The sequence below is a fragment of the Solanum stenotomum genome, chromosome 3, assembly GCF_019186545.1.
Source record: "Solanum stenotomum isolate F172 chromosome 3, ASM1918654v1, whole genome shotgun sequence".
NCBI classification, from domain to species: Eukaryota; Viridiplantae; Streptophyta; class Magnoliopsida; order Solanales; family Solanaceae; genus Solanum; species Solanum stenotomum.
The window spans coordinates 22521012-22593100 of NC_064284.1; positions in this window are offsets into that span (position 1 = coordinate 22521012).

Sequence of the window (72089 nt, forward strand, 5' to 3'; positions counted from 1 at the left end):
GATCAACTTTTCTTTCGGATATGACTTTCGTACTTGTATATCTACTGCAATAAAGGCCTTCTCATCTTTCGCACTACTCATATGATCTCTTCCTCTCATAACTTAAGTCATTCTTATCTTCGCTACATTATTCATACCGCCTTGAGATCTAATCCTATCTACTCAAGCTACTACTGCTTCTATTCGAATCTCATACCATTATTTCATTTTTTAGAAGCTTAGTCCGTTCCTAAATATAGAATAACACATAACCTCATTCTTGTAATACCAGAGATATGCAGACGATTTAAGGCCAAAGTCACAGCCACAACTTCTTCTTTTTCGCAATTACTTATTGTTTCATTTGATCCCACTAACATCTTTCTGTTGGTCGGACAAAATTGGCTACTTAGTCAATATCTTTCCCCATCAATTCATCATTCATTATCTAGAAAAGAGGGATAGTTTTTGACACCCAATAATGGTAGGATAAACTAAAGCCTCATGGTGTGGGTTATAGTAACCTTAAAGAAACGGCTAGACTATCTTAGAGCTTAAGTGGTTAAGGATGGAGTCTAGGACCTTAAACTACCTAAGAAAAATGAAGGAAAACAAGTGTGACCTCAAGACCATTCGGTGATTGGCAATAGCTTCACCCATGAAACTTGGTGATGCGCCAAAGGACTCTCCTCGCCTAGTGGACAGCTTCCTCACTAACCTTAGCTACAGTAACAAAGGGTGAGAAGGGTTGAGGATCGCCCAAAGGGTTGGCGATTCGCCCAACATCCCTCCCCATCACCCAAGTGAGCTGCCCCCTTAGGTGACTTAATGTTAAATTGGGCGAGACAAAGGCACATTAGGCGAGTAACCTAAGTGCCTTGGCGAGCCAAAGGGTGCCAATGGACGAACTTCAGCATGGAAAGGCTAAAATTTGGAGTTTAATGAAGGGTCTTTAAGTAAATCTTTCCTAAACTAAAACCAACACTTTCTACTCTTTTCCTAACAAATATAAATACTTTTTAGAGTCAAAATTCTCCCTTTTAAATCACTCTTAAAAAGAAATAAAAGGAGACCCAAATCCTTTCAATATTTCTCTCTCTAGAAGTTCCTCCATTGAAAAACACCAAGAACTTGAAGATTAGGGTTCAAGCTCCAAGATTTTCACTCCAATTCGTGCGCAAGGCTTCAATTGAGGTATGGGGATCTTGATTCATGGATTAGTTCTCCATGAAGACCTTCAAAACTCTGATTTTCGAAATTGGTGTCTTGACTAAAAACTAGGGTTTCTATTCTAGCCATGGGTTCATCCTAAGAACGTTTTCATTATGTTATTTGACTTATATCATGGATTAATTGATGTTAATTGGTGATTTCTATTGTAAAAATCCCCATGAACCGATGTACACCCCATGACCCCAATTTTAGGAATGTTAGTGAAGGTATTAATTCAAGATGATTACTATGAATTGTATATATGATTATTTAGTTGTTGAACCTTGTTTCCTCATGCCTATTGTAGTATCTTTAAGCGTAATTGTGATACTTGATTCATGACCTTGAAAGGGGTAAACTTCTAGGGTTATGTACATGTTGAGGAATGTTGTATATGAACTTGGGATTTACTTGAAGGGTAAGGGTTCTATGACAATGGTGCAAAGTGAGGTATTGGAGAATGGTCTTTCTTCCCTTATCCCTTACATATGATGTTGTATAAATTTCTTAGAATGATGTTAATGTATTGTGTTGATTGAAAGTATAGTTCTCATGAAGACACTATGAATGTTAATGTGAAAGTTCTACTCACATACAAGTATTGATTCTAGGTTGAAAGTGCATTCTCACTTTAATGAATCTATGAGCTACTTATTGAATTGTATTGAATGAAGGGTTGAACAATCCTTCACACATGTAGATACAATGGAAAGACTAATGATAATAATTTGGGAAATAATACTAAGCACCGAGTGGATATGGCCAATGAGGAAAAGTCCCTCCCGTTAATGTAAAAGGTTGGGTCATCTTAGTAAACTCATGAGATGGGAACTCCTCCATTAATGCAAGAGGTAGGGTTTCTAGAAGCAATCTCTCTATCCCATAACTATATGCCAACATAGTATTTAGCTAGTGGATCCACTTTATAGCTATATACTTAGTTTTACCTTAGGTAAGTAGAACACCTCTTTTCGGTATGGGGTTTAGACACCAGATTCCTTGTAGCTCTCATGGTGTATGTCGGTTATGGTTGTTTTTCCCTAGATAATCAGATAGTGGATGAAGCATGAACTACTCTATAACTTCTTAGTAAGGTTGCTAGGTAGGAGTGGGGGTATGTGACTTCACTTTTACGTTGCACTAGTAAACTTGGTAGGATGATATAGATAGTTCTCATTACTATGTTGAGACATGAATGCATGCATGTATATTGAATGGATAGTTGCTATGAGTGACTTGTCCTTCTATTCAAATGTTATACATGACTAATCCTCTACTTATGATTATTGAATGTGATGAAGTCTAAAAGTAATGTGTGTGACCAAGGTAGTTCCTAAGGGATGCTTAGTAAGGTTGGTATTATGGGATGCCAACATTATATGGCACAAGTGGACCTTAGGGGTTGCTATGGTCATATCTTTACTATATTGTGAATATAATTGTGATATTGGCTTGAATTTTATGTTGATGATGCAAATTGGTTTTCAAAACCTCATAAATGCATATCTTTTATAAAAATTTCCTTTTTGGATGCGATTTATGGTTTTTATGCATATTTCCATACTTAGTACATATTATGTGCTAACCCCTTTTTACCTTTTACATCTTATGAGTGTAGGTTTCAGCTAGGTGACTTCTACTCCCTACTTTGAAGAAGACTTGGAATAGATTTCTCCAAGATTTGTGGTAGGTCCTCAAGATCCGAGGACAAGCATTTGGTGCCACTTTATGTTCTTTCTTATTGTAGTAGACTTTGTAAACTTTTGATGTACCTCTTTCTATGAGACTTATTTTGTCTAAGGGCTATTGACCCTATTTGAGATTCTCTATTGTATTACTTTGTTTAGATGGTGTGTGTGACACAAAGAGCCTAGATTCCTACTATTTTCCTTCTATGAAGATGAAGTTTGAACTTCAATTGTAAATGTTTTAATTTTCCGCATTATTTCTACTTTCTTATGTTATGATGATGCTAGGGCTTGTATGAGACCTCTTCGGGGTCGACTACGACATTTTACGTCTAAGGGGTGCTCTCGGGTCGTGACAAACTTGGTATCAGAGAATAAGTTGTTGGGATAATTATTAGGTTGATATCTCATATAACCGCGTCTAGTAGAGTCTTGTTTATGAGTGTGAAGCGCGCCACACTTATGAATAGGAGGCTATAACATTTTTAGGAACTCACATTTTCTTCATTACTCTTTAGTCGTGCTATGGAGTCCTAATTCTATGAAGTCCTTTCTACTAATCATTTTCTTGTGATTATAGGCAATGAATAGAAGAAGGGATAATGCAAAAAGGGCACGAGAGGAGAATGTCAATGATGACCTCCCCTTCATGTTCCTCAAGACCCTCAAGTACCTCTTGATGAAGGAGCTATGTCTGATGTGGAGATAAGAGCAACTCTTCATACCCTAACTCAACTCATGATGGTGCAAACTCAAGCCGTCACCACTCAAGCACAAGCTTTGACGACCCATGCTAACCGAGATGTGAGGCCCTAGGAAAATCCTAATGTTAATACCATGGCCTCAAGGTTGAGGGACTTTACCCATATGAATCCCCCTGTGTTCTATGGCTTTAAGGTAAATGAGGACCCACAAGAATTCCTGGAAGAGGTTTACAAAATAGTGTATGCCATGGGAATTACTTCTATTGAGAAGGCCGAGTTAGTTGGGTATCAATTAAAAGACGTAGCCCAAACTTGATACAATCAATGGAAGGATAATAGGGCTATAGGAGCAGGTCCAGTGACCTAGGAGATATTCAAGAAGGCTTTCCTTGAGAGGTTTTTCCCCCGTGAAAAGAGAGAGGCAAAAGTTGAGGAGTTCATCAATTACCGTCAAGGAGGGATGAATGTCCAAGAATACTCACTGAAATTCACAAAGTTTTCCAAATATGCTCCCTTTTTGGTTTCTAATCCAAGGGATGAAATGAGTCACTTTGTCACCGGTGTGTCCGATGCTATTGAAGAAGAGTGCCGAGCGGCATTGCTCTATGACAACATGGATATCTCTAGGTTGATGGTACATGCTCAACAAGTGGAAGAGTCAAGGCTTAGAAAGAAGAATAGAGAGGTGAAAAGGCCAAGGGCCAATGAGGGAAATTCATCTAAAGGTATGTTTGAAGGTCAAGGTGAACCAAGGTTTAAGAAGAGGTTTACCAACCAAAGCCCATCTAATGCTCCTAGGCCTAACAAAGGAAATGTGGCTACCTCTATGCCTCAAGGAGGCAATAGGAATGACCCTTATGTTGGAAGAACTAGTTGTGCAAAATGTGGTAAAAAGCATGAAGGGAAATGTCTTGCTGGTATGGGTGTGTGCTATGGATGTGGAAAAAGTGGCCACCAATTGAAAGATTATCCAACTCATACGGCCAAGGGAAGAGAAAGTAATCATGCTCCCACTAGTGGTTCCAACTCCGATGCTCCCAAGAAGAATCGCTTCTATGCTCTCCAATCTAGAAGTGACCAAGAGGGTTCCCCGGACGTTGTTACCAGTATGTCACAAGTATTTTCAATTGATGTTTATGCATTATTCCAGTGCCACTTTGTCTTTTGTTACTCCTTTAGATGCTATGAAATTTGATGCGCTCCACGAAACCGTAAAAGAACCCTTTTCCGTGTCTACTCCGGTAGGTGATTCGGTTATAGGTAAAAGAGTATATAGGGGTTGTCCTATCTCCTTGTCTCATAGGATCACTTTGGTTGATTTAGTAGAACTAGATATGTTGGACTTCGATGTCATATTAGGGATGAATTGGTTGCATGCTTATTTTTCTTCCATAGATTGTAGAACCCGAGTTGTGAAGTTTTAATTTCCTAATGAGCCCGTTTTGGAATGGAAGAGGGGAAACTTAATCCCTAGAGGTCGAATCATTTCATGTCTAAAAGCTTGTAAAATGATTTCTAAGGGGTGTATATATAACATTGTAAGAGTTAAGGACCTGGTGTCCGAGACTCCTCCTTTAGAGTCGGTCCCCATAGTAATGGATTTTTTGGAAGTCTTTCCCGATGACTTGCCCGAAATCCCTCCCGAACGGGAAATAGACTTCGACATTGATCTTTTGCCGAATACACACCCCATATCTATTCCTCCTTACCGGATGACCCCGGCCGAGTTGAAGGAATTAAAGGCTCAACTTAAAGATTTGCTAGATAAGGGTTTTATCCAACCTAGCATATCTCTATGGGGTGCACCAGTTTTGTTTGTAAAGAAGAATGATGGGTCCCTTAGGATGTGTATTGATTACCGACAAATGAACAAGGTAACTATAAAGAATAAGTACCCGCTCCCTAGGATTGACGACTTATTTGACCAACTCCAAGGGGCGAGTTACTTTTCAAAGATTGACTTAAGGTCGGGTTATCACCAACTTAGGGTGAGAGGAGTTGATATTCCTAAAACAACCTTTCGAATGAGATATGGTCATTTCGAATTCCTAGTCATGTCTTTTGGTCTCACAAATTCCCCGGTGGCATTCATGGACCTTATGAATATGATATTTAGGCAATATCTCGATTCGTTTGTGATCGTTTTATTGATGATATTTTAATATACTCTAAGAGTGAGAGTGAACACATGAAACATTTGAGGATGGTGTTGCAAGTCCTCAAGGACCAAAGGTTGTATGCTAAGTTTAACAAGTGCAAGTTTTGGCTAAGGTCGGTTGCTTTCCTCGTTCACATTGTTTCTAGTGAGGGAATAAAAGTTAATTCGAAGAAAACAGATGCGGTTAAAAGTTGGCCTAGACTCCTAAGTCCCATCGATATTCGAAGCTTTTTGGGATTGGCCGGGTACTATAGGAGATTTGTAGAGAGCTTCTCATTTATTACTTCTCCATTAACGGACTTGACCCAAAAGAAGTCCAAGTTCGAATTATCGAAGTCTTGTTAAAAGAGTTTTCAAGAGTTGAAGGATAAACTCACCTTCACTCTGGTGTTAACCTTACCAGAGGGTACCGACGAATTTGTAGTGTATTGTGATGCTTCGAGGGTAGGGTTGGGATGTGCTCTAATGCAACATGGAAAGGTAATCGCCTATGCTTTAAAGCAATTAAAGATACATGAGAAGAACTACCCAACCCATGACCTTGAATTAGCGGCAGTGGTTTTTGCCTTGAAGATATGGAGACACTATCTCTATGGGATACATGTAGATGTGTTTACCAACCATAAGAGTCTCCAATATGTGTTTAGACAAAAAGATTTGAATCTCCAACAAAGAAGTTGGTTGGAACTCTTGAAAGATTATGACATATGTGTCTTATACCACCCCGAAAAAGCTAATGTGGTTGCGAATGCCTTGAGTAGATTGTCTATGGGTAGTGTTACTCATATAGAGGATAAGAAGAGGGAATTGGTCCGTGATGTGCATAGGTTGGCCCGATTGGGTGTGCAAGTAATGGATTCCACCAAGGGTAGAGTCATGATTCATCATAGTTACGAATCATCCTTTGTTGTTGATTTGAATTCTAAGCAACATCTTGATCCTATTTTGATGGAATTGAAAGAATCGGTTCTCAACAAGTCCATTGAGGTTTTCTCCCAAGGGGGAGATGGGGTGTTTAGGTACCATGTAGGCTGTGTATGCCGGATGTTGATGGTTTGAGGGAAAAAATTCTATAAGAGGCTCATGGTTCACGGTATTCTATTAATCTGGGAGCCACCAAGATGTACAGTAACCTACGAGAAGTCTATTGGTGGAATGGTATGAAGAAGGATATAGCGGGTTTTGTTGCCAAATGTCCGAATTATCAACAAGTTAAGGCCGAGCACATGAAACCCAGAGGTTTGCTTCAAGATATTAATATTCCCACTTGGAAGTGGGAGGAGGTGAATATGGACTTTGTTGTGGGGTTGCCTCGTACAAAAAGGCAACATGATTCCATATGGGTCATTGTGGATAGATTGACCAAGTCCACTCACTTTATTCCCATTAAGGTTACCTTGTCAGCGGAAGATTATGCCAAACTGTACATTAAAGAGGTGGTGAAGTTGCATGGGGTTCCCTTGTCTATCATATCGGATCGGGGTGCTCAATTTACTTCACATCTTTGGAAAGCATTCCAACAAGGGCTTGGTACCAATGTTAAACTTAGTACCGCTTTCCACCCTCAAATGGATAGTCAAGCCGAATACATCATTCAAACCCTAGAGGACATGTTGAGATCATGTGTCATTGATTTCAATGGTAGTTGGGACGATCATCTTCCATTGATCGAATTTGCCTACAATAATAGTTACCACTCAAGCATTGCCATGGCTCCGTTTGAAGCACTATATGGTAGGAGGTGTAGATCACCGGTGTATTGGTTTGAAATAAGTGAGTTTTCTCTAATTGGTCTCGAATTGGTCTATGATGCATTAAGAAAGTTCGACTCATTAGAGAGAGGTTGAAGATGGCCCAAAGTCGGCAAAAGTCCTATGCCGACAATAGAAGAATAGATCTTGAATTTGAGGTTGGTGATTGGGTCTACTTAAAAATCTCACCTATGAAAGGTGTGATGAGGTTTGGCAAGAAGGGGAAACTTAGTCCCCGATATGTGGGTCCATACCAAGTCTTAGAGCGTATTTGGAAAGTTGCTTATGAGGTGGACTCCGGTTCACCCGGTGTTTCATGTTTCTATGCTCACGAAGTGTATTGGAGACCCGATTTCCATCCTTTCTTTAGAAGGTTTAGGAGTTGATGAGAACCTTTCGTATGAAGAGGTCCCAGTTGAGATTTTAGACCGGCAAGTGATGAGGTTGAGAAACAAGAAAGTAGCCTCCGTTAAGGTTCCTTGGAGGAACCACCTTGTTGAGGGTGTTACATGGGAGGCCTAGGCCAATATGATGTCCCGCTATCCTCATCTTTTTCCTTCTACTCCAACTTAAACTTGAGGTAAGTAGTTCCTCTTAAGTTTAGTATTTTGGGAGTCATGTGCATTTTGTGAGTTTATGATTTCCTTATCTTGTGCATGTTATGGTGACAATTCATGATTAGCATATATTGAGTTTTCATGGATTACATATTCCTCATGTTGATTGCAATTATTTTTTTTATGATGAGTGGAATTTTTTATTTCATGAGGTGAAATTATGAATATGTTTAGTTATGTTGATGAATGACTTATTGGCTCTATATTGTTGTGTTGAGCTTATTTGGGTTGGAGAAGTTAGTCCCTCCTATATGAATGAGAGTTCATGAGTTTCCAACATATTGAGTTGGTAGATGTAGTTCCTACTTTATTACAATGCATTGACCATGTCTTATAATGGAGTTGAGGTTTCCTCCTATGAATCTTGCATGTTTGTTGTGTTGCATACTCATTGGGCTTCTAGTCTTGAGTCTACACTTTCGTAAGCTGTCCAGATTTTTCATTCGAGGACGAATGTCCCCAAGGGGGAGATAATGTAACACCCCAGAAAATGGTAGGATAAACTAAAGTCTCATAGTGTCGGTTAGATTAACCTTAAAGCAACGACGATGCTATCTTAGAGCTTAAATGGTTAAGGAATGAGTCTAGGGTAAAGTCTAGGACCTTAAACTACCTAAGAAAAATGAAGGAAAACAGGAGTGACCTCAAGACCATTCGGCGATGAGCAGTAGCTTTGCCCATGAGCCTTGGCGATGCGCCAAAGGACTCTCCTCGCCTAATGGACAACCTCCTCACTAACCTTAGCTACTGTAACAAAGGGCTAGAAGGGTTGAGGATCGCCCACAGGGTTGGCGATTCGCCCAACATCCCTCCCCATCGCCCAAGTGAGCTGCCCCCTTAGGTGACTTACTAATAATTGGGCGAGACCAAGGTACATTAGGCGAGTCGCCTAAGTGCCTTGGCGAGCCAAAGGGTGCCAATGGGCGAGCTTCAGCGTGGAAAGGCTAAAATTTAGAGTTTAATGAAGGGTCTTTAAGTAAATATTTCCTAAACTAGAACCAACACTTTCTACTCTTTTCCTACCAAATATAAATACTTTTTAGAGTCAAATTCTCCCTTTTTAATCACTCTTAAAAAGAAATAAAGGGAGACCCAAATCCTTTCAATAATTCTCTCTCTAGAAGTTCCTCCATTAAAGAACACCAAGAACTTGAAGATTAGGGTTCAAACTCCAAGATTTTCACTCCAATTAGTGGGCAAGTCTTCAATTAAGGTATGGGGATCTTGAAAGTGCATTCTCACCTTAATGAATCTATGAGATACTTATTGAATTGTATTGAATGAAGGGTTGAACAATCCTTCACACATGTAGATACAATGAAAAGACTAATGATAATAATTTGGGAAATAATACTAAGCACCGAGTGGATATGGCTAATGATGAAAAGACCCTCCCATTAATGCAAGAGGTTGGGTCATCTTAGTAAACTCATGAGATGGGAACTCCTCCATTAATGCAAGAGGTAGGGTTTCTAGAAGCAATCTCTCTATCCCATAACTATGTGCCAATATAGTATTTAGCTAGTAGATTCACCTTATAGATATATACTTAGTTCTACCTTAGGCAAGTAGAACACCTCTTTTCGGTGTAGGGTTTACATACCGGATTCCATGTAGCTCCTATGGTGTATGTCGGTTATGGTTGTTTTTCCCTAGATAATGAGATAATGGATGAAACATGAACTACTCTATAACTTCTTAGTAAGGTTTCTAGGTAGGAGTGGGGGTATGGAACTTCACTTTTACATTGCACTAGTAAACTTGGTAGGATGATATAGATGGTTCTCATTACTATGTTGAGACATGAATGCATGCATGTATATTGAATGGATAGTTGCTATGAGTGACTTGTCCTTCTATTCAAATGTTATACATAACTAATCCTCTACTTATGATTATTGAATGTGATGAAGTCTAAAAGTAATGTGTGTGACCAAGGGAGTTCCTAAGGGATGCTTAGTAAGGTTTGTATTATGGGATGCCAACCATACATGGCACAAGTGGAACTTAGGGGTTGCTATGGTCATATCTTTACTATATTGTGAATATAATTGTGATATTGGCTTGAATCTTATGTTGATGATGCAAATTGGTTTTCAAAACCTCATAAATGCATATCTTTCATAAAAATGTCCTTTTTGGCATGATTTAAGGTTTTTGTGCATATTTCCATACTTAGTACATATTATGTGCTAACCCCTTTTTCCCTTCTACATCTTATGAGTGTAGGTTCCGGCTAGGTGACTTCTACTTCCTACTTTGAAGAAGACTTGGAATAGACTTCTCCAAGATTTGTGGTGGGTCCTCAAGATCCGAGGACAAGCATTTGATGCCACTTTATGTTTTTTCTTATTGTAATAGACTTTGTAAACTTTCGATGTACCTCTTTCTATGAGACTATTATGTCTAAGGGCTATTGTCCCTATTTGAGATTCTCTATTGTATTCCTATGTTTAGATGGTGTATGTGAGACAAAGAGTCTATATTCCTACTATTTTCCTTCTATGAAGATGAAGTATGAACTTCGATTGTAAATGTTTTAATTTTCCGCATTATTTCTACTTTCTTATGTTAAGATGATGCTAGGGCTTGTATGAGACCCGTTCGGGGTCGACTACGCCATGTTACGATTACGGGGTGCTCTCGGGTCGTGACAATAAGCCTTTTCGAATTGCTTTTTGATTAAATATATATTTTAAAACCTATTTCCTTATTATATGTTTAAAATTATGTTTAACTTTTATCTAATTAATCATGTACTTTAGTGTTCATAATTTACAAAAAATCTTATTATTTTATCATTTTTGTTATTATTATTATTATTATTATTGTTATTATTATTATAATTATATTTATCGATTGCAAAATTTGAAATAATTAATTAACTTGTCTATTTAACGTCGATAATATTTAAGTGTATTTATCTTATATGAGAATTATTTAATATGTGTAATATAACCATTTATTGGACAACAATTTATTAAATCTTCCTCCAAATCATTTAAATTGTAGCCTCTTTTATTAAATATATTTAATCTGTAGCCTTTTCTACTCAATTTTATCACAATTCTAGCCCATTTTGAACCAATTAATTCAATCCCAATCTCAAGATCTCATCTTTAATCCCAACCGTCTGTTCCATTCTTTTAAATCTCAACCCTACATCTCATCTTGATCCAACGACTAAGATTGAGTCTCCTACCACTTTCCTCTCTCTCTCTCTCTCGCTATATATATATATATATATATATCCTAACACCCTAACCTTATTTTCATTTTTCTCCTCGTTCTCTTTGAAAATGCCAAGCGCCGCTCCTCTATCTCTCAACATCGCCCATCGTCGGCGAAGATCACTGACAAAACCCTTGCTCCACCCTCACTCGTGGGGCCAACCACCAAGCGAGCCCCTTTCCTTCTTCTCTCTCCTCACGTCGCTCCTCCAATCACCAGTGGATAGCATCTACTTCACCATCCAAACCAGTTGCCTCTCTCCTCCCATTTCTCTTTCCCTCTGACTCTATTCTCATTCCTGTTGTCTTGCGAAGCGCCACACCATGCAACCTCAATCTGTCTTCTTCTCTTCTTTTCATTGGTTCCGACCAAAAATTCTGGCAAGACAACCACCGTGAAGAGCCATTTGGCTTCGATGAGTCAAGCCAACCACCATCCTTCCCCCGACGAGATTGGCAACAATGAAAACAAGAGCATCGTTTCTCCGCCACTCTAACCAGCGAGACTCGACGGAACCTTAGGGGCTATTGAAGTCGGATGTTCACATATCCATCCAGGTTCATTTTTTTTTAGATTATCTTATCTTTTAAATGAATTTCTTAAATCGCCTTATATTTTTTAGTATAGTAGTTATGATTGCATTCTTACGCTACATAAAATTCAATAATGATCATGAAATCTCTTTTTAGCATGATCATTTTCTTATGATTTTGAGTTCCTAAACTTGTGCATTTTCTACTTTGTGTGTTCCTATTTTTGTTTGAATGTAATCTTCCCCTTTTGTAAATGGGTATTAGTACGCCCTTATGTTTTTTTCTTTAAGAACACTAATTGAGTTATGGTTTCTTGATTCAAGTGTAGCAAGTCCTTATATGCGAATTTGATTTATTTTCTTAATGAATTGATTGACTATTCTGAAAATCTCCATGATTCATGCTTCTTTCCATTTTTGTCCCCTTAATCGATTGATACACCTTAATATTTACCTATCCTTGATAAACTTTGACATGATTCTTCTCCTTGATTAACTCTATTTTATTCGCCAACTTTTCTTTCTTTTAGTTAGTGTGGACAACTTTGATTTAATTATTCTTGGCAAACTTTTTCTAGTTATGGTAAGTAAATATATTGACAGTCACTAAATCATGGTATTTTCGACCAAAGACTTTAACTTTATTAACATGGTTCCTTCAAAATTAGAAGATCATTCATGATTCTTTCCTTCGATCTATGTATTATGATAGATTCACTGGTGCTAATCTCTAATTGTCAATTGACTATTTTCCTTATTAAATTGCACTATTTTAATACCAATTGATTTATGGTAAAATCCATGCATTGATATTTCCTATTACTTGTTTATTTTTGGAAAACTTTGACTTAGTACCATATTTGATTAATCGGACTTTTAAACTCGCATGGTTATGCTAATATCATTGATTAAATACCGAGAATGTGGTCTAATTGAGCAGAATAATTTTCTTTCCTTTTATCTATTTTGTACTTATTGATGTGTCCTTTATATTTTACTATAAAGTTAAGACTCTTTCCATTCCGTCTTCACGCTTAAACAAGCACAACGCTCTCATACACTCTCAAATGCAATAATATTCTTATGTACTACCTTATAAGTTTTTGTTGTTCTTGTGGCCGCACGAAGTTTGGACTTCGGTTCTTACATTAGGTTTTGTATGCTTATGTGAATGGTTCTTAACAAATTTGTGATCTTTGCTAGAATTATAATTTGTGGTATGTTTAAGGTACTTACTTCATTATCTATTTTGTTATCTTGTCTTACTTCATTATCCTTATAAACTAGCTTTTTTTAATAGTACCTTTATTATTTTAGTATTTTATTTTAAGGTACTAAGAACAAATATCCTCTTACCCCTTTGAATATTCTTTGCACATAGACAATAATGCAACGGTGTTGCTTGGAATTCAATCATGCCAAATGGAGAAGTCAACGTAAGAAACCGAGCTAAAGTGGAATCGTTGTCACCCCAAAAGGGGTATGAGGTACATTTTTGGAAATAATGAAAAACAGATAAACTATAGTTGACTTCTTGTATGAAGCACACATATAGCTTTATAAAAATAAGGCAACTCGTTATTCCCTCCTATTCTAATTTTATATCACCCTTTTAGAAGTCTTAAAAACTTGATAATTTTTATTATTATGTTAACAAATCAACATACTTTCGTACAATCTTTATATAAAAAGAATATACTTATAATTTAGCTTCACATGATTTTTTAAATATCAAAATACTTTATTTAGTACTCTTGAATAATTTTAAAAAAAAAGTATTTTTTGTCTTTTCGTAAGGCAGAGAGTCGATAATAAAAAATGTAATAGAGGGAGTGACACCGTATTGGTCCCATTTTAGCCTTGTCATATTCTGATCTCTCTCTCTCTCTCTCTCTCTAGCAACTTTAACTTTATCTATTGTTCTGTCATTTCTTCTCCTTATGTTTATTTGACTTATATTTAGCTTTTCGTTTTATTTCATACTATCCAAGCATTTTAAGTTTTTTATTAGAAGCGTTCCCGTCAGCCTCTCCTTCTTTATTTGTTAATATTTCAAGTATCTTATTTATATATTTGATACTCTTAAATCTTGCTTTGCTCGATTGAATTCATATATTTTTGTGGCTTCATTAGCTTTGTATGTGTCAATTTTTATAACTTGCATATATTTAATTTGTTTGTTTTTTAAAAAATAAGTTTGCATGTCTCTTATTCACCTAGGCTTATGTTAATAAGATAATAATGGATTCATGCTTAATTTATTCACCTGTATTAAATCTATTCTTTATCTTATAGTGACCTTATTATCCATGTTAAATCCCCACATAATTCACAAGATTCTGCCGGAACCCACATGTGTGGACCTCGCAGGGTGCTTAACACCTTTCTTTTAAAATAACATGAACACTTACCTGATCTATAGTTTTACAGACCCTTTTAATTAATTTTGTTTGTAATTAGGATAGAATGGTGTCCTAACGTGTCTTTAATTCGTTAGGTGGCGACTCTTACTTTTTTATTAATCTTAAAAGAGTTGTCAAGTCATTTCATAACCCGGTTTCAAAAAAATGGGGCACGATAATAGCCACCATTGTGAGTTTGGGTGAACATAATGGTGCTAAAGAGACATTGCCACTGTGCATAGAGAAGCTTCTAGAAGAGAACAAAGATGCGATGTTGGAATAGTTGCCAAGGCACTTATATCCTAGGTACGAGGTAGACAATAATATCGAATATTCGAACTAGAGCCTGGAGCGAAGCCACCCACATATTCCTTATATCACATGGATCCAATCGAGATTGAGGAGTTGAGGAAGCAGTTGAAGGAGTTGCTCAAAGATGGTCACATCCGCCGCCTAAAACACCCTATGGAGTGCTGATCCGATTTAGAAAGAACAAAGATGGATTGTCACGTTTATGCATAGACTGCCACTTGCTCAACAAAGTGACAATAAATAACAAATATCCCATCCTGCTCATTGCCGACTTGTTCAAGAAACTTGGACATTCCAAATAATTCACCAAGGTTGACCTCGAAGAGGCAACTGCCAAGTTCACATTGAAGAAGAGAATGAGCCAAACACAATGTGTGTCACTAGATATGGAGCTTTTGAGTGGTTGGTGATGCCCTTCAGATTGACCAAAACACCTCCTACCTTTTGAACACTGATGAACAAGATATTTCATCCATACTTAGATCATTTCGTAATGGTGTACCTAAATGACATAGTCATCTATAATAATATCCTAGAGGAACATGTCGATAACTTGAAAAAGGTTTTCCAAGTCCTACAAGAGAACAAGCTTTACATCAAGCGGGAGAAATGTTAGTTTGCCCAGGATGAAGTACACTTCTTGGGGAACGTCATTAGCCAAGATCGGTTGTGGATGGATGAGGCCAAGGTACGAACCACTAGCTATTTCTAGTCACAGAAGAAACTCATACCAAAGCAACCAAGGTGGCGGGATTTCTTAGTCGAATTTGATTATGAGTTAGTGTACAAACTAGGCAAGGGAAAAATGTTTGTGGCCGATACTTTGAGTAGAAAGACTGAGTTTAATGTCATCACCACAACCTTCTGTGATATTCAAGACACTATTAAGAATGATATGGAACGTGATTCGGGAGAAAACTGACTTATGAAGCTAGCTGCTCAAGGTAAATGAGACACTTCTGGATGGAATATGGATTATTACTCACCGTCAGACGAAGGATCTACGTGCCCAAGTTTGGAATTATTAGGCGACATATTATAAAGGACAGCCACAACACGTCGTGGACGGGACACCCGGGGCAGCGTAGCATAAGAGCATTGATCGAGTCAATCTACTATTCGTCGCGCATGTGAAAAGACATAGATTGCTATATTCGGACTTGTCTTGTGTGCCGATAAGATAAGATAGAGCAACGACAACGTAGAGGACTATTAGAACCACTACCCATAGTGGAGTGCCTATAGGAGAGTATGACTATGGACTTTATAACCTGTATACCAAAGTCTAACATATATAGGACGATCATGGTCGTGAAGGACAGGGTTTTGAAGTATGTTAGCTTCATTCCTGCCAAAGCAAGTTGCACATCTAAATAGGCTGCAAAATTATTCTTCAAGGTCGTGGTAAAATATTAGGTTTTCTCAAGGCAGTCATCTGCGATAGAGACCCACATTTTACAAGAAACTCTTGGAGAGAGTTGTTCGATATTCTTGGCACACAGTCGCATTTCTCTATTAGTTTTCACTCACGGACGGATGGAAAGACAGAATGGGTTAATGCCTTATTTGAGTGTTGCCTGAGGTAATTTGTGAGTTCATGTAATAAAGATTGTCAATACTATTAGACATAGTCTGATTATCATATAAATTGCCACAAGCCAGCAACCACAAACTCTACAATCACTAACGACCGTATTTAAAGGCTTACCATATGGCCATAAGAGGAACTACTTGACACTGCTATGTCTTACTTGGACAAGGCAACAACGAAGATGAAAAAGTTTGCCAACTGCAACCGTCGTCCATTGGATTATAAAATTGGGGACATAGTTTTGGTAATGTTTAACCCAAGGAAGTTTAAGGAACTGTGAGGCGTCCACCAAAATTTGGTACGGAAGTATCTGGGACCGTTTAAGATCGTTGCCAAGGTGAGAAAAATCTCATGTAAGTTAGAGTTACCACCTCATCTCAAGGTCATCCCATCTTTCATGCCAGTGAGCTCAAACCATACTGATGACAAGGATGACCCCAAACGAAGTTAGTCAAGTGAGGCACCAATTACCATCACTACCTTGCATTATCAGGAAATTAAGGCTTTTATTGACTACCAAGCCAGGAGGAAAAGAGGGCAAACCACTACCATGTTCCTCATCCACTAGAAGGGACAATCACCGGAAGAAGCCACATGAGAAAGATATGAAGACTTGTGGAAATTCAAAGACCAAATTTGAGAGTTCATGCAGCAACAATGCCCCCGTGGTTGTCGCAATATAAGTTGGGGGAGAGTGTGATGACCTACCATGTCATCATGCCACTTAGGCACCAACTGGCATAATGTTGTCCATGTGGAAGACTTACATTGGAAGAACACTAGTCCTGAGTGCAATATTCTAGAAATATATGGAGAATTTCTTGGATGACCTTAGAATCCCATGGATTTGCATGGAAGGTTCTTGGAATCTTTTAGTTGCGTAGAATATTCTAGAAAGATGACTTATTTGTAAATAAGTAGGAAATTGTCTGAAAACTATTATTTATTTATTAGCCCCTAGATGGATAGTATAAATAAAAGGGCATTCAATTGTAAAAATCATCAAGCAAATCTTCCAAGTCTTGAACTATAAAAGGTTTCTTAAGCAATTCTCTTGTGTCTTTCTTAAATCCAATATTCCCTTAGCTATTTAGTGTTAAAAAGGCTTAATTGAGGTTCCAAAATTGGGAAAGATTTGTGAGCAAGTTGTCAAGTGCCACACGTTGTGCTTAATTGAAGTCTAAGTCTATGACACTAGGCTATTTATAATTTGCTAAGTTAAATTCATTCATTTTCCTAAGGGTTAATTTGGTTCTCAAAGAAATACTACAATTATATCATCCAGATAACGTATTGGATAAGAAAGTGTAGAGAAAAAAAAAGTAATTTTCTTACTAAAATATGGTTGACCCCCCTCCAACTGGTTACAAGAAAATTTATTAAATAACTCTATTTATTAACTATAATCCAATATTGGTAAAAGTAACTATAGATGACCACTCATATTAATTGGACATGTTGAGATTTTTTAGTAAGGGGGGAAGTGATTTTTTTTAACGTAGTTATGCATCAACTAATATGAGATCAGTTTCCTAATGGCAAACACCTAAATCTCGCATAATGTTTTTTTTTTTAAATCTTTTAGACCATATTTGAAATCTATAAAATTTGAGAATTCCTTATGCTAAAACTAAAGCATGAGATATTTATTTAAGCATTAGTCTACAGAAGTATAAGGTAGACAATTCAACTTGTCTGATAACAAGTGGCATTGTTGCATATGCTTGGCACAGGGCACTAAAATCATAATCATTCCCTTCTTACATTTGTAAGCTTACTTAAGTTTGATTCCAAACTTCGTCTTTTTTTTGAGTCGTGTGTCTTATAAGTATTTTGATGGGTAAGAGCTTGCAAAACTTGATTGTGCTCATTTATACCATATTGGTTACATAGTGGAAGAAGCTCGAGAATGCTTGTGCCACATGCAAGTGGATAGTGCCAGCTATTCTACCCTCACCTTGAGAATTCATGCATTCAATGTTCACTCGGCTTTAACTAATCAGTTTAATTTGGGCTAAATGAACTGACTGGTGATGTTATTTTGCATTGGTTGCTCAATAGAGCTTATGAGAGCTGAGCAAACCATTCCCAATTTATGATTAGTTGAAGCCAAGTCAACATGGAATGCATGAATTCTCAAGGTAGCATAGCTGACACTCTCCTCTTGCGAATGGGAAAGTGTTCTCAAGCTTGCTCCACTCTTTAATGCAATCAATATGATATAAATGGCCACAATCGACTTTTCCTAGTTTTTCCCCATCAAAATACTCATCCTAAGATACACGGACCAAAAAAAATAGGCTGAAATCAAACTTAAGCTTACAAACTTAAGGGGAGAAGGGATTCTGAATTTTAGGTACCCCTTACCAAACATATGCAACAATCCTCCTTGTTGTCAAGACATATTGAATTGTCTACCTAATAGTTATGTAAACTAATGTTTAAATAAAGACCTCTTTAACAGAGCATAAGCAATTCTTATATTTTATAGATTTCAAATAAGGTTTAAAAGATTACAAAGAAACATTATGCAGATTTCGCCCATTCAAGGAAGATTCAAATATGTTGTATCAACACTAACTTATATGTTATATCCCTTTTAGCTTCTCTAAGTTCATCTTCATTTATGCTTTCTGGCCACATCAATTATTCTCTCTCCATTGCCAGTATTAGCAGAAATGAAAGCATGAGTATTTTCAAGCAAAGAGGTTGACGCCGAGCTCACAACCATTATATAGAATAAGCCAAATTCATCATTATAACAATGGTTTTCATCCTCCTGGTTCAATAGAAACCCAGCAGTACCATCTGATGGATTCGGAAAACCAAAACTTGTCCTCAACATGTATTATGGTACTTTGATTTTTGGATTGCAACATTTCTGCTTCCATCCATCATTAACTGTTACGGTTTGCATTCAGATCTGATCCCATGTTTGATATAACTTTTTTCTTATTTTTGATTTCAGTGGCTTTATGTCCCAGAAGACAAGTTTAATTCAAATTAGTTAATATTTAATCGATTTGACTAATTATTTTTACATAAATGATAAGTAGAAAAGAGATAGGAACTAGAATAAATAGTTCAGTAGCAACAAATGCAAGAATATTACTTCCATAAATCTCATCGGCTGTTTACTTGGCCTTCACACAGTAAACTAGTTATTGATTGTGTATCATTTTAACCTACTAGCATACCTTTCCCAGAGTTTTAAATAGACAATTAACAAGGTTTAATTGAGATTGTTGTTGTACTTCAAGCAAAAGATAACATGTTCAACTCCTACCGTCAGTCAAAATGATTAATTATTTTTGCATTTGTTGCTACTGAACTATTTATTCTAGTTCCTACTTCCTTTGTACTTATTATATTATTTACGTAAAAATAGTCAGTCAAAACGATTAATTATCAACTAGTTTGAATGAAACTTGACTTCCGGGATTTTCATAAAGCCACTGATCAAAAATAAGAAAAGGCTACATCAACCATTGGATCGGATGAGAATGTTGTACGATTTTACTATTACTCCTTCTCATGACCTTTAATATCTTAATCTTATTGTGTATTCTTCTCTGGACTTCAGATATCTAGACTAATCTTGGATGAAGGTCAGGTCTGAAGCATTCTAGATGTGATTAAGTGGAACAAGTAGACGAGCAGAGAGAGCAAAATCTGAAGACTTTTGTTCCCATAGAAGGGAATTGCTCAGAGAGAAAAATGAGCAAGAAAATGAAGTGTTTGACCAAGTATGTTTGACATAAGATTGTTTCTCAAGTGGTAGATTTGTTTAACATATAACTTTTGCTTGTTGTAGGAGAACCTTGTTATGATTTCTTCAATTCTCATATCCGAGACCTTTTGACAAGCTATTCCTGTTTGGTTGAATTGCCTGTCTATAAAAGTTGGCCTGATTAAACCCAAGGTTGTGCACGACCAACTTTGTTCAATAGCCGACAGAGCAGACTGCTAGTAGGATGATTACTCTGTTGAAGCAGCCTCAGCAAACACTGCCACCAGTCTCCCTGGCTTCAATGCAGCCTCAACAACAGTTAACACTGCAACCAATGCTAGGCATTGTGGGTGAACAACCTTTCTCCAATGCAACGAACCTGTTGACATGTAGCTATGTGTGAATCAAATACTCTCCATTCTCATTAATGTCATTCATTTTGACATTGAGTCTATGTTCTTGCCTGCTGTTGGTTTTGGCAAAGTATGTGTGAACTCAACTGCACTTTCAAAATGCCTCTTTACCAAAAGGAATGAAATCCGCGGTATGAGATACTCCTATGCCCTTTTATATGATATAGCTTGAATTTTTAAAAGTCAAACAAGAAAAACTTTGACCATGATTTACTCTTAGGCCCTTTTAACATTTTTATTTTTTTAATTCTTGTGACTTATAGAACCCTTTATTTAGTTTCAAAATATTTAAAAAAATATCAAAAAAACAAAGATTGTATGTCCAAATTTACGATCAAATTATAGAAGTTTGACTTTAAAAATTCAGATTATGATGTCAAATGATTTGGGATATAGGAAGTAACACTTTTTGTATCTTCTTAAATGCTTCTTCCCCATTTTACATAACTTATTAACATATGGTACCAAAATAAATAATGACAATATCTAGCGGGGTGATCCAAAATCTTAGTTGTAATTCTTCTTTAATGTACTTTGCCAAATGTGACTGATGAGAAAGTAATGTTACTTTTTATTTCTCTATATAATATACATATTTTATATAGATGGTCATCAACCTCAGCAAACACTGCCACTAGTTTCCCTAGCTTCAATAAATATTCAAGAAGCGGTTCATGCTCATCACAATGGTGCATGCTTTGATCTGATTATGATGGACTTGGATATGTCAGTAATGAATGGTTGTGTCAAGTATGCTTTTATAAATTGTAATTCAATTTTTGTTTGAACATCTTAATTTAGACGTTGTTTAGGTAAAAAACTATTAGAAATATTTTCTATATTATGCAGGCAACTAAGGAACTTCGAGATATGCATGTTGATAGCTTGATTGAGGGAATGACTTCCCGCAAAAAAGAAGAAGAGGAGAAATCATTCATGGATGCTGGAAATACTTAAAAGCCACTTACTATTGATGCAATTCGCGATCTTGTTGAGAAAATTTGGAAATACTTACACCTATCAAAAGTATTTTGTATGAATATGATTCATGTATTTATCTATAGAGAGATTAAGGAATTAAGTCTATGACTAAAGTATGTATGATATACTTACAATTACTAATAAATTTGCTTTAGTTGGTAAACTAAAAGGCTTTTTTGTGACACTACTTAAAGTGTATATCATGTTTATAAGAATTGGACTAGTCTCGGGGTACATGCGTTGCACGCTTGTCCCATACGAATATATACACTTAAGTTACAAATCATAAATAAATTGATTTTCATATATAAATAGGAGATGATTTATGAAGTAACTATATAGTAAGGATGATAATTTTTAAAAAGCGACATATATATAATGTGATTAAATATATGTTTCTTTGTACAAATGAAATATGTATCTTTATAAGATTATAATCTCCTTTTTATAATTACATATAAGAAGTTGTAGTGGTGAATGAAATTTATTTCTTATACAAGTAGTATAGAGATTCGAACAACATATGTCTTCTTACGATGGCTAGTAAATTATTGTGAATTTTATGGAATATATCTACAAAGAAATATATAACAATACTATGGTTAGTTCAGTCATAATAAAATCACTTTATAAGCAAAGAAGAAGGACAATCTCAAATTCATGTTCCATATTACATAAAGTTTGCTAAAAAAAATTAGTAAATGCTAAAACTTTGTTTTCTGAACAAAATACCTAAAGCAACAAGTTTTACAATTTAACAGAAAATTTTTTTTAGTTACACAATATAGCGAAGATGCAAAATGCATCAGTAATATTTAATATTGAGTCTTTTCTTCTTTTTACTTCAATATTTTCTTCAATTCTTCCTCTTCCGAATTGAGTGTATTTAGTCACAAATCACATATGAATTGATTTTCACTTCATATATAAATATGAGATGGTTTATGAAGTAACTATAGTATGAATGATAATTTTTAAAAAGGAACATCACATTCACAAATTATCAATTATTCAATTACTACAGTCCTACCCAACTCAACTTGTTGTAAAGAACAAAAATCTTAAATCTCTTAAGAAAAATACATCACAAGCATATAGATGAATGTCATCTTATACATAAAATTGGTCTTTCTTCTATACAATCGATTACCCAAGAAAGAATTGGTACATCGATTTGTGTACCGTCCTTCAATTGAAAATAAATAAATAAAAATTACACGAAAAGTTATAATATTACATGTTGACTTTGTTTTTTATGTACCTCTTTGAAGAATTCATCGAATATACAAAATACTCCAAGTGTAACACCCCAGAAAATTTTAAGCTAAGACTCAAACCATCCTTCGTTGTGAGTAGGATTTTACCAAGGAATTTAAAATTTCTTAAGTGTTAAGGTCACTAGATGTAGCACCTTGAGTTCCAAGAAGAACTAAAGAGAGTTCATTCAAGTAATTCCTAAGTTCTTCTAAGATTGGGGTCAACTTCTAATGACCATAACTCTCACTCCAAGATGAATTACGTGTGCCGTTACATGGAAAATGAAAGGTAATTGAATTATCTTTCCAATGCCACCGAGTTTGCTGAGTTTCGAGTTTGGATGAGTGGGATATGCCCTTTTGAAGTTAAGCTGTCCAGTTAAGGAAAGTTACCCGAAAATATGAAGGGTATTTTGGTCTTTTCCTTCCCAATCGGATGTAAGCCTTTTTAGTAAGGTTTTAGGAGTCTAAAATGATTAGAATTAGTTTCATTCATCCCCAAAAGCGTTTAGGGTTTTAGAGAGAAGATTCAAGAGGAGAAAAAGTTCAAAGTTTCAAGCGTTCGTTCAAGAAATTCAAGATTTCGCCAAGAACCTCGTTCTTTGAGGTATGTAAGCTTCCATAGTGTTGAGTTCGTTCACCCACACGCCAATCATGGTTTATTCAGCGTAATTTCGTTTTTGAAATTTAAGGATTTAAGTTCTTGATGAGTTCTTGATAAGTGTTCTTGAAGTTTCCTTATCGATTAAGTTTTGATGTAAGATTCTACTTGGGTCAACTTCAAACGGTCATATCTCTTAGAATATAAAGAGTTACGTGAGCCATAAATCCTCCAATTAAAGGTAATTGAATCTACTTTTCAACGCCACCAATTTCGCGTCAATCCAATTTCTAAGTAAAAGGTTATGACTATTTTAGTAACCTATACAGTGCTGTTACAAATTAGACGATGAGAAAACATTAAAAAGGGTTGTTTTTGTTTTTTTACCTCCAACAAAACCCTAAACGAATTTCTTGACTAATAAAAGGATCAAAAAATTCAGATTTTCATCTTTTAATCCATCATTCTCTTCTCTCGTAAACCCTAGGGTAAAACCCATAGGAAAATTCAAAGTAGAAGACTTCATTCAAGATTCTTTCAATCTTTTTCAAGGTTCTTCCAATCTTTTTAAAGATTCTTCTTCAAGATTTCAAGAAACTAATTCAAGAATCTCAAGAAAGGTTTTCTTGATCGTTTACCTTCAAGTTAGGGTTTCAAGGCTTCTAATCAAGTTCTTCTTCAAGATCCTTTCAAGATTCTTCATGAACCTTGTTCTTCCAAGTATGTAAGGCTATTATAGTGTTGGACTAGTTTGTCCTCATGCCCTAAATCTACTTTCAGATTAGTAAAAGAGTAACCTAGGATACTTTCCCTAGATTTGAGTATTCTTGAGATAAGTTGATTTGAGTTCTTGAGTTCGTGGTTCTTTTAAAACTTATATTCCTAATTATTGAGTTTTAAACTGAGTTTTGAGGAAGTAATTATGAGAATAATAAGAGTAGTATACATGAGTTCCATATTGTTATATAGACCTTCGAGTCGAGTCGTTCATGCCCATAAATTCTGCATCAACTTCATACATTAAACATCTTTGAGAGGAATAGTATCTTCGAGTTCTAAGTCTTTGAGCATTGAGTTCCTAATCATTTTGAGATTATATTCCTACTTATAGGACTACTACATGTTACCCATGAAGTCCTTGAGTTGAGTAGCTCATGCCCATAATTCCACATGAACCCTATGATTCGAGCAATCTTGAGATGAGAGGTATCATTAACATTCTTGAGTTGAGTCGATCATATCCCTAATTCCGCATGAACCCTATGGTTTGAGTTATAACTTTTGAAAAGCTTTTTAAAGCCAACAGTTGAGTTCTTAAACTGAGTTTTGAGAAAAGAGTTTTTCTAAAACATGATTAGTATGACAATCAAGTATGCCATCAATGTATGAGCAGTATGGTATCTAGATATACACCATCAATGTTTATGCAAGTATGACTTTCCAAGTCATCAGTGATCATATTATAATATGATTTTCAGAGCTATGGATGAAAAGAATTATAAGAAGAAACGTACTAGTAGAAAATTAAGAAAGATAAGAAGAAAATTAAATAAATTATATCCGGAATATAAACAACTCAATATCACAAAAACTGATAACGAAAAATTAGATCAATTAATAGATAATATATCTAAAATAGAATATAAATATATTCAATATTTAAAAATACAATGAATAACGAGAATAACGAATATAGACAAAAACTTACTGAAATAATTATAGCAAAAAGACAAGAATTAGCACATAGGCAAAGTAGACTTAACAATAATATATTCGCAGGAGCTTGTAAAAAATCTATAGTAGCACAAAGGAAAACTATTTTATATCTACAAATACAGATAAAAAGTTTAGAATATAAACCTCAACATAGTCTTTAAATGAATAAGGAAGAATATGCCATAGACGAAAAAATATATGAAAACTATGACGGATTAAAAATAAAGATAATATTTTCTAATCTAGGAAGAAGATACAAGAAAATAGGCGAAAATATAAGTTTAATGTTAGAAAAAGAAACGGTAAAACTAGAAGATAGTTTAACTGCTATGATAAGAATAACAAAAGAAAATGAAGAAATAGATAGAAAAACGAAAATTGAAAAAATAAAACAACAAACAAAAAAGGAAGTACAACAATTAGAAGAAGTAAAAAATACTAAAATAATAGAACTAGAAAAAGAGCTGACAATGTTAAAAGAAATGTATGAAATGAAACAAAAAGAAAAAGAACAAAAAACAAAATTAGCAAATGAGATAATTAAATTTAAAGAAAAATTGCAATTAGAAGATGAATTAGAAGGAAAAGAAGAAAATAACCAAAATAATCTACCTGAAATAAGAATTGATGAAATAAATGACGATGATCCAGATGAACAACATTCGGAATCAAGTGAAACATATACGGAACTTTTAACAAACATAGATCATACAAAGAATTTAGAAGTAAATGCAGGAGACATAGACATGGATGAAAAACCTAGTACATCAGGAATAAAAAACCCAAAAAATTTAAAATATTATAATGCAAATTATGAACAATATGATAGAGAAAAAACTATATGGGATAAAAGAGTGAATAAAAAATGGACACCTAAACCAATAACTGAACAACATAATTTTTTAGATTTAGACTGTATAGCATATATAAATAAAACAATCCAATTATGGATAGGATATATATCAAAATAATTAATAAATAACAAAATAGTAATAACAAAAACACTAGGATATATAGAAAGAACACTTATAGGAACAGTAAAATTATGGCTAAAAAATTTATCAGATGAAAGTTTACAAACTTTAAGAAGTAATAAAAAATTTGATGGTGAAATAGCTACTACAACTATGGAAATATTATATAAATACGAAATAGCTATAAGAAATGAATTTAGTAGCATGACAATAGAAGTAGAAGAACAAAATAAAGAAAAAATCATAAACCGGAATCTAATGACAAAATTAGCAATATGCAATATGCGTTATATAGATGAATATACATGTGCATTTAGAGAATATTATTATAAAGGAACATATAGCACAAAAGAAAGTAAGGAAATAAGAAAATTATATTTTACAAAATTACTAGAACCTTTTAATTCAAAAGTAATAAAAAGTTGGAATAAAGTAGGATTAACAGATACCTTAGGAGCTAGAATAAAATTCTTACAACGATGGTTTATAGAACTATGTGAAAAACATAAAGAAGAAATAAAAATGAAAAAATACTAGTAAAAAACTTAGCATGTTGCAAAAATAAAACAGCACCCCAATTTGGTTGTACGGACAAATACTATAAAAAGAGATATAACAAAAAATATAGATGAAAATATAAATATAAAAAACCAAGAAGAAGGTACTATGTGAAAAACTACAAAACCAAAACACCATATAGACCAAAAAAAAAACTAACGGAATGTACTTGTTATAATTGTGGAAAATTAGGACATATAGCTAGAGATTGTAAATTACCTAAAAATCAAAAGAAAAAACAAATATCAGAAATAATAATAGACGATGAAAAATATACGCAAATAGAGTACGTAGATTATGAATTAGAAAGTGAAGATAGTATATAAGAATTATCAGAAAACGAAGAAAATAATCCAGTAATAGAATCAGATAATGAATATGATATCAATGACTGAAACAGATATACAAATAATAACTAAAGAAAAATATCAAGATGAAGAATCGGCAGAACAAAAAATAATATTTGATAATAATATATTTGAACAAATAAAAGGAAAAGAATTAGACCTAAGCGTAGAAAATATATTCGAAATACCAACAATAAGAAACTGGTTTAAACGACAAAAAGAAGTGTAACACCCCGTATCCGAAAATAGAGATTTCAGATTTCTGGTGTTACAGGTGGCACTCACGGACACCATCCACGGACCGTAGATGGACTCACGGTCCGTCCTGCAGGTCCGTGTTTCGTGGAAGAAAACTTCCCCAGAATCAGTCAGAAAATTTGGCTAAGTGTTGACCCACTGTCGGACTTACGGTCCGTAGGTCAGGTCACAGATCGTAGTTCGTATCCGTGGATCGATGCCCCAAAAGCCCAGCTTCAGTCCCAATTGACGGTTGACCAGCACGGACCGTCAATCGATCCACGGTCCGTAGGTCTAACCGTAAGTTAGGGTCAACAGCCAGTTAGCTGAAAATTCTGATGGGTCAATTTCAGATGATCATAACTTTTTTCACAAAAAGAATTAGGTGCCCTATGACCTATGATATGATAGATAATTGAATTATCTTTCCAACGCCACCGAGTTTTCCAAAATCCGACCTCTGAGTAAAATGTTATGCTCATTTTAGTGAAGCCCTGTCGGGCAGACTCGATCGACGGACCCAATCTACGGACCGTCGATTGAATGACGGCCCGTCAGTCCAATCCATCGATCACTCCGATAGCAGTTAAGTCAGGGGTCTTTTGGTCTTTTCCTATTTCGTTTAACCCCTAAGATACGTCGTTTAAACCCTAAATCATGAGGTTTTAGTCAGTTTAAGCCTAGAAACATAACTAGAACTTACCTTAGTCAAAACATTTAATCAAAACTTAGAAAATTAGAATCAAGAGAGGAGAAAAAGGTCAAGAACCCTAGTTCAAGAACGCAGGAAGGTTCCATCAGTTCCAGCACCGAAATCGAAAGATTTCTCTGTGGAATTCGTCACAAGGTATGTGGGATTTCACTAGTTTCCTTTCGCCCATTAGGTCCCTAGAATTCAGTCAAATTCTTGATTCCATGATTATAAATAGACCTAGGGTTTCTAGAATTTCAACAGATCATCATGAATTAGTTATTTAAATGTTACAAATCAGATTATCATGTTATTGCTCAGTTTCTTACATAAATTTCATAACCCTAGCTATGTATTTCATTAGTTCTTGAATTACACATGCTAGGTCAGATATTTCAGTTATTCAGATATACACGCTCCAGTTTTATGCCACATTATCAGTATATTTCAGCATAAACCCTATTTTGAGTTATAATTGATGAGAAGCTTTTCTTTAAGACAACACTTGAGTTTTAAATTGAGTTTTTGAGAAAGTTAAGATGAGTTTTGAGAAAGAGCTTCTAAAACATGATTAGTATGACAATTGAGTAGGTCATCAATGTATGGATAGTATGGTATCTAGATATACCATCAATGTTTATGCAGTATGACTTCCCTAGTCATCAATGATCATAGTATAATATGATGTTGAATTGTTTTCTAAAAATGAGTTTTCAAGTATGAGTATCTACTTGTCAGTATTTTGAACTATTCAGTATTTCAGTCATAATATATTCAGTTATACATGCCTCAGTTTATGAATGCATCATTATCAGATTAATTGTTGCATTATCAGTTTGCATGTTCAGTTTCGAGCTATCCAGTATTTACAGAAATTCAGTCATAACTAGTTAACTACTTAATTCATTGGGAGTAGCATAATACCGAGTTGGACTAGGATTCAGCGTACCCATATAGTCCCAGAACTACGAGCCACGTAGGAGTAAGTCTCCTCTGTGGGCAACATCAGTTTAGTGATCACGCCAATATGCCTCTATACCTCTGGCAGGGTATATTGGGTCCTCTCGATGGGGCGTATACATCGGACTCCACATTTAGCTCATGTGATTTCATGTCGGTTATTAGTAGCTCCCACAGTTCAGTCAGACTCTATTGCATTGACCATATTTCAGTACAGTCAGTATTCAGTCTCAGCATGTTATAAATTTGGTCATTGCATTCAGTTAGCTCAGTATTCAGTATTTTCAGTATCTATATCATGTTCAGATTATATCATTGCTCAGAATGCTTTGTTCAGTTATGTGTTATTTCAGCTTTACTCTATCCTGCATGCTCAGTACCTTTCAAGTACTGACGCATACGTGCGCTACATCTTCTCGTGATGTAGGTTCAGGTTCTCAGCATCCAGATCATGCTTAGATCGGTTCCCGATCTCCAGTTTAGCAAAATCAGTGGTGAGTCCTCATTCTCCGAGGACAATAGTCATCAGTTTCTTTTTAATATTTTTAGTCTTTAGTTTCAGATTTTCTACACTTAGCTGGGGCATGTCCCAACACGTCTAGTCAATTTAGAGGCTTATTTCAGACATAGTTAGATTCAGCTTAGTATTTTGAGTTTGATATTTCTTTTGTATTAAACTCTCAGATTTGATATATTCAGTTATAGTATATGGGTATTCCCATCTTTTCAGATTTATTTATGAATTAGCTTCCGCATCAGTTTATTATCTTTAGTATGCTCATGATCATGCCAGCAGGGTTAGCTTGGGATCACTTGTGATCATAGGTCCCGTGTTCGCGTCTCGGGGGTAGCTCGGGGCGTGACAAGAAGAATATTATGTTGTAAGTCAAAGAGAACATATCATAGATTGCAAATACACCAAAGGAAAGGCTAAAATACAAATAATAAATAAAGAAATACAAGTTATTGAGGCTAAAAAATCTAATTAAATATGTACATTTAGGAGGAACAGAAATACTAATAAAAGCACGTTTTAGAGAAGGAATAGATACACCCATAGAAATATACTTAGCGGATAATAGAATTATACAACCCATAGAAAAAAGTATAATAAGTGCAGTAAAAGGTAACCTCATATACCAAAAATTTAAATTTATAATAAGTGCTAACTACTCAGTAGCAATAAATGACAGAAACATAGATAAATCACTAGAATTATATTGGAGAATGTCAGGGATATAATTAGCCTTGGGAAGTAAAATATTTACAGTTAGATGTAAAAACTTATATGTTTTAACAACAAAACATAAAATAACAACAAAAAATAAAATAAAAAAAATAAAAAAAAGAAAATCCTTTTGAAAGGATAGTTACAGTCATAGATACTAATGATTATAATTATAATGAAATTGATATAGAAGAAGATTTAGAAATAGCAAAAGCAAGACTAAGTACATAAAAAAGAATAAACAATGAAATACCCCAAATATCATCAAAAATGAGTACCTCAAGAAGAATAGATAAAACCCCACAAAAATCAATGGAAGAAGAAATAAAACCACATCATTACTACCTAACGGGAGTAATGAAACAATGAAAATATTTAATATTAATTAATACAGGACAAGAAGAAAACTATATTACATGAGAATTAGTGAGGAAGATGAAATAATAACTACTGAACAATTATGCCCCGAACTACCAAAAGCATTAATGTATACCGAAGAAACTACAGAAAAGAAAATAATCATTGGAGGAGTACCAATAGTAATAAAATTTAAAATATATCAAGGAAATGAAAATATCACTTTAGGAATAAAATGGCTAGAACAAGTAAAACCATATAATTTAGAAGACAAGCAATTAACAATAAATCATAATAATAAAAAGATAATAATAAAAAGAACTTTCTTATGATAAAAACATGAAAATATATATACTTGCAAAGATAATAATAAAGAGATATTACAACAGCTATTATACACCAATGATAGATACGGGAGCAGAAGCTAATATATGTAAATACAATTGTTTACCAAAAGATAAATGGAAAAAATTAAAAACACCGATAGTAGTAACAAGATTTAATAATGAAGGAAGCATGATCACATATAAGACAACAAATATAAAAATACAAATATGGGATAAGATATTAACTATAAAAGAAATGTATAACTTCGAACTTACAACAAAAGATATGCTATTAGGAATGCCATTTTTAGAAAAATTATACCCACATATAATAACAAAATCACACTGGTGGTTCACAACACCGTGCAAACAAAAAATAGGAGCAAAAAGAGTAAATAACAAAAAAAGGGAAAACAACAGAATGGATAAAAAGAAGTGAAAAAATTACACAAAAATTAGAAAATATAAAAGAAGAAGATCCTAAGATAGAATTAATTATATTCTCTATAGATAAAGTAAAAATAATCCAAGATAAGTTAGAATTATTATATAGTGAAGATCCTTTACAAGGATGGGAAAAACATAAAACAAAAATAAAAATTGAGCTAATTGATAATAATAGTATAATAACCCAAAAATCATTAAAATATAATTTTAATAATTTAACAGAATTTAAGATACATATAAGTGAATTACTAGAAAAAGGGTACATACAAGAAAGCAATAGCAAGCATATAAGCCCAGCATTTATAGTAAATAAACATAGTGAACAAAAAAGAGGAAAAAGTAGAATGGTTATTGACTATAGAAATTTAAATGCAAAAACTAAAACATATAATTACCCAATACCAAATAAAATATTAAAAATAAGACAAATACAAGGATATAATTACTTAAGGAAATTTGACTGCAAATCAGGATTTTACCACTTAAAGTTAGAAGAAGAATCTAAAAAACTTACAACATTTACAGTACCACAAGGATTTTATGAATGGAATGTATTACCATTTGGATATAAAAATGCACCAGGTAGATATCAACATTTTATGGATAACTACTTTAAACAACTAGAAAATTGCATAGTATACATATATGATATACTATTATATTCCAAAACACAAGACGAACATATACAATTATTAGAAAAATTTATACATATTATAGAATATTCAGGCATAAGTCTAAGTAAAAAGAAAGCAGACATAATGAAAAAACAAATAGAATTTTTAGGAATACAAATAGATAAAAATGGAATAAAAATGCAAACATATAGTACAAAAAATAATTGACTCAAATGAACAACTAGATACAAAAAAGAAATTACAATCATTTCTAGGGCTAGTAAATCAAGTAAGAGAATACATACCAAAATTAGCAGAGAATTTAAAACTATTACAACAAAAATTAAAGAAAGATGTAGAATACCAGTTTGATAAAAAAGACCAAACACAAATACATAAAATAAAACTATTATGTTAGAACCTGCCTAAACTATATTTTCCGGATGAAAACAAAAAAAATTACTTATATAGTAGAATCAGACGCCAGTGAAAAAAGTTATGGAGGAGTCTTAAAATACAGGTATGATGAAGAAAAAATAGAACATCATTGCAGATATTATTCAGGAACATTTACTAATACGGAAATAAAATGGGAAATAAATAGGAAAGAATTATATTCAGTATATAAATGTTTATTATCATTTGAACCATATATTGTATATAACAAATTTATTATAAGAACGGATAACACACAAGTAAAATGGTGGCTAACAAGAAAAATACAAGATTCGGTAACTACAAAAGAAATAAGAAGATTAGTACTAAATGTATTAAATTTTACATTTACAATTGAAGTAATAAAAACTGACAAGAATATTATTGCAGATTACTTATCAAGACAAAGCTACTCAAACTGAGAAAGAGAATACAATGGAAGAGATACTCAAAGCCATTACTACACTTTGCATAAAAGTGGATAGTATGGACAATGAGATACAAAAGCTAAAGACTAATGAAGATAATCTGAAGTCTAAACCTAGCACAAGTCAGCAGCATGACTATAAAAATGCAGAACTAAGTCGATCGGAAGACTTTAAAAATCCAGAGATAAAAGGTGACGTTGGGAAACACCTTAAAATCCATAATGTTTGTTTAAATACAGCTGCAGGTACAAGCAAACAAGTTAATGAAAAACAACATAAGAATACAAACTTAAACTAGCTATTTGAAAAAGCATTTACTCCGAGAACACCAAGAAACATATTGGCTATGGAACCCCAAACCTCAACCTATGCAGATAGCCTATAAAACGAGAAAAAAATATATAACCATGTTGCGAGAACCTATATTGAAAATATATGCTAAATCCAAACATATTTAAACTGTAATCCTAGATCCACTACAACCAAAGAACCAAATCAAGACTACCTAACCCAAAAATTACAAGGTTACAACAAGTTAATTGCACAACCAAAAACTAACGCTAATTTAGTAAGAACATGTTACAACTATGGACTATTAAATACCGTATACACATACGATGGAGAAGAGGTAAGTGGAATACCATAATTACACAAAGCATTCGTCATATATAAAAGAGTTACCAAAGGAAATTTATTTTATATAAAGTTTTATACAGCACTAGCGGAGATATTATACGAGGAGATAAAACCCCGAATTCAAGTTATTAAGATAAGATTAACCAAAGATATGATTATACCCGATGACATCGAACAACAGGACGAAATACAAAAAATAGAGATACCAAGTTTTTATGCCAATAAAAGAATAATTGGTATATCAACTATTATACAAGAACTAACAAACAATTATTTAAATGGAAATGTTATATGGAGCTACTACTCTAGAGATCAGTTAATGATATATTCAAATTCAAGAGAATTAAGAAGAGCAGATATGGATGAAGTCCAGCGATGGATCTTATCATTATTAAAGCCAGAAGAACGACCTACAACAAGAGCTTTGAAAACAGAGTTTATTTCAAAAGAATTATTAACCAGATATTGTAAATTAATTGGACACAAATATCCTGACCATATATGTTCAAAATGTAATGGCGAAGATAATATAATTCCAGATGTACAGCTGGAATGATAAATAAGATAGAGACGGAAGAAGATAAGAAGGAGAAAATAAAGACAAAAAGATAAGACACATAAGAAGAAGAAGACAAGTGTAACACATAAAGTCATAGATAAAAAGAAGCAGATGAAGAAGAAAAGAAGAAGAAGACAAGTGTACAAAAATATGTAAATAAGTCATAAAGTAGGTGCACATTATTGTCCTTATTATTATAGTATTAAAGTAGGTGCATCATTATTGAAGTAGGTGCACATTATTGTCATTATTATTATTATTATTATAATGTAAAGTAGGAATGCCTTATTGTAAAGAAGTAGTCATTTCCTTTCTATATAAAGGAACGTATATGTAACATAAGAAGGGCAGGCCTTGAAGCCTTAAATAAAAAAAAAGCTTTCATAAAAAACACTCTTAAATATTTAAGATATCCAATACTTATAAGATAATGGAACAACGATCTGAAATCCAATCAGATATTTCAGATAGCATGAATAAGCAAGAAGCAAAGGTATATTGTTTAAAAAATATGCAGAACTAATTTCATATATTCCTGAATATCATATATATGATTGAATAAATTTATGTTAGTTATTATGTATTAGAATTATTTGAATTATGATTTCTAGTTTATTAGCACACTGGAAACAGGGAGAAAACTTCTATACTATACCATCCTAATGTTGAAACCGGTAGGCGAGGAAAGTCGTTTAGGGGAGTAAACAAAGTTGAGGCGCTGATAAGAAGGAAGTATCTGCTAAAGTACGATGCTAGTAGTGACAGGAGAACATGATAAACAGATAATCTAGTTCATAATGATCTAATATGAATTTAATCAATTATGAATATGATAGGAAGGAATAATTGAAAATAAAAAACCTGCATAACAACGAACATGACTACATACATGCATAATGAAATGATAAAAAAACTATGAAACTTTAATCTTATATATACTTAAAGGTATAGAAATAATTGAATTAAGAAGAATAATATGGGAAAAAATATTTAATGATAACGAATCAGAGGATATATTAAACCAACAATGGTATGAAATAGACCTACATGATTTAGACCTCGAAAGAATAGAATTGTATGATTTAGAAATAAATTCAAATTAAAATGAACTACGAATATTTACAATATTGGACAGAAGCTATGGAAAATATAAAACTACTAGAACAATTAATGGAAAATAATTTATATATATACCTAAGAACCCAAGATATGTTATATCTAGAATATATCAGAAATAATATTAAAGAGATATCAAGATTAAAACACTTAGCAAAAGAATATTATAATAAAATCTTTAAAATGAATTCCTCACCTACGAAAAATGGTACACCTACCAAAAAAGTCATGAATTCTACACCTACCACACTACCAAAAATATCATGAATCCTCACCTACCAATAAGATGAATTCCGCACCGAAATCTTTTACTGTTACATTATCCTTGAGTATCTTATTCTTCAGTTGAGTTGAGTTGAGTTGAGTGAGTTCAGAAGAGGTAAGTATGTTTCCTTTTTATCAAGTTCAAGCCTATGTTTATGCTTTAGAATTCCCCTTACATGCTCGTACATTCCACGTACTGAGTCATTTGGCCTGCATCTTTTCATGATGCAGATACAGGTATTCAGGGTCATCAATAGGCGCTTCGTTGATACCACATGTAGTTCGAGTTAGCTATGGTGAGCCTCCTTGCTTCCGGAGGATTTCATTTACTTTTCCGTTATATCAGTTGTTAGGATGTCGTGGGTCTTGTCCCGACTTTCATCTTTGTCATTTAGAGGCTTCATAGATAGACATTAGAGTTTCAGAAGTCTGTTAATTTATTTTGTTAATGTTTTAAAGACTTAAGTTACCCATTTTGGGGCGAGTTGAATATATTATATTATTCAGAGTTTTCTTTTGAGTTAAAGCTTGTATTTAAGTTTTTCATGAATTTTATTCTATTTTAAGCTTTGTATGTTTGAGTTAGTCTTCTGCTTGTAGTCAGCCAGGATGAGAGCTCGCTTGGGGACCATCAATGGTTCTCGAGTGCCGGCCACATCCAGGGTGTAGGCTCGAGTCGTAACACCAAGCAACCTTCAAGTTGTTGTAATTCCAGCCAAATATATCTATACAAACATAAAAGAAAATAACTGATATAAAAGACCGAACAAAAATATCTTTCATTATCAAAGAAGAATCAAGTTAGATAGATGCTACTAAAACTTGCAAGTAATATTGAGTAACTAATTTTGAAAGAGAAGTATAATTTTTTGTAGTTGAAACAAACTCGATTCCCAACACTAGATACAAAGTACAACGTATAATACGCACAACAAAGTAATAACATACTAATTACAGATAGACTAACATAGAAGAAGGTAACTAGAAGGGGATGAGACTAGAACAGACAAAGGGGATGAGAGATAGCTGACAACCAAAGCTTCAACATAATTGCATAACCGTTCTTCTAACTTCTAGTCTTTTTTAACAGAGATACTAATTGGGCCTGGATCCCAAATAAAAGTCCCAAATTTCCCATTGGCCCTTACTGAGTCAGCTTGGTTCACAACAATACTCTCATTCTAAAAAAGAACCTTGTCCTCAAGGTTCAACTCATGAAATTCATCCAAAACTCTCTCAATTATCTGATGAGTAACAGTTTCCACACATTGCAATGTCATGAGTGTAAAGTGAAACAACACTCCTCCATCCAGCAATAAATTTGGCCAAAGAAAATGATCTAGATGGTATGATGCAAAGTGCAGTTTTATGTCTTTGGAGAGTATTAAGGAAATTAGCATTACTTCCATTGCATTTTGAACAGCTTGTCCGACTCTAACTAGAACCATACCACCTCAATGGAAATGTCTCTGCAACATACTTTTCCAGATTGATATTTGTAGGATAATGCTTGGAAAGGTGGATTTGTGCGAAATTTCACTAGTACTAAAGGCAACCCTTGGTTCAATTGATTAAAGTGCTTGATAACCCCCATGAACAGAGATATAATCGAGGACAAAATTAAGATGTAATCCCACTTCATCAGTTATAAAAAAGAAGCAGTATTTAATCAGCCGGCTGACCAGTGAAGTTGTTTGGATATAAAAATCAATTGGACAAAAAGCTGGCACCACTTGTGACCGATCCAGTGGCATAAGACGAGTAAACTTATAACTTTTGGCTTCCACAGAAACTAATGTATTCATCCTCTCAGCTACTCCAGCAATCTGGTATTCTTTAAAAATAACAGTCCAACTAAAATTGGGATCTCCAATTAACGGTCTTGCGACCTCGTGGCCACAACCAATGACACAAGACCAGTGAAGACTGCCGTCGAACATCCTTGTTGTACTAATTCTGAAATGTTTAATAGTTACCTCGTCCATTACAAACAGTCCCAAGTGATCAATGAGCTCACAATCATTGTATTCTTGTTCAACAACTACCACCTTCCAAAACTTCGCAACAGTTATTGCTTTCAGGAGCTTAGCATCAGTAACAAAAGTGTTCATGGAATGATCATTGTGCACACTGAAAGTAGAGAACGACAAACTAGTGGGCTCTTGTGGTGGACGTGTCTCATAGGATAAGGTACGAACATGTTGTCCACCTTCTCAACTTAAATGGTCATGACCATACCGAGGCGATTGAGAGAGAACTTTGTTTGGAAATGAAATTGCTTCATCCTTAGTAGTGTTATTAGACATATATGGATCTGTCACCATTTGATCAAACACACAGAATGAAAAATCTACATCATTTTACTTCTCAGGCATTTTATCGAACACGTGGTCTACCTCATAATTTCCCATAAAGATATCGTATGGATAAGACTGAGTTGAGGATGAATTAGTACTATTACCCTACGATGGAATAGCCTCCTGATAATACTCCATTGTCCTATTATTCTTGTTCTTGGGAATGGATAAGAACCCGCAATGTGTGTCTCTAGTACGGGAGTGAAAATGAATCATCAATTTGTCCACAAAATGGTCCCAACCAGCGAGTTGTTTGTTACAAAATAACCATCGATATCATTCCAACGCTTCACCATCAAAATAGAATGAAGCCACATTAATCTTCTGATCTTCCTCAATTTTATAGCAATTACAATAATGCTCTGCTTGAACTATCCAAGCCTCCGGATTCTCACCTCGCAACTGCCATAATTTGATGTCCTTAACTATATTTTGGGGTTCAAAAGAGGTCGTATCCTTTTCCCCCAAAACCTCCAGCAACATCGAACGATATTCAGTGAGATCTTTAGAGATAGAATCCTTCATTTCTTGTATTGAATCCCAAATAGAATCACCATCGAAAGCCTTGAGTACTTTTTGGTCCTCCATTAGAGAGACCTCTGGATGAAAGCACCAATGAAACAAACTCGATTCCTACACAAGCACTATTATTATTTATATTTATTGTTGAATACAAGTTACAACTATAATAAGCACAACAAAGTAAGAACGTACTACCTAAGGAGAGATTAACATAGAAGAAAGTAACTAGAAGGGGATGATATACTAGAACAGAGAAAGGAATGAAAGATAACTGACAACCAATGCTTCGACATAATTTGCATAACCGTTCTTTCTAATTGCTAGACCTTTTAACAATAGCTAATTGGGCCTGAATCTCAAATAAAAGTCTCTAATAGCCTATAGGCCCTTATGGTTTGTTCACAACAATACTCCCGCCTTAAAAAAAACCTTGTCCTCAAGGTTCGACTGGAGCCACCGTGACATTACAATAGTAAATCTGTTCAGGCTTGAAGGTGAGTCGAGAGCTACTGCTTTAATGTTAGATTAAAACCAAGAGTTGCTAACCTTAAGTACTGATAAATCAACTTTAATGCCCTTAGCAGATTCTAAATTACCAAGATGAATAACATAAGCCACACCTCCTGTAATTACATCAATGGTCAGGCTTTCACGTTCCACCGGTTGCTCTTCAATGCTTCTAAGGCCACCAAAAAAAAAAATCAAAACAGTGGTTAAGTATTGTAGTAGTGTTAGTCTTACAAACACCACACTGTCCACTAACCAAAATAAAATGGCTTTTGTCCTTAGTAATCACTTCTCTGTTAGTTAATGCAACAGTTGCAAATGAAATTAATATCACTGATTCAATTGTAGTTAGCCACTTTGTGTTGACATATGGATACATATCTCTTAAAATTTCAAATTGAACAAATGACTGATAAGTAGTGGTGTAAGCACTGCACCATCGTCGTATTGAATCCCACACTTGCATTATACGATTAGCACATGTAATGAGCTTGACTTTGTAATAAAAAGAGTTTAAAAAAAGAGTTGTTGACCAGGATCGAACCTGGGTCTGCAAAGAAGTATTTCCTCACTTCTACCAGCAGACCAAGGGCAGTTCCATGTTCATTAAGGGTGCACTTTTTATTATATTCCTTTGTCTATCAATTTCTCAAGATATATATATATACACATAACTTTTTTCAAAGTTTATGGGTGCACGTGCATCCCACCTTTATATATATATATATATATACACATAATTTTTTTCAAAGTTTACGGGTGCACGTGCACGCCACCTTTATATATATATATATACACATAATTTTTTTCAAAGTTTACGGGTGCACGTGCACCCCACCTTTACATGTGGGTCAGCCCCTGACTAAATCCCAGCAAAAGTAATGTCTCTACATTCACTGTATAACCTGTTAGAGCCATATCCTTATTCCTTGGAGGTCATTTCATCCGAAGGCAGTTCACTTATTGGAATACCACTTTCATTCTTTATAAAAAATTTATCCAGATATAAATCCTCAGTACTCTCAGGCTCCAAGAAATATTCCGCAAGATACATGTCTTCAAAAAACTCAAAACCAATTTCTTGTTTACAAGAGCCATAATCCAGAGAAATTGTTGTAGCATACCTCTCTGACATATCTATTTGAGGATGCCCATAGAACAACTGGACTTTGCTGCCATCAGGACCTATAACATCTTCATCAAAAATTTCAAAAAGAGCATCTAAAGCCACAGTAAATACCTTGGGGGAGTTACTATTTAACATTTCATCAAACATCTTGTGCTCATCAATTTTGGTCGGGTATTATGATAGCTCATCATAGTTTTGAGGCAAGGGTGACTTGTTTACTTGTGCAAGGCATGTCGAATGTATATCTAACTCACTTAAATCTGATAAAACAACCTTAAAACGACTTGGGTACTTAGTCCCAAAGAGTACCCACAAGATATTGGCTAAGCGATCTTCTGGCGATTTGAGATGTAGTTTACGGAAGCGAATCAACACTTTCGCAGCAAAATGTTCCCAATCTGCCAATTGCTTGTTCTGAAAAAGCCAGCGGTACCAAGTTAAAGCCGCTCCATCTAGATAGGACGAGGCAAGATATAACTTGTTATTTTCTGCAATTTCATAGAAATTAAAGTAGTGTTCTGCCTGAGAAATCCATAACTCTATATTCTCACCACAAAATCGTTGAAATTCCACCGTTCCAGATTTACTCATAGGAAGGTTTCCAACCAACTTGCGTAACATGGAACGAATTTCAGCGAGATCCTTCGACCAAGTATCCTTCACGATCTTGATTGAATCTTCTATTGTTCGATATATTTGGTCCTCCATTGAAGTCCTCTGGATGAAAGAACCAATGAAACAAACTCGATTCCCAACATTAGATTCAAAGTACAACGTATTATACGCACAACAAAGTAATAACATACTAATTATAGATAGACTAACATAGGAGAAGGTAACTAGAAGGGGATGAGACTGGAACAGAGAAAGGGGATGAGAGATAACTGACAATCAAAGCTTCAACATAATTGCATAACTGTTCTTCTAACTTCTAGTCCTTTTTAACCGAGATACTAATTGGGGTTGGATCCCAAATAAAAGTCCCAAATTGCCCATAGGCCCTTACCGAGTCAGCTTGGTTCACAATAGTAGTTATACCCAATCAATTGAATTGGTATATGTGATATTTTTCTTATATAGTTCTAATATATCTTATACTTAGTACAACACTTACCTTATTTTTTTTTTAATATTTCAACAACAAATAGTTTATATGTGACATAAGTAACGTTGATTATGTTTGCAAGTGTTTCACACATCTTCAAGTTTGTATCTTGTGTAAGAAATTATAACATCATCCTTTTTACAGACACATGCATATCAAGAAGTTGTTGCTGAATAAAGTCGTATTTCATGTTGTAGAAATAGTGATAAACATATGTTTCTTTAAGGTGGATATTGTATCATTGTCAATTTCATGGAATACACTTGCAAAATAGTGTTTATTTGTGATAGAGATAATTAATAATTAGTGGCATTAGAAATTTTAATTGATATATTAAAATCCAATTGCACGTACAACTTTCTTTGTTTGATTCAAGATTATGAGTCCTTTCATATGTAAATTTGACAGGAAAATATTAATTAAATTATTTAAATATAATCATATTACGGAATATAATATAATAGATATATACTCACGAATAAGGAACTTGATATAAATGGTTGAAGTATTTATAATACTGGGTGTACATCTTCAAAAAAGTATCCACTCAAAGGAATAATAATTTTGTATGACTCTAAAGTCTATATCATTTATACTACTAAAAATTGTCATAAATATCACAATTTCCCTATAGATTACATTATATTTTTGTGAAAACGAACATCATACCTATTACTTACCTGAAGATGTGAATGAGAAGTGAAGAATTCAAAATCATAAGGTAAAACCCTGAAACAAAAGATAAATAAATAATAATTAATAATTAGCAAAAACAAATCAAGAAAAAAGATATATATTAAAGAAAGACAAATACAAGAAATATCGAGAACTATATAGAGAGGATAAAAAGTAAAGAAATGATAATAGATTATAATATATATATATATATATATATATATATATATATATTTAATGATGTTAGCTATTCATATTCCTAACTAAATAGATTCCATGCATCTGTTGTATCATTCAATTTAATTTAATTTGATTAAACATACGTCATAGAAAACTGAAATATCTTGATGCTTAGAAAACTGAAAATGCTTAAAAGCCATATTGGAAACCGTAATTCAACTTTTAACATTTTTTGTTCCCACTTATAGTAATATACTAGTTTTTCGACACGTGTGTTGCACGTGATTACCAATTCAGAAAATATATGTTATAGTAAATAATATTGCTTATTTAAGTGAAGATTTGAATAATAAGTTTTGCACAACATAATATTGCAGATTCTTTTATGAATGTTCAATCTGGATCGTCATATTTATCTCTTATTTACGCGAACCTATGAAGACGGTCAATGCAATATTTTATTACTTAAATGCAATATTGCATATATTTATTTCAATTTTATGAGAGTCAATCATGTAATTAGTTGTATCTTACTAATATTACCTTATAGACGATATTTATTGTGCATTTTTCTTGTCATCTAACCAGATGTGCTTTGAAGGTGTATTCCACACCCCTAATATATACCATATGGAATAAAAAGATATACTATACCAGTTACTTCATCATTCCATATTAATTATTCACATTACTAAAATAGTTGTCATAAATTACTTGTACAAAATCAAAATATAATTAACTATTATTTTTCATTTTATTTTTACAGTTAATTCTTTCTTATTTTTTAATGGAAATAATTCTTAAGGGGAAAATTAGTAAAACTACCCTTCTTATTTATGATTTCTTAAGAAGCACATAAAGAAGAAAGTGGACAATTGATATGTAATCTATTGATATTGTATAAATAGTGTATAACTGAATTTATATATCATGTATAATTTTGAAGCAAAGATGTATATACATCTATATACAATGTTTGCACAATATTATACATTAGAGGATTTCATCTTATTCCTCCATGAGATGATTCTGTCTTTTTAATCTAAGCAAACTCAAACTTCTTCTAAATAGTTCCAAATTTTCGATATAAGCTTCTCTACATATTTTTTAGTAGCTTGATATATTATTCACTCGAAACGTTTCACATTTGCAACATGTAGAATTTTAGTTCTCGACATAACCCACAATCTTAATGATACAAATCTTGATACTTGAGGAACTCAAGCCTAATAAAGCATTTAGGAATCCTTCAGTTTGTTCCTCTACTTCTTCCACTAAGGTCTAGGTACATCCATAAATGTTTCTAGTTGCTCTCCTTTTTAATTTCCATTTACCTCAACTCCTTCAATAGAATTTAAGGCTCTTTACTTGCATTGATGTTCAAGTAAGTACCTTTCCTTACATATGCAACTGATGCCCGGTTTCCTTAGTGAATCAAGGGTAATAGGTAGATTTCTTCGTTTTAATTAAGATCTAAACTGTAGTATTTGGTTAGGGTAGTTTATTCTCAAAGGTTGTTGGGTGAGAGGGATAGTAAGTGTCTATTAAGAGTAGTTTGTGAATTTCCTGAATATGAAAAGGCTAAAGGTCTTGGTGGTATTTTGAGGAGGTATGTATGATGGAAACAAAATAAATAAGGACTCCGAATGTCACGATCCAAATTACGGGATCGTGCATGCACCTATTCTAATCTAATTAGATAGGTGATTTTTTTTACCAACTTTCCTCATATAATTAAAAAATATTCTACATAAAAGTATTTGCATTGATAAGGTAAAATGAAATAAGAAAATTCCTTTCGGACTTTACAAAATATTCAACAACTCCCAAGTACCTAGTCTAGATAGGTACAAGAGCTTATAATAGAGTACATACATAATATAAATAAATACACATGAGAAATATACTACTTTCACTTGAGAACAAGGTGGGTAGAAGTTGATGCTGAATAATCACTGTCCACGCTTCAAACCTTGAAACAAACCTACACCAACCAAAAGTGTAGCAAGAGTAGTATCAGTACATCATAGGTCAAACTGGATTAATTTTACGTAAAGGTATCACAAAATTAACAGAAACAACAAGCACAAACTTATATATCACGTTCTTAAAGGTGAAATATTGACTCATTAGGCTAGTTTCATTTTTTATTTTAAAACAAAATAACAATAATGTCTGGATGGCCCAAAGGACCATCCCAAGATCTAAATGAAAACAACAAAACATATCCAAGGTTTAAATAAGAAATAAGTATCCTGTTCTTGTCGGCTCTTCCTCTTCTACTTTGAGATGTAAGATTTTCCCCTAATTTCTTAATTGTTTCTCCATGTTCTTCATTTTGAGTTGCGCCGTCTTTGCTCCAGCAGTCATATCATGCTCCAAGCTTACACCTTGGATGTGACTGACACTTGGAGACCATTGCTGGCCCTTAGTGAATCTTTGACCTTGCTAACTATGATTCACATGACTCTATGGAATACATGGAAACTTTAATAGATGATCATTTGAATCATTTAAAGAAAACTCTAGAACATTGTTTAAAAATACTCCATGTTACTAGCTTACCTTGGCCTTTAGCAGCTTGGGATATGGACGTAATTGGCCCTGTTGAACTGGCAACATCTAATGGGCATAAATTCATTCATGTTGCAATTGACTACTTCATTAAATGGGTTGAAGACACCTACCACAAAATCTGTCTTAAAGAAGGTTATAGATGATTTTGTCAAAAATCACATCATTTGTCGGTTTAGAATTCCTGAGTCAATTGTTACATATAATGGAACCAACTTAAACAATGATTTGATGAAAGCATTGTGTGAGAGATTCAAAATCAATCATCGAAATTCTACAACATACAGGCCACAGAGGAATGAAGCAGTTGCAAATAAGACTATCAAGAGGACACTACGCAAGATGATTGACAATTACAAGCATTGACATGAAAATTACCATTTTCTTTGTTAGGGTATCGTACTACTATTAGAACTTCTACTTGGGGTACGTCTTATTTTCTAGTGTAATGGTAATGAAGTTGTTATACCTGCTGAAGTGGAAATACCATCTTTCAACATCCTTCAAGAAGCAGAGCTGAGCGATGCTAAAAAGGTGCAGAAATGATTTGAGAACTGAACACTAATTGACAGAAGAATGATTAATACAATTTATGATGGTTAACTCTATTAGAATAGAATGGCCAGAACTTTCAATAAGAAGGTCAGACCAAGATATTTCTCACCTAGGAAATTGGTTCTGAAGCGAATATTTCCAAATCAAGACGAGGCAAAGGGTAAAAATTTTACCAAATTGACAAGGTCCATATATGATTTTCTAGGTTTTGATTGGCGGTACACTCATACTAGCAGAGATGAATGGTGAGTTATGGCACAGACCTATCAACTCAGATGTTGTGAGGACATACTACATCTAAGTTTGATTCCTACTCTTTAGTTTGTGATTTCGAATTACGTCATACCTGATTTCTGTTTAAGAGAGGATACGTAAGTGCTCCTATGTAGTTTGGTGTTGTGAGGAGATACTACACCCAAGTTTAAATCATGTTCTTTGCTTTGTAATTTAGAACTACGTCAGACCTAATTCCCGTTTAAGAAGGGATACTTAAGCGCTCCTATGTAGTTTGGTCTCATCCTAATAAAATTCACATTATTTCTTGATTTTACAATTGTGTCCATCAAAAGAGCATTCTTTTGCAAATCATAAGACCGTGGCATAATTTTTGAGAAGATCTCAAAAATTTCATCAAAAGAGCATTCTTTTGAAAATTGTAAGACGAGGGCAGATTTTTGTAAGAATCTCAAAAATTCATATCAAGCGATTTACAATCTACAAAAATGATCAGAATATTAGAAGTTCTTTACTCAGACAGAAATTATTGAATGTTTTTTCGATAATATCTATGATGCACACCAAAATAGAAAGACGTCTTCCAATTAGATAATGTAAAGTCTAAAAATGTGTCATGCTCAAAGATTCAACAATATTTTAGACAATTTATCGTTTTTGTGTTTTCTAAAACTCTTCTTTCAATTTTTTATTTTTATACTATTTATATATCACCCAAAGCTAATGCCCAAAAAAATCCTGGATGTCAAGGACGAATGGAGCGTGCTGGTCAAAACAGAGATACAAATCAACCTTTCCTTTTATTAACTAATAATTTTACTTCGAACTTAGAAAATACAGATACACATGCAAGAAGCAATTCCAACATCGCCCGGATCAAAGCCATGAAATAACGTTCTTTCCTTCCAATAAGACGAAGGTCTAAGCTACTATATACTCTCAACTATTATTTTGAGCCCAAAAACCGCCAAGAAATTACACTGTGTCCTTCCAATATGATGGAGGTCTAAGCTACTCTACACTCTCAACTGTTATATTGTGCCCGACAAATGCTATGGAGCAAACACTCTATCCTTCTGATAAAACAAAGGTCTAAGCCACCTTATATTCTCAACTGCAACATCCTTTTTGAGAAATATATTGTTCTCGATAACATCACTGTGTTGGAGAATTCACATGTTCCTGAAATTGCATTATGCCTGAGAAATTGCATTAAATTTGAAAATTGTATTGAATCCAAGAGTTGAGCTGTGCCCGAGAAATTACATAGTGCCCAGAAATTTACATTGTGTCCAAGAATTACATTGAGCCTGATAATTACACTGTGCCTGAGAAATTACATTACGCCTAAATATTTGAATTATGCCTGAGAAATTGGATTGTGCTCGAGAATGATATTGTGCTTGAGAATTGCATTGTGCCTGAGAAATTGCATTGTACCCGAGAATTTGAATTTGCCCGAGAAATTGTCTTGTGCTTGAGAATTTCATTGTGTCCAAAAATTGCGTCATGCCTGAAAATTGCATTGTGCCAAAAAATTGTATTGTGGTCAAAAACTATATTAAATTAACTCAAGAATTATAATGTGCCCAAGAACTATACTATGCCCAAGAATCATATTTACGTTGAGAAAATGTTGAATCAAGTTACAGAGACCACATTAATCCCCAAGAAATACAGCTACACGAAATATATATTGAATCAAGCTACAAGTATCGCGATATGGCCGAATTTCATAGAAGAAAATAGACACACTCTCTTTTATCATTATTTTGTTGTTCCAAAGCTGCCATAAACTAAAGACATCATTTCATGGCATGCTAACATCATTTCATGACTTGTTGATTAAATTTATGATTATCATGTTCCAAAGGCATCATAGTCTAAAGACACCTTTTCCATTCCCCGCAGACATCATCTCATGGCCTAAAGTTTTAATTTTTTTTTATCTTGTTCCGGAGGTTTCATAGTCTAAAGACATTATTTTCATGGCCTACAAACATTATTCCATGACCTAAGGATTAAATTTTAGTGTAACATGGCCCTAAGACATCATCCTTATCGTCTTAAGATAAATTTCCATGGTCTAAATGGGAAATTGCATCATGTTTATAAATTACTTTACCATTTAATCACTATAGATGCCCTAATCACTTTATTTAGTTATTTCACAAGCTCCAGTTTTGCAGAGACTGACAGATTGCAGACGAGATCAACTTCTTTTCAGAAATGACTTCCGTACTTATATTTCTAACACAATAAATCCTTCTCATATTTCACACTACTCATATGATCTTTTCCTCTCATAACTAAGTCGTTCTTATCTTCCTTACACTATTCATACCATCTTGAGTTCTAATCTTATCTAAGCAAGCTACTATTGCTTCTATTCGAATCTCGTATATATTTTATTTTTAAGGAGCTTAGTCCATTCCTAAATCTAGAACTACACACAAACTTGTTCTCGTAATACCAGAGATATGTAGGCGACTTAAGGCCAAAGTTTTAGCCACACCTTTTTTTCTTTTCACAATTGCTTATTGTTTCATTTGATCCCACTAACATCTTTCCCTTAGTCGGACAAAATTGACTACTTAGTCAACGCCTTTGTCCGCAATTATTGACACCCAATTTTGACCGACCTATAACCTTTTCCAAATTGCTATTTGGTTACATATGTATTTTAAAACCTATTTTTTTTGTTGTATGTTTAAAATTATGTTTAATTTTTATATAATTGTTGTTGTTAATGTTGTTGTTGTTGGTTGTTGGTTGTTGGTGATGTTGTTGTTGATGTTGTTGTTGTTGTTGTTTTTATTGTTGTTGCTGTTGTTATTATTGTTGTTGCTGCTAAATTTGAGATAATTAATTTACTTGTTTATTTAACTTCTATAATATTTAAGTGTGTTTATCTTATATGAAAAATTATTTAATGTGTAGTATAACCATTAATTTGACAACAAGTTTTTAAACCTCCTTCTGAATCATTTAAATCGTAGCCCCTTTTATTCAATCTATCTTATTTATAGCCTTTTCTACTCAATTTCATCTCAGTTCTAGCCCATTTTGAACCAATTAATTCAATCCCAATCTCAAGATCTTACCTTCAATCCCAACCGTCCATTCCATTCTTTTAAATCTCAACCCCACATCTCATCTTGATCCAACGACTAAGATTGAGTCTCCTGCCACTTTCCTATATTAATACCCTAACACCCTAACCCTATTTTCATTTTTCTCCTCGTTCGCTTTGAAAATTTCAAGCGCCGCTCCCCCATCTCCTAATTTCGTCTATTGTCGGTGAAACGCAACTCACCTTCACTCGCGAGGACAACCACCTAGCAAGCCCATCTTCTTCTTCTCTCTCCTGACGATGATTTTCCAACCACCAGCGGACAACAACCGCTTCGCCACCCAAACCAGTCGCCCCTATCCTCCCCTCTCTCTTTCCCTCCACCTTTGTTTTCTTACCTACTAGCAGGCGAAGCGATGCACTATGCAACCTCAACACGTCTCCATTTATTCATCTCATTGGTTTTGACTAGAAACTCTGGCATGACAGCCGCCGCGACGAGCCATCAGGCTTCGATGGGGTAAGCCAACCATTACCCTCCCCTGACGAGATCGATAACAACGACAACAAAAGCATCATTTAACTGTCGCTCCGACCAGTGAGACCCGGTGGAGCCTTAAGTTTTTGGGGAGCTATTGAAGATGGATCTTAACATATCCGTTCAGGTTAGGTTTTTTTAATCTTTTTATTTAGATTATTATTTCATCTTTTAAACAAATTATTTAAATTGCCTATATTTTTTAGTATAGTAGTTATGATTTCATTCTTACGCTACATGAAATTCAATAATGACCATGAAATCTCTCTTAAACATGATTTCATTATGATTTTGTATTCCAAAACTTGTGCATTTTATGCTTTGAGTTCCCATTTTTGTTTGAATGTAATCTGCCCCTTTTGTAAATGGGTGTTAGTACACACTTGAGTTCTTTCTCTCAAAACATTGATTTAGTTGTGATTTCTTGATTTAATTATGGCAAGCCTTCATATGAAAATTTAATTTATTTGTTTAATGAATCGGTTGATTATTCTGAAAATCTCCATGATTCATGCTTCTTTCCATTTTTGTTCCCCTAATCGATTGGTACACCTTAATATTTACCTATTCTTGATAAACTTTGACATGAGTCTTTTCCTTGATTGATTTTATTTTGTTCTCCAAATTTTCTTTCTTTTAGTTAGTGTGGACAACTTTGACTCAATTGTTCTTGGTAAACTTTTGAAAGTTGTGGTAAGTAAATCCACATATGTGACCTTCAAATATGACAGTCTCTAAATCATGTTATTTTGACTGAAGTCTTTGGTTGTATTAACAAGGCAACTTCAAAATTAGAAGACTGTTCATGATTCTTGCCTTGTATTTATTATGACAGATTCATCGGTGGTAATCTTTAATTGTGAATTGACTATTTTCCTTATTAAGTTGCACTATTTTAATACCAATTGATTTATGGTAAAATCCATGCATTGATGTTCCATGTTACTTGTTTATTTTTGGAAAAACTTTGACTTAATATTATATTTGATTAACCGATTTTTTCTAACTCACATGGTTATGATAATATCAATGAATTAAATATGAAGAATGTGGCTCTAATTGAGGAGAACAATTTTCTTTCTTTTTCTCTATTTATGTACTTATTTATGGTCCCTCTATATTTAACTATAAAAACAAGACTCTTTCCATTCTGTCCACATGCTTAAACAATCACAACACTCTCATACACTCTCAAAAGCAATAATATTCTTACGTACTACCTTATAAGTTTTTATTGTTCTTGTGGCTGCACGAAGTTTGAACTTCGGTTCTTACATCAATTTATTGTGTGCTTATTTGATTAATACTGCTTAATTGGCTAGTGATCTTTGCTAGAATTATAATTTGTGGTATGTTCAAGGTAGTTACTTCATTATCTATTTTGTTATATTGTCTTACTTTTGTGTCCTTATAAACTTACTTTTTAAGAGTACCTTTATTACTTTAGTATTTAATTTTAAGGTACTAAGAAAAAACATACTCTCACCCCTTTGAATATTCTTTGCACGTACACTATAATGCAACACCATTGCTTAGAATTCAATCATGACAAGTAGAGAAGTCAATGTGAGAGGCCGAGCTAAAGTGGAATCGTCACTCCAAAAGGGGCATCAGGTACATTTCAAGAAATGGTGAAAAATAGATCGACTGTAGTTGACTTCTTGTATTAAGCGCACATATAACTTTATAAAAATAAGGCAACTCTTTATTCCCTCCTATTCTTATTTTTTATGTCACTCCTTTAAAAGTCTTAAAAACTTGAATTTTTTTATTATTATGTTAACTTATCAATATACTTTCATACAATATTAATATAAAAAATATATACTTATATTTTAGCTTCAGACAACTTTTTAAATATCAAAATATTTTATTTAGTACTCGACTAATATTTTTAAAAAATACTTTTCGTCTTTTCTTAAGGCATTTAAGAGGGTCGATCATAAAAAATGGAATAGAGGGAGTAACATCATATTGATACCATTTTAGCCTTGTCATACTCTGGTCCCCCCNCCCCCCCCCCCCTCTTCTATCTAGAAACTTTAACTTTATATGTTGTTGATTTATTTAAATTTCTATTTGCATGATATATTTTATTCTTTTTATTTGGAAGCAATCATGTTAGTTCTTCTGTCCTTTCTTCTCCTTAGGGTTGTTTTATTTTTATTTAACTTTCTCCTTTTATTTCATAGTATCCTAACACTTTAAGCGTTTTATTAGAAGCAATCAGGCCAGCATCTCCTTCTTTATTAGTTAATATTTCAAGTATCTTATTTCTATATTTGGTACTCGAAAATCTTGCTTTTCTTGATTGAATTCATAAATTTTTGTGGCTTTATTTGCTCTATTTGTGCCAATTTTTATATCTTAAATTTGCTTGTTTTAAAAATATAAGTTTGCATGTCTAACTATATTATTCACATAGGCTTATACTAATTAGATATTAATCGATTCATGCTTAATTTATCCACCCATCTTAAATATATATTTTTTATATTCTTTATCTTATAGTGGCCTTATTTGCCATGTTAAATCCCCACATAATTCACAAGATTTGGCCGAGACCCACATTTGTGGACCTCGAAGAATGCTTAACACCTTCCTTTTAAGGTAACTTGAACCCTTGTTCGATATATGTTTTCTTGGACCCTTTCAATTAATTTTGTTTGTAATTAGGATAGAATGGTGCCCTGTCGCGCCTTTAATTTATTAGGTGATGATTTTTCTTTTTATTAATCCTAGAAGAGTTGTCACGTAATTGCATAACCCGTTTTGAGAAAAATGGGGCACAATAAAAGGCACCATTGTGAGTTTGGGTGAAGAGAATGGTGCTACAGAGGCATTGCCACTATGCATAGAGAAGGCTCTAGAAGAGAACAAAGATACGATGTTGGAAGAGTTTCCAAGGCACTTACCTCCTAGGCACGGGGTAGATCATAATATCAAACTTGAGCCTGGAGTGAAGCCACCCAGATATTCCCTATATCACATGGATCCAACCGAGTTAGAGGAGCTTAGGAAGTAGTTGAAGGAGTTTCTTGGAGCTGGTATCATCCGCCATCTAAAGCAGTGGCGATCCTGTTTTAAAATAACAAAGATGTGTTGTCAGGCGTATGCATAAACTACTCATGCTCAACAAAGTGACAATAAAGAACAAATACCCAATCTCACTCATTGCCGACTTGTTCAAGAAACATGGACATGCCAAGTACTTCCCTAAGGTGGACCTTTGAAAGGGCTACTACCAAGTTCACATAAAAGAAGGGGATGAGCCGAAGATGATGTGTGTCGCTAGATACTGAGCTTCTGAGTGGTTGGTGATGCCCTTCAGATTGACCAACACACTTGCTACCTTTTGAACACTGATGAACAAGATCTTTCATCCATACTTAAACCAGTTCGTAGTGGTGTACCTAGATGACATAGTCATCTATAGCAATATTTTGGAGGAATATGTCGATAACTTAAAAATGGTTTTCCAAGTCTTATGAGAGAAAAAGCTTTACATCAAGCGGGAAACTGTTAGTTTGCCCAGCATGAAGTACACTTCTTGGGGAATGTCATTAGCCAAGATCGGTTGAGGATGGATGAGGCCAAGGTACGGGCAACCAAATTCATGGTTAAGACCACATTATGGCCACTAGCTATTTCCAGTCACATAAGAAACTCACACCAAAGTAAGCAAGGTGGAAGGGTTTCTTAACTAAATTTGATTATGAGTTAGTGTACAAACAAGGCATAGGCAAAATGTTGTGGCTAATACATTGAGTAGAAAGTCCAAGCTTGCTGCTATCACCACAACCTTCAATGACATTCAAGATTCTATAAGGATGGTATGCAACATGATTCGGATTTGGGAAGCGTTTAGTGACTTTCAAGGCTAATGAGACACTTTTTGGATGGAATATTGGCCTTCGTGCCCAAGTTTGGAACTATTAGGCGGCAGATATGAAGGAAAGCCATGACACAACGTGGTCTAGACACCCGGGGTGGCGGCGCATTAGGGTATTGATCGAGTCAATCTACTATTGGTCACGCATGCGAGAAGACATAGAGTTTTATGTGCACACTTGTCTTGTGTGCCAATAAGATAAGGTAGAGCAACAACAACCTAGAGGACTATTAGAACCACTACCCGTAGTGGAGTGCCTATGGGAAAGTATGACTATGGACTTTATAACATGCTTACCAAAGTCTGACATATATAGGATGATCATGGCCGTATTGGACAGGTTTTTGAAGTATGTTAGCTTCATGCCCACCACAACTGGTTCCACTGCTAAAGAGGATGCCAAATTATTCTTCCGGGTGGTGCTAAAATATTAGTTTTTTTCGAGGCATATCATTCGCGATCGAGACCCGCATTTTACATGAAACTTTTGGAGAGAATTATTCGATATGCTTGGCACACAGTTGCATTTCTCCACTAGTTTTCACCTGCAGACGGATGGATAGACATAATGGGTCAATGCCTTAATTGAGTGATGCCTAAGACACTTTGTGAGTTGACGCAAGAAAGATTGGACAAGACTAGTAGACATAGGCCAATTCTCATATAACTTGCAGCGAAGCGAATCTACCAAGTGAACATCATTAGAGTCTAATTATATGCATAGAGATCACATCCCCTTCTAAGGATGAGAAGTGGGTACAATTGTAGGACTTCCAAATCCACGCCGCATGATACTATCCATATTCTTGGCAGATGTCCTGTACCAAGAATGCTATATTCTAAGGTTCCCTCTAGCTCTCATTACATTCTCCAAATTCTCTTTAAAAACCTCAAACCATGCTTTTTCCATCGGTGTATGAGAACCGGTCCAATGGAAAAAGGCACGGTGTGAGGTTTTTCTAGAGAATTTTGAAAACGTAACGAGAGCTAGAGGGAACCCTAGAGTTGAGCATTCTTGGTACGGGGAACAACTAATAATGTGGAGAGCATTATGCGTTGTGGATTTGAAATGCCTACAATTGTACCTGTTATCATCCTTAAAGGGCACATCTAAAAGCCATATAAAACTAGATTAAATTAAAACTGGAGAACATTGACAGAAAGTATACCAAAGTCATATCTTAACTTTATCTTCTACTCTACAATATCAAGATATTTAATCCCTAAGTATCAACAATCACCATTGACTTTTGAACCCCTCATTCAAGTTTCCCCCAACTTGAAGTATAACCTAAGCTAACAAACAGATGATTACAACTCCATAATCAACTAAACAAATAAACTTGAATCAAAACTAGTAAACTTAATCCTAAAGATCAGGTTATTCAACTAGTTCTTCGTATCCGCAACACTCAAAATCTTCAATCAAAACTCTCTCAAATACAAACTCTCTCTTAATCCCACTTGGGCTCTGTCTAGAAGGAACATGTTGGTGGAACTAGTTTCATACATCTCTTCTCCTATTTTTCACACATCAAAATTTTCCTCGATCCAAAACCTTTCTTCTATTACAAAAGAGGTCTCTTAAATCTCAATCAATCATTCTACCAAACAACTTACCATTTTCTATTGCATCTTGATGGGGAGATCAAGATTGAATGCTGACATCTTGACCTTCAATGAAACTCTTAATGCTATTACTAATTAAACTCGTTTCAATATGTCAAGAGATGAAAGAAGAGATGGTAGTATCCAAGAACTTGGACATAGTGATTCTGCATTAGTTGAAGCCACTGTTGAATACATCTCTAATCTAGATTCTACCATCGCTTATTGTCGTAGAACTTCAATCTCTTGGCATATTAGCAGGAGTTGAATTAGTAGTAGCATTAAGAGTTCCATTGAAGGTCAACTTGTTAACATTAGAGTGATAGTTTGATAGAATGATTGGTTGATACAGCCTATTTTTCAATGTACACGTGCAAATACAACATGCAAATGAAATTTGCTGCCTCTTTCTAGTAAAAAAGCTATAGCACACTGAAAATACACATATGTAAAAGAAAAGTAATAAACACAACTTGTATTCACCACTTAAAAAATACGGACAATTATTTAAACTAGCATATATTCCAAACGCTGGAGATTTCTTTGGAAATTCCTGTCTTGACTTTTATTGGATCTACACCATATCAACAATCACTGTGCTAGCAGTCTTTCCGTTGTAGACAAGTTTTTTCCATCACTCTCTTTTAATGACAAATTTTTTTCACTTGCATCACTCCTCGCGTACTTGGCAGTTCTCCAATTACATGCTCCGATGAATTGAGGTTTTGAAAAATGAAAAAAAATAAAACTTGAAGAATTTCACTTCCTGGTGATAGAATCACATCAACAAGTTTGTCCGGATGGGATTTTGTATCGAATTCAGGGGAGGAAGTTGTTCGAAAAGGCATTAGACCAAAATGAAACATATTTCATGAGAGATTTCTCCAATTTGTGGAGCTGAATGAATACATGCTAATAGATGGTTTACCCTTTTAAGGTTGTATTAATTTCAGGGCCCCAAAACTTCGAGCTTGATTAATGGGCAAGAATAACCTAGTTGAAATCCTCGAGAATTACGAGGAGTTGGAGAATTTGACCCTTTATCATTGTACCTACATGTCGATTGATGTGAGCATTTCTCACCAGAAACACAAGTTATTAGAGATTTCTCAAATGCATGAACGATAAATTTGCCTAATTTCTGAAAGCCTAGATATCTAAGAACACCAATTTATCTAAGCTTTCATAAATTAGCTAAATATTTTGTTTACGCATATAAGAAATCTCTAGTAACTAGAGATTCGACAAATGCTCACATTAATCGACATATAGAAACAATGGTGAAGGGTAAGTTTCTCCAACAATTCACAATTATTAAGGATTTCGATTAGAGTATTCTCGACCAGTAAGCAATTAACCTTTGAGTTTAAGGGTCATAATATTGACACGACCTTTAAACAGATGAACTATCTTTGAGCATATATTAATTTAACTCCACAAATTAAATAATTTTTTCTTGAAATATGTTTCCTTTCAGTATAATTCTCTTCCTAACAACTTGCTCTCCTGAATTTGATATTAAAAATCATATGGACAAACTCGTTATAGTGGTTCTATCACAAGAAAGTGAAATCCTTCAAAAAAGAATCATTTTTCAAAAACTCAATCCACCGAAGCACGTAATCGAAGCACACCCAAGTTCGTGGAGTGATGCAAGTGAAAAATTTTGACATTAAAAGAGAATGATGAAAGAACATTGTCTACAGTGGCGAAGCTTCTAGCACAAAGATTGTTGATTTGGTGTAAATCCAAATAAAGTTGAGTCAAGGATTTCCAAAGGAATCTTCAGCATTTGGGATATTGAGATTATTGAGTTTAAAGCTTCATTTGAAAGATTTCTAATCAAGTCTAGAGCTTCACTTTCTCCGTTAGTGACAATATTATTAAGTTTTTCATGTTTATTTTTTGCATTCGGAGAGAATGTTGGGCTTTGATAGCTCGAGTAGGTTACACTGGTAAATATGGGTCAATTATTATTGAATTTTTTTGTTGTCTCTTTAAATTTAGGTTTTCCCCTCAAATGAATTTATGTTTAATTTTTGCTCCTCGTATTTTTTTTACACTAGTTACAACACGTTTATTTCAAAATATTTCATGTAAATTTTGTATTGTTAATGACATATTTTATCCTCTTCAAATTTGTTGTACAATAACATCAAACAAGAAACATAAACACTAAACAAAACATATGGTTGGACGCATTTGTTAGTGCCCTTACAGATGTGTGCCCTTCATGATTATTTTCTTCAATCTATTTATTATTATAGATTCACTGGTGGTAATCTCTAATTGTCAATTGACTATTTTCCTTATTAAATTACACTATTTTAATACCAATTGATTTATGGTAAAATGCATGCATTGATGTTTCCTATTACTTGTTTATTTTTGGAAAACTTTGACTTAGTATCAAATTTGATCTATTGTACTTTTTAAACTCGCATGGTTATGATAATATCATTGATTAAATACCAAGAATGTGGGTCTAATTGAGTAGAATAATTTTCCTTCCTTTTCTTTATTTTGTACTTATTGATGTGTCCTCTAGATTTTACTATAAAAATAACTCTTTCCATTATGTACACACACTTAAACAAACACAACGCTCTCATACACTCTCAAATGCAATAATATTCTTACGTACTACCTTATAAGTTTTTGTTGTTCTTATGGCTGCACGAAGTTTGGACTTCGGTTCTTACATTAAGTTTAGTGTGCTTATTTGAATGTTGCTTAACCAATTTGTGATCTTTGCTAGAATTATAATCTATGGTATGTTCAAGGTAGTTACTTCATTATCTATTTTGTTATCTTGTCTTACTTCATTGTCCTTACCAGCCAAATCCTTTGCCATCGTCCCTTGCCACTCCCTATTCTATATTCTCCTTCATTTTTCCTTTCTACTATACCATAATCACAAATATCGTCGTCATTATCTTAGTCGGAAATGTACCCATTAAACAAATGACACTCAAAATAGAAAAATTCAGAAGAGTTGACTGATACAAATCTAAAAATTCTAACCTTATAAAACGTAGAAAAATTCAAAAAAGTTTAATTTGTAGGAGGGAATTTAATCAAAAATAAAAATAAATCACATTGGGTCAAAAAAATTCGGTGAACCTTCATTTTTTTCCGGCAAGATTACTACAAATCTAAATTATTTTCTTTGAAATTGTTAGAAAATTCAAACCTTAAAGAATCCACAGTATAAAAAATATCAACAAATCGTAATTAATGTTTGAAGAAGACAATGAAATCGAATAAATAACAGTTATGGTGTTGATAGCTATCACCAAATCGGAATAGAAGGGAGAGGGTATGTAGCAGCTAGGTGTTGATGACAGAAATACAGAGTGAAGATACTCGTCACTCGCTTGCGATCACCTGTGTAGATGGACTGTGGTGACCGGTCGCGAACTGGTTCCTATCGGTAATGTTTTGGGTCGTTAGGTTGGGCAGGGTTATTTTTGCTTTTCTATAATTTTGTTTACTATAGAATATTTTCTTATAATATATATTTTAAAATAATTTTATGTACTCAAATGACATATGTCACAATTTAATTAGCTATTGTGCCATGTCATCGCAAGTGTATCTCACACACTTTCACACTTATAAGTGAAATTAGGCCGCTTTCTATGTGAATGAGCTTGTTCTCAAAAACACTCATGAAAATCGGGATAGCACAAGGCCGTAATGTGCTGGCTATGAAAGCTTATGTCAACACCTTGATTATTGTGTGTAACCAGTGATACTTTATTTCCCTTAAGCAGTCATAGTTCAAGTCTGAGACCACTATTGACTCTGGAGTAAAGATTATTGTTTTACTAAGTGAAGGTTCAATGCAGAGCACACCTTTGTTATGCATAATAGTCTACCTTCAACTAAGTTGTGAAGAATTCTCTATCTTAATATTAAAACTAGTGGGGGATTGTTGGTGTGACATTTTAATATTAATAAAAATACATTATATGTCACATTATATATCATGTTATGTCTATTGGTGGACATTACATTTGTGCTCTTTACTCTCATCAATAGTGGAAGAAAGTGGTCATTAGTTGTTAATAACTTATGTAACCACCAATTCTTCATTTCACCCATTATTCTATCTTTAAGTCTTGTAACTTATGTAACATTTGGGCCATTCATTTGACAAATTTACTACCCATTATCTCTTCATTGCAAGGAAGAGTTCATCACCTATAAATAGTGTGGTCTTCCTTTGTGTTGTGATATAAGAAGAAACAAGAAAGTACAAGAAAATATAGAGTGAAAAAGATGAGTAGTATTTTATTGTGTTTATATTGAGATTAGTGTAGTAGTGAAATAGAGAGTTGAGACAAAGAATAATATTCTAAGTCTTCAACTATATTCACTATATACAAGAGAGTATTTATATGTTGAAGGAAGGTGTTCTTATGTGGAGCTTTGGACTCTTGAACTAATCTGGAGTTGTTTGAGTTATACGACGTTGTTGGGCTGTTGTATCCTGGAGGGGACAAGTCAAGAGTGATATTGCTGGATCGGTGTAGATTATGCCACAGTGGGCTTGAATCTCAATATAAACACAATAAAATACTACTCATCTTTTTCACTCTATATATCTTGTACTTATCTTGTTTTTTCTTATCTCACAACACAAAGGAAGACCACTTTATTTATAGTTGATGAATTCTTCCTTGCAATGAATAGGAAGACAGTGGGTAGTAAATTTATCAAATGAATGACTCAAATGTTACATAAGTTACAAGACATAAAGATAGAATAATGGATGAAATGAAGAGTTGGTGGTTATATAAGTTACTAAAAACTAATGACCACTTTCTTCCACAATTGATGAGAGTAAAGAGGCATAAATGTAATGTCCATCAATAATCAATAGACATAACATGATATATAATGTGACATATAATATATTTTTATTAATATTAAAATGTCACACTAACAATCCCCCACTCATTTTAATATTAAGATAAGAGAGTTCTTCACAACTCAGTTGAAGGTAGCTATTATGCATAATGAAGGTGTGTTCTACATTGAACCTTAACTTAGTAAAACAATAACCTTTACTCCAGAGTCAGTAGTGATCTCAGACTTGAACTATGACTGTTTAAGGGAAACAAAGTATCATTTCTTACACACAATAGTCAAGGTGTTGACATAAGCTTTAATAGCTAGCACATTACGGTCGTGTACTATACCGGTTTCATGAGTGTTTTTTAGAACAAGCCCATTCTCATAGAAAGCGACCTACTTTCACACTCACATAGGTGAAATCTATCAAGGGTGCTCCTATAATTTGACACCCCACTCATACGAGATACAGACTTTCATTAAGAGTTCAAAGACTCAACCTCCACAAATCATTAGAGGATAAATGCACTCACATCATAGGGATTGAATAAAATTAATATTAGTGCATTTCACAACAAGTCATCATATGATTCGTTCTTCCCATTGAACCTGGTTATAGGATCTCTAGTCCCAGGTTGGGTTTTCTCATATAACTTAGAATTTTTTTAGCTTCAATTCCATCCCCTCGATGTGCTTCAGACTATTTATCTTGCTAAGGCCTTAGTTCATGAATCTGCAAGATTATCACAAATAATTTTAACACAATTAATATTGATGGTATACCAGTGATCAATATGATCTCACAATATTTTGTTTTCTTCTCATGAGTCTGAATTTACCGTTATAATAACGATTTTGTATTCAACCATTATATTGGTGCTATCACAATTAATCAATATTAGAAAAATTATTTTCTCAAAATAAAATGTTTCAATTCACTTTTTCACTAGTTGAAGTTTAATGTTATTACTTCAACCTCCATAGTAAATAAGTAAGCAATATAATTTGCTTTTCTCACTTCCAACAAATAACACCAATTTTCTCATTTTGTTTCCTTGTACCTGCTAAGTACTTTTTCTGCAAACATAATATCAAGTCAGGTTGTTAGTCACATAGCTCATATTTTTATTAGGCTAGCAAACTCTTTTTTTATTCACAACCTTCTCACACAATTGAACCAATAAGAGTTGCAAGACTCACACAACCAACAAAATTGTATTTCACAATTATTTCAAAATTATGTGACTTGACATGGAAAACTCCATCACATGTTTTATGGTATTTTTCATTTCAAGAATGAAATTTATCTCACCATATATTTCTTATCAAAATGGCTACTCAACACATTTTTCATAATTTACTTATAACTCTCATGTTAGAGACAAAAATCATCTCATTATAGCCAAACAACAACATGCAATTTATTCCACAATAAATATATGCACTTGTAATACCCTTTTTAGAGCATTTCTCAAAGATGCAAAAATCATTTTTTTCACAATGAATTTTTTCCTCATTTCATGAGCCCCACTATTTTAAGAATTTAAATATCATTTTTTCATGAAAAATAGTATCACTTTATTCATGAAAATACTAGGTAAAAAAAATTCTTTACTTTTTTTCCACTTGAATTGAGCAAGTAGAAAAATATTTTACCGTACACCTCTTCTCTTCCATTTCTTGAAGAGAGCGACGTTGAGCGAAATTATGTTGAGATTCCTATATTGATATCCGCACTTTTTTCAAACTGTAACAAAACATGAATCTCCTTAAAACTTGATGGTTTTTTTTTTGTATGCATCATCTCTGCACCTTTTTTTTAAAAGTAATTCCGCTAGGCAATGTGTGCCTATGGCTAGTTTTATTAATAAAGAGAAAAGGATATCAATGAGAAAAGTACAAGCAAGGGGGGCTAAGGCCTTACCTTACTAATGTTAATGAGGTAACAAACCTCTACTAATTAACAAGCATGAAGAAAATAAAAGCTAGAGAAAACTAGATATTCTATGATCATCATAGAGTTTATAATACACTCTCTGATGATACTACAAATGAGGATGCTTGAGTAATGTAAAAATACAAAATCTAAGAATAAATTTGAGTTATCAACCTCAAACTTCATTTTATATATGTAAAAATTAAAAGATATGGATTGCCCATGTAAAGTAACCAGAAGTATTTCCCTCTTGTCTTCTTCGTCAAATATGTCCAATAAAAGTTGATAGTTCTTCACTACTTTTTGGATTTACTAGATCGTGTTGTTGTTGAAACTGTCATATGACTTTGCTTTGCCAATCGCATTGGTAGGTGCCTTGGAATAAATTCCTCAGTCACCTTACCATCCCAACTATGTTGCCTTTCATGTGTCTTCTTTTTGTTTTTGTTGCTTCCACTTCTTTGTTCCCTAGGAGAGAGATCTCTATCCTTGGCTACCTTATCAAATAATATGCTAGCATCTCATCATCGTCATCATCATCAAACTTTTCACTGCCCAAGTCACTATCATAAGTTGTAGTTGGACTAAGTCTTGAAACTCTAGCTTCTAGCTCATGGCTCTTTTCCAATACCTTGGTGGTAATGGTTAAGATCTTTTTGGATTTATCAATTGTCACTGCCATAGATGGATTTGCCTTACTTAAAGGCACAAATATGGGTGCTTGAGGACTTAACTTACTCCTTGCAGGTGCAGAAATATATTCTTCTTCCTCAACCAAATCTACCCATCTAGAATCACTTATTTCCTTCCCCAAACTCTTGTCATTCCTTTTGGAGATTGACTATTGTCCAAATATTTGCTCTCCAAGCGACTCTAATGATGGAGAATTTGGAACATCATGATTCGAGGTGTTGATTGTTGCCATAGGTGGTTTGACCATTGGGTTTTCTTTATTCAACATTATGGCATGTGACTCGTTGATTATTCTAGTAGTTTCTGTATTAGAAACTTGAATAATTGAAGTGGACAATGCATGGAGCTCTTGATCGGAATTGATCATTAAGGCATCAAAGGTATTAGAGCACACAACCTTCCTTGATACTTTATCTTCACAATTCATTGTTTGCTCCTTGCATGTTCGGTTAGTGCAATCTAGTTGTTGTAGTTTGGTGTTACCTGGAGAAAATGTTTTTCTTGGTACTTCAGTCCACCCTTCCTTATCATTGTCCTTCAAAGTGAAATCATGATCACATGTACCACCAGATTCAGAAATTTGATCCAAATTCTCTTCACACTGCTGCACCTTATTAGCCAGGCCAGAATCTTCAATCGTGGCCAAACTAGAATATTTCCCAGATAAAACACCAGCAGTAGGTAGTTTAGTATTCGAAACAAGATCAAACTCCAAATTAATCACAGGAATCACCGAATCACTAGTAACACCATCCTTTGCACCCAAAACCAAAGTCTGCGAGACCGTAGTTAAGGGGTAATTTAGTGTAACTGTAGTATTAAGAGTATCATCTTGAACACAAGTATCTACAACTCGATCTCCATTATTTTAATGGATTTCACCATTTTTATTTCATTATTATTTGCATCTGCAACTCGAGTATTATCATCAATACTTTGATCTATGTTTGCTAGTCCCTTCTTCTCATTTAAAATTTGTCACAAATCACCTTGAAATTTCTCACCATTGAATAGTTCATCTCCAACCACTCCATCATATTTGCAATTGTTATCTTGATTCTTTTTCAAAATCAACCGACAACTATTTTCATCGTGACTTTGATGCTTACAATGGTTACAATATAAAGGTAAATTATCATAAACAAATTCCTAAAAACCCTCTTGAATCTTACCGGTTTGCTCAACCAAATACTGGAGACGTATCCTCTTAGGCAGCTTCTCCATAAGATCAAGTATCGCCTTCACCCTAGCAGTGCTAGGCCTTCTCTTCTCTTGTGTTGCCTTGTCGATAGCTATTGGCTTTCCAACCGCTGATGCCATCGACAACAAGGATCTCTTGGCAAATAAATTTGGTGATAATCGAGGCAACAAAATCCACACCACGACCATTGAAGTTTCTTCTCTTGAATTAAAATCTATTGTCCAAGGAAATACCCTATAAAGATGTTTACCGATTTTGATAAAGCAACCACATAATCTTTATATTGGTCTATCCTTAGCAGATATGTCTACGAGCAAGTAAACCAACTAAACAGTTTCCTTTGATGCCCAAGTGTTTAGGTAATATTGTTCGCAAATCTTTCACTTCTAGTGTATAGGATGAGAACTTAATAATTACAGCTTGATGTAATCCTTCTTCCTGTGCGAAAACATGTCGTTTTCCCTTTGCGAATTGAATCGTAGCCTTTCCATGTACATATTGAATCTGTTTCAATTGGATTTTTGTCAAATTTTGGGCAGCTTGATTTATGGTTAATCGAGTAGCAAAGGATGATTGTTGATTAGGATTAGCGTTTGTCTCTCCCACAACCATAGGTCGGGGAGAGATGTGCGCAGACATGGCTACTACTAGGGTTTAGGGTCCGCTGATCTTGTAACTCATATCTGCACCTTCAAAAGTTCTCTCCACCTTTTCAAAAAATTGATGGTGTAATATACCACAAATACAATAAATTACAGTTGAAATAAAATGAACAAAAAATGTATAAACAAATCTTTAGGCTGAGGTGGATATCTCGCTCTCTTTAAGGAGATTCAAGCCCACTGCAACATAATCTACATCGATCCAGCAGTATCACTCTTGACTTGTCCCCTCCGGGATACAACTGCCCAACATTGTCGTACAACTCAAACAACTCCGGATTAGTTGAAGAGTCCAAAGCTCCACATAAGAACACCTTCCTTTAACATATAAATACTCTCTTGTATATAGTGAATATAGTTGAAGACTTAGAATATTATTCTTTGTCTCAACTCTTTATTTCACTACTACACTAATCTCAATATAAATACTACTCATCTTTTTCACTCTATATTTTCTTGTACTTTTCTTGTTTCTTCTTATATCACAACACAAAGGAAGACCACACTATTTATAGGTGATGAATTCTTCCTTGCAATAAAGAGATAATGGGTAGTAAATTTGTCAAATGAATGGCCCAAATGTTACATAAGTTACAAGACTTAAAGATAGAATAATGGGTGAAATGAAGAGTTGGTGGTTACATAAGTTATTAACAACTAATGACCACTTTCTTCCACTATTGATGAGAGTAGAGAGCACAAATGTAATGTCCACCAATAGACATAACATGATATATAATTTGACATATAATTGTGATGACCCGAAAGGTCATTTTTGGAAATTTTGAACTATTCGTTTAACTTGAGTTAATTAATCGATAGTTAGTGGGCTAAAGTGATCATTTATTTAAGACCCTATACCATTAAGGCCATGTATTTAAAATAAGTTGGTGGATTTTGTCAGTTTTAATAAACAATTAATTTAGAAATAAAGAAGAGTCAGAAAACACAGAAGAAAAAGGAAGAGGAATAACCTAACCTAGCCGCGGCATCGATCAAAAAGGAAAAAGAGTTGCAGATACACGTTTCGGTCATCTTCAATTCTTGGTAGGCATACATTAATTACTTTATATAAAAATAAGGATAGTTGCTGGTATATTACATTATAATAATGTTGGTTTGGTACAGTGCTAGCACTATAGTTATTATTATTAATTGTTACCAAATTTGTTGGTTATTAAGATGTGATGATTGGCAATGATTGCCACTGAAATCATTATAGTATCATTTTAGAGGGTTACTGGGTTTAAGACGTTAGGGGTATATATATATATATATACACATGCATTTTCAATACATACATGTAGAGCTAATTTTCTTTCCATTCTGGTACAGAGATAGGCATATATTATTTACGTATGTTTATGGACTAGATGGTATTAGTTAAATTATTATGGTTGCCGGATGAATAGTTCTAGGATGTAAGCTATGTTTATCTGTGGGTTAATATTTTTAATTCATTAAGAGTTAGATGGGATATTGAGGTGAATTGTTGTATGCTTGTTAAAATGGGTTGTGAGTTTGTTTTGGGAAAATGAATAGGAATGGTGGGCCAAGGATTGGCAATAATGAGCTAATCATTGGTTGGAATAAAAAGGTGTCAAAGGAAAAAGTTATTGTTCCTAAATCAATTCGGTTTAAATTTTATATTGTGGTTATTATATTATGATTCAAGTGTTGATAGGTTGATATGTGTAATTAAATATTATATGTATGGTACTAAGTGAATATCATTTGAATTATGATATTGGAAAGGAAATAATTGGAATTTAATCCTAGACTTGAAACTTGGAAAACTATGATAGTGAAATGTTAATTGGCATCAAGAGTTACAAAATTGATTATAAAGTGTAGCGAATTTTTAGGTCAAGGCTAACCACATAATAATGTGAGTGTTGTTAGTTTCGAAATCTTATTGTGAATATGTACTTGAATAGATTGCATTGATTTGGAAGCTCAACGAAAAGGGAAGGCTCAAGTCTCGGAGTGATTGTTCGGTTATTTGAGGCAAGTGTATTTATAAATCCTTGTTAAGCGTATGAAATTCGTGTATTTCCTTGTGGTATATGTTTAGGAGTAATGGGAATTGGTGATGGGTTGAGTTGTCCATGTTGAATAATTCTAATGATGGAAAAAGGGTAATAAAAAGGCTTGTTGTTTAATTGTTGATGTTGTGTCACGATTGCATTGTTGCGAATTGTACATTGATATTAAATTGGTCATATCCTCATTATTTGTGTAACATGTCATTTGCATTATTCTGAGACATGGTTGTGATAAGTGTTATGTGATAAGAGGATGTACCATTTCGAGGGACGTATCGAGTGCCGCGATGAATACTATATTTCGAGGGACGTATCGCGCTCCGCGATGGTTACTATTATCAAGGGTCGTATCGCACGCCGCGATGGATGCATGGACAGATATGTCTCCCATGGGTCCCAGATTGAGAGACAGCGGGTGTGTATCATTAGGTCAGACATGCATCACTATACTTGACATTGCATTTCATTACATTGCACATTTTTTTATCATTGATGAACTTCATCTTGTGTGTTGTTGACCTTGTGAGTGTCTTTCTGTGAAACTTGTTATTGATGAATATTGAGTTGTTATTGAGAATATATAATCTATTAGAGTGTGGTTGTTGAGCTGTATGCTTTGTAAACTGTGAACTGTTAGATTGGGCTAGTTTTATGCAGGTTGTAGTTGTGGAGGTTAGGATGGGGTGTAAGGAGTACCAGTATTCTGTTCCCTTCGCTTGTGTTTAGAGGTTTGCTTGTTGAGTATCGTGTGGTTTGGCACTCACCCCTTACTTCTACAATCTTTTGTAGGTTACGAGCCCGGATCTTCGTGATACCTTCCATTCTCTTCGTTTCCGAGGCTTTCTGTGGAGATTTGAGAGGTAGTTGTTTGTCATCTCAGCGAACCTTCTTACTCTTGTTTATGATTTTGTTTTTACTTGAAAGACAACGTCATTTGAGATTTGCGTATTTTATTTCAATTCTAGTATTTACATTAGAGGCTTGTGCACGTGACAACCAGGTTTTGGGGATTAAATTAAGTTGACTTGTTTTCGTAATAGTAATTGTTATTGAACTTTGTTTTATTTCCGCACTTCATCGAAATGATTGGGTTTTAGGCTGACTTGTCTTGGTGGGATACGACAAGCGCCATCACATCCATTTTGAGTCGTGACAATAATATATTTTTATTAATATTAAAATGTCACACCAACATGTCCCATACCAAGCATGGTCAATTCTATAATTTCATCTAGCTCTCGTTACGTTCTCCAAATTCTCTTGAAAAATCTTAAACCGTGCATTTTCCATCAGTGTATGAGAACCGGTCCAATGGAAAAGACGTGGTTTGAGGTCTTTCAAGAGAATTTAGAGAGCGTAACGAGAGCTAGAGGGAGCCCTAGAGTTGAGCATACTTGGTATGGGACATGGGCCAATAATGTGGAGAGCATAATGCATCATGGATTTGAAATGCATAGGATTTTTCCCATTCTCATCCTTACAAGGGCACATTTATAAGCCATATAAAACTGGATTATATTAAAACCAGAGAACATTGACAGAAAGTATACCAAAGTCATATGTTAACTTTATCTTCTACTCTAGAATATCTAGATATTTAATCCCTAAGTATCAACAATCACCATTGACTGTTCATGAACCCCTCCTTCAAGTTTCCCCCAACTTGAAGTATAGCCTAAGCTAAGAAACAGAAGATTACTACTGTATAATCAACTAAACAAATAAACTTGGATCAAAAGTAGAAAACTTAATCCTAAAGATCAGGTTATTCAATCTAGTTCTTCGTATCCACAACACTCAAAATCTTCAATCAAAACTCTCTCAAATACAAAACTCTCTCTTACAGGATTGTGTTCTGCATGTATCACTCGATGTAAGTGCACAAAAATCAATGTAGAAAACCCTACCCTATTTATAGGCACAAAACCTTTCCTTCTTTAGGTTGAAGTCGGTGACCTCTTACTACTTCCCTTTCCTTGTAGCCTTAAACTAACTCCCACGTCTTGTACTTCGTTCATCGTCTTTAACCTCTTTCTCAACACTAAAACATCTTCTCCTAATCCCACTTGGACTCTGTCAGGGAGGAACATGTTGGCGGAGCAAGTTTCTTACATCTGTTCTCCTATTTGTCACACATCAAAATCTTCCTCAATCCAAAACCTTTTTTCTATTACGAAAGAGGTCTCTTAAATCTCAATCAATCATCTATCAAACAACTTACCATTTTCTGCTGTATCTCGATGGAGAGATCAAGATTGAATGCTGACATCTTGACCTTCCATGAAACTCTTAATGATATTTGTAATTAAACTCGTTCCAATATGTCAAGAGATGAAAGAAGAGATGGTAGTATCCAAGAACTTGGACATAGTGATTCTGCATTAGCTGAAGCCACTGTTGAATGTCTCTCTAATCTAGATTCTACCATTGCTTATTGTCGTAGAACTTCCATCTCTTGGCATATTAGCAGGAGTTGAATTAGATGTAGTAGCATTAAGAGTTCCATGGAAGGTCAAGTTCTCAACATTAGAGTGATTATTTGATAGAATGATTGGTTGATACGACCTATTTTTCAATGTACGCGTGCAAATACAACTTTGCAAATGAAATTTATTGCCTCTTTCTGGTAAAAAAGCTACAGCACACTGAAAATACACGTATGTAAAAGAAAATTAATAAACACAACCTGTATTGACCACTTAAAAAATACGAACAATTATTTAAACTAGCGTATATTCCAAACTCTGGAGATTTCTTTGGAAATTCTTGTCTTGACTTTTTTTAGATCTACACCAAATCAACAATCACCGCGCTAGCAGCCTTTCCATTGTAGACAAGTTTTTTCCATCACTCTCTTTTAATGACAAATTTTTTTTACTTGCATCACTCCTCACGTACTTGGCGGTTCTCCAGTTACATGCTCCGATGAATTGTGGTTTTGAAAAATGAAAAAAATAAAACTTGAAGGAATTTCATTTCCTGGTGATAGAATCACAATAACAAGTTTGTCCAGATGGTTTTTGTATCGAATTCAGGGGAGGAAGTTGTTCGAAAAGGCATTAGACCAAAATGAAACATATTCCAAGAGAGATTTCTCCAATTTGTGGAGCTGAATGAATACATGCTAATAGATGGTCTACCCTTTAAAGGTTGTATTAATTTCAGGGCGCCAAAACTCCGAACTTGATTAATGAGCAAGAATACCGTAGTTGAAATCCTCAAGAATTACGAGAAATTGGAGAAATTGACCCTTTGTCATTGTACCTACATGTCGATCGATGTGAGCATTCGTCACCAGATGCATGAACGATAAATTTGCCTAATTTCTGAAAGCCTAGATATCTAAGAACACCAATTTATCTAGGCTTTCATAAATTAGCTAAATATTTTGTTGACGCCTATGAGAAATCTCTAGTAACTACAGATTCGACGAATGCTCACATTAATCGACATATAGAAACAATGGTGAAGGGTAAGTTTCTCCAACAATTCACCATTATTAAGGATTTCAATTAGAGTATTCTAGACCAGTAAACAATTAATCTTTGAGTTTTAGGGTCATAATATTGGCACAACCTTTAAATAGATAAACTATCTATTAGCACATATTAATTTAACTCCACAAATTAAATAAATTTTCCTTGAAATATATTTCCTTTCGGTATAATGCTCTTCCTAACAACTTGCTCTCCTGAATTTGATATTAAAAACCATATGGACAAACTCGTTATAGTGGTTCTATCACAAGAAAGTGAAACCCTTCAAAAAAGAATCATTTTTCAAAAACTCAATCCACCGGAGCATGTAATCGAAGCACACCCAAGTTCGTGGAGTGATGCAAGTGAAAAAAATTGACATTAAAAGAGAATGATGAAAGAACATTGTCTACAATGGTGAAACTTCTAGCACAGAGATTGTTGATTTGATGTAAATCGAAATAAAGTCGAGACAACGATTTCCAAAGGAATCTTCAGCATTTGGGATATTGAGATTATTGAGTGTAAAGCTTCATTTGAAAGATTTCTAATCAAGTCTAGAGCTTCACTTTCTCCGTTAGTGACAATATTATGTTTTTCATGTTTCTTTTTTGCATTCTGAGAGAATGTTGGGCTTTGATCAGGGGCGGATCTATTAAGGGGTGTGGGGGTGCCACGCCACCCCCGAACTTCAACGGAAACTCTATATATACATAGGTATATATATAATATTTATATTTATATAAAGCGCGCCACCCAAAGAACAAAATTGGCTTGTGGTGCCACGGTAGGAGGGCAACTTTAGAAGGTTGATGTTGCGGGTTCAAATCCCATTTGTACCTATTTTTTTGAGAAATTTGCTGCAGACGTTTTTTTAAGAAAAAGGAAATTGTTGCACACATCGATAAGTTTATTTGGCACCCACAAACTCTAAATCCTGGATCCGCCACTGGCTTTGATAGGTCGAGTAGGCTGCACTGGTAAATATGGGTCGATTATTATTTTTTGTTGGCTCTTTAAATTTAGGTTTTCCCCTCAAACAAATTTGTGTTTAAGTTTTACTCCTCGTATTTTTTATGCACTAGTTACAGCACGTTTATTCCAAAATATTTCACAAATTTTGTATTGCAAATGACATGTTTTATCCTCTTCAAATCTATTGTACAATAACATCAAACAAGAAACATAAACACTAAATAAAACATATGGTTGGACGCATTTGTTAGTGCCCTCACAGATGTGTGGCTTCATTTGTTTTTCATCGAGTGAAACAGATCGCTCTAGAACATGGAGAGTCAGGTTGCTGCTTACAAGTCTCTACTGGGAGGTATTAAAACCTTTTCCTCGTTTTTTCTGGAGCAATTGGACGGGGGCAGGTGTAATGTGTTCCTACTTTAACTTCATTTTATTACCTTTATTCAGAGGCTCTGTAAAGACTCAATGATGGTTTAAGGTATCTAAATGTTGTACTACCTGAGAATGTAATGGCCTATGATAATGGTGTTTCAGCATTAGGGAAGTTCTCTAAATTTTACCGTGATAGCATTGACTCGGCCCAGGTACTTTCTACTTCGATGTTCTAGAATGTTACTCACTTATTTTACACAAATGTCTTTAATTTTGCTATAACATACAACATTTGCTTGTTGTAGAAGAGCCTTGTAATAACCTTGAAATATTCAAGGCCTATGTTGGTATGTCCCTTATGGTTTCTAATGTAGCTCTTGCAAGTAAATTCTTTTAATTTGCCTTATATCTCATTCTTATTAACTTCCCCAGCTGCATATATTAAGAGCAAGGATAAAACAGCTGAAGAAAGATGAATTTTTGTTATGTCTTTATTCTTCTCTGCTTTGTTTGTTTATTTTTTTGGTAATATTGCAAATTACTGATATATTACTGTATATTGACTATAGCATGCCAGAGCTGTTAAGGTCTGCCAAACTGGCTGTAGAGAAAGGGACTGCTAATGGCCAAAATGTGACCTACGTCAAATAGTTATTCGACTGCATAGTACCAGCTTTGGTGGAAGATTTGCATTAAGGTTGACTTGAACTGGTGTGATTAATAAAAGATTCAGGTTTTTCAAAAGAATAATGCTAGACTTCCAAAATTCCTTTCTATTTGATAGTCTACTAGTATAAGCTGAGTTATTGTTTATATGAGTTGGAAACAGAGTTAAAGAGAGGTAGCAGGTACTCAACAAGCTGATCCGTATAACTTGGGAGAGTCAGGACACATCTTTGGGGACAAGAACGAGTTGGACCAAAAATTTGGGAGAGTCAGGACACATCTTTGGGGACAAGTAATTACTGGAGATGAGAATGATTGTTGAACTTGCACTTTAATCCTAATTAGTCTTAAAACATATAGTACAATATTATTGTTACTCCTTCTCATGACCTAAAGTATTTTAATCTTATTGTGTGTTTGTGGTATTTTGAGTTTTGATGATTTAACAATTTATCATGCAAAAGGACCTGGTCCATGAAGTTTTCAACCTACAGACAAGTCAACTGCGTACGGCTGTAAAGTTGTACTTTTTGCAGTGGTTGGTGGGCAATGCAGCAGAGGCGTTGTAACAGCAGGCAACCTCGACCAGTGGCTTGCATCCTAGGTTTTGTCTCTCTTATAAAAGGAACAAGTGACAAGATCAAAATCTAGTTTTTGCAATCAAGATTATTCGGCCCAGGTACTTTTATACTTCAATGTTCTATTAATCACATGTTGTGTAGATTCTAGAATGTTACTCACTTATTTCATACAGATTTCTTTAATTTTGTTGTAGCATATAACTTTTGCTTGTTGTAGGAGAACCTTGTTATGATTTCTTCAATTCTCATATCCGAGACCTTTTCACTGAATTTCCTGCCTATAAAAGCTGACTTGATTGAAGCCAAGGTTGTGCACGACCAACTTTGTTCAATAGCCGACAGAGCAGACTGCTAGTAGGATGATTTTTCGGTTGAAGCAGCCTCAGTAAACACTGCCACCAATCTCCCTGGCTTCAATAAATGGTCAAGAAGCGGTTCTTGGTCATCACAATGGTGCATGCTTTGATCTGATTATGAGGGACTTGGATATGTCAGTAATGAATGCTCGTCAAGTATGCTTTTATAAATCGTAATTCAGTTCTGTTTGAACATCTTAATTTTGACGTAATTCAAGTAAAAAACTTTAGAAATACTTTCTATATTATGTAGGCAACTAAGGAAC